The sequence below is a fragment of the Silene latifolia genome, unplaced genomic scaffold (genome assembly GCF_048544455.1).
Source record: "Silene latifolia isolate original U9 population unplaced genomic scaffold, ASM4854445v1 scaffold_132, whole genome shotgun sequence".
NCBI lineage: Eukaryota > Viridiplantae > Streptophyta > Magnoliopsida > Caryophyllales > Caryophyllaceae > Silene > Silene latifolia.
In genome coordinates, this window is record NW_027413132.1 from 168,187 (window position 1) to 240,275 (window position 72,089).

Here is a 72,089-nt window from a genome sequence, read left to right on the forward strand (position 1 = left end):
GCCCTCGTTGTCCTCCAGCATACACCAGCAGAAAAATGGGGGATGGGGGTATACAACCAATAAAAATAAAAATAAGGGAGACGAAATAAAAAGAGTAAGAAAACATACAAGCACGAACTTCCCCAAACCAGCCAGAAAACTGGGGAAGTGAGTAGACCAGTAGCTACTCGTCGTCGGCACCGCCGTCTCTCAGGTACTCCGACTCAACAAAACAGTCTCCCCAAACCAGAACAAACAAGGGGGAGACTCGATGTCGTCGTCACCGGTGGTCATTCGGACCAGGTACGAACGGAGGGTCAGCCGCCTCCTCTCTGGCATCTCTCTGTGCCGCCTGCTCAGCCCGTAGCCGCACCGCTCGTGCTACCGCTGTCTCCTCCGGCTCCTCCTCTGAGTCAGAAGAAAACGGAGGGTACCCGTCCGCTGGGTATCGGTAGAAGGAAGGATGCGGCCACCCTTCTGGAATCGGTCGCCGGGCTCGGATATGGAACTCGTAAAGCGGGAATACAGCTAAAGCCATATCCCGCCTCATCTCAGTAAGGTACCTACACATATCCTCGGGCGCCTCTAAAGCAGGAGGGCAGACAAAATTGGCCGGAAAAGCCGAACCAGAAGGAGGGTCAAGTGGGGGTGGAGTGAGTGAAGGTGTAGGCTGAGGCGTGGGTGTCGGTCCAGCCTGGGCCTGAGTCTGAGCCTGGGAGCTAGAAGAGGCTCCGGCCTCTAGCTTCCTCTTCTTAGAAGAAGAGGAGGGAGGGGTGAAGGTAAGGTGGTAGGTAGGTGGAGGTGGCCTCGCTCCCTCAGCAGCAGTAGGGAGCGGTAAAAGTGGCGGAAGGGTAGAGCACGGCAAGGTAACAGACGTGGAACCACAGATCTTCCACGTCCTCGGGCTCCCCTTCGCCTTTGGGAACCAGGTCAAGACACCCATGGCTTCCAGGTCAAGGTAAGCCACCTCATCAGGTGCAGTGAGTGAAGGGTCAGTGGGGTGAAGGTGGCGGGCAATCCTAGTCACTAGCCCGCCACAGACAACTGCGGTCTTGACCCGAGTCCCAATCCCGTTCCAATCCGAGCTACCGGATAGGCAATGTTCGGAACAAACGGGTACCGTAGTCAATGTTGAGGTACCCCGCGAGAATCGCTAGCTCGGTGTTGGTCACGTTGTTGGACTCGGGCGCCCAAAAATAGTCTCTCCTACATGACGCAAGTAATAACGGGGCGCAGGTAAGTGAACGTGAGCTCCCTTCCGTGAGTGGAAGGGAGTGTGAGACAGAGCAGCCCAGAGTGGCTGAAGAAGGTCTCGAGGTGGGGCAGTGAGGCCGTCACTAACTAGGCCTAAAACCCGCCAAACCGAGCCAAAGTCCGGTGATGTGACTCGTTGCGGAGTCGAAAGTAAATACAGGAACTGGAGTGGTCAGCGGCGTAAGAGTCGGTGTCAAAGGAATAGGAGCTAAAGAACTCGTACGTAAGGGTACGGATGGTAGCCTCCTGCATGGTAATCAAACCCGACATACCCGTCCCGTTCAACAAACTACAGACCTCCTCGTAAATGCCTAAGGTCTCTAGGTCAGTCCGCGCAAGGAAACGGGTGGAGGAGAGGGGGCAACGAAGTAAAGAAACTAACCGTGTCCGGTGAGCCTCTGAAGTGAAACGTACCGTGGGCATCTTCTTTACAGGTGCGATAGCGCCCTCTCCGTAACAAATGACCTCGACGGGCCGGAAGTGAGGGCTAGTGGCTAGCCTGCTGGTGGGTCCTCGGTGGCACCATACCGAGCCGCGGAAAACGGGTCCAAGCCGCAAGCCGCAAAGAGAAAGGCACGGGAGTGATGGTGGTGAAGCTCGAACCGAGCTCCCGCCGAGCCGGGTGCGCAGAGATCGTCCCCGGTGAGACAAGTAAAACAGTCTTTGCAGTGGTGACCAAGGCGGAGCTAGTGGGCAACAGCAGGGACCACGGCTCGCTCGAAGAAGGGCCGGAGGACGTACTAGTAGAAGAAAGAGAGCTCGCGTCCATCCTGCATATTATCAAAGGGCACGAATAAGGAACATGCTGCTAACCGTGATTAAAATGAAGCGTTAACCAACATGTGACAGCAAAAAGAGTAGCCCTATTAGTCGGAAAATTCGACTTCCAGAAATCAAAAACAAGCAATTCCTCAAAAAGATTCGAAAGGGGGCATGTGAATGGTGATTAAGTGAATAAGCAGTGACTGCAAAAGAGTGAATACAGCATGAAAACCTATAATGGGGCGTGTATGGCTCCTTCGCAGCGAAAATAATCACTCACAACGCAAAATTCCCAAAGACTTCACAGCATATAGAGGCGATAGGGGACGGGAAAGCAGTTAACAGCGGTTGACAACAGTGACAAACAAAGCATGGAAGCAAACAACCGTCTGACAGTCGAAATTTCGACTCACAGGAACCCTAGTCGCGGAAGTCGCGCAAAATTCGAATTTAACATGAAAAAAACAGTGGGGAATTGCGAGAACATCATCAATAAGCGAAGCAAGGGCAAATAAACACAATAAAATCGAAACAAGTCGACTATACATGGAATTTTCGAGCCCTAATTCAAATCACCTCATAAAAATTCAAAAAAATTGAAGATAAAATGCAAAGAGGTTGAATGGACACTTACTTAATGATGATTGACCTACAATGTAGCAATTAAACTCCAAACAACAAGCAACAATGGCGGAAATTTGATCGACAAAACCGCAAACCCTAATTCCCTTTGAAAACCGTAAAAACGAGCACAAAATGAGGGGAAAACAAGGGGTTATTGAAGAATAATTAGCTAGCAAAAGGATGTAGGTGACAAATTTGATAAATTTTGGGCAAAAATTGGGGATTTGGGGAAGAAGGAATCGCAATAAGGGGGAGAGTTAGAGGAAATTAGGGATAGATTAGAAATGAATTAGGAAAATAAGAGTTTTAAGAAGAGAAACTCCCGTCGTTTTATGTTCATTCCACTCGATCGAGTGGTTTTAATCACTCGATCGAGGACTATTGATATCCCCGTTGCTCGATCGAATAAGAAACCCTTCGATCGACTGTTCCTCTCGTGGTCTTCCTCGATCGAGTAGCCGCAGACTCGATCGAACCATTTTTCACTCGATCGAGTACAAAAGTACTCGATCGAGGACTTCCTCGTGTATATTTCCTTGAATTTCTACCTTTTCTTCCTCGAAATGCGTGCATTTCCCCAAAACTCGCGTAAAACATATCCAAACGCATCCCAAAAATACCAAATATGCAAGAACACGTCTATAGTCTTATTCTACGCTAAAAAGAATGTCTAAACTAATTGTCCTAATTAAAAACGTAAATAAACCAATTCAAAGGAAATTCAAAACTTGTCTATTACACTTTGTTACACGGGGCATTTCCCCGTTTAATTCCCATCACCGTCGTAGCCCCTTCGTGGGCTTCGATCGGAGGACGTCACATCGGCCGATACTCGACCGTCCTCTTTGACTTCCATGAACTTGAATTTCTAAGAGGAGGAGGAACATAGTTCGAATCTATGTAGGTTCGAATCGTCTTTGTTCTCGTCGCTCCGTCGCCTTCCTTGGCTTTCTTGGCTCCGGTTTGAATGACAATGGTTCCACCGTCCTTTGATCGCTCCTTTCTTGCCTTCATCTGTACCTGCAGCAAGGACAACAGACGAATTTTCCTCCTTGTTGCTCTCGACCTGAGGCGGAGGGTTAGCAATAATAGCAATATTCTCCAAACTTTCATCTGGAGTGTCAATAATAGGGTCAACAGAAGAGAGGGCATTGCAAGGCTGAGCTTGCATGGGAGCCCTCCGGAATTGGGACTGACGAAAAGTCAACTCCTCATCCCCTACCTGGAAGGTCAAAGTCTTCCCCCCGACATCTATCACTGCACGGGCAGTGGACAAAAATGGTCTCCCTAGAATGATAGGGGTGTGCACATCTTCGGGGATATCTAGGACGACGAAGTCAACGGGAATAAAGAACTTCCCGATCCTAACAGGTACGTCTTCCGCTACACCTAGTGGCCGTGATAGACTACGGTCGGCCATCTGGACAGTCATATTGGTGCAACTCAGCTTTGTCACACCAAGTCTCTTGGCTAGAGACAAAGGTAGAACACTTACGCTAGCGCCTAAATCGCATAGCGCGTTATCAATCAATTGCATTCCTATGTGACAAGGGATCGAAAAACTACCCGGGTCTGATTGCTTAACAGGTAGCTTATTTTGAGATAGGGGTGACCCCATCTCAGTCAAGGCTACGGTCTCATTATCATTTATACTCCTCTTACGACCTAAAATATCTTTCATAAATCGTAAATAAGAAGGTACCTTAGTCAGCAATTCAGTGAACGGCACGGAAACTTCCAAACTCTTCAAAAGCTCAACAAATTTGCTGAACTGTTGATTAATCTTGGTATTCTGCAGCCGCCTCGGGAAGGGAACCGTGATTGGGATTTCAAGTCCCTTGTTCCTCGCTTCCAAAGTATCTTCCGGAGCGAGTTCAGTATCCTTCGGACGCTTCTTACCTCTCGAACGAGGTCTTTCTGGTAATTCATCGCTTAAACGAGCACTAGCAGGCTCTCGAATAAGCTTCCCGTCATTAATATCACTCGATCGAGCAGTGTGTTCACTCGATCGAGCTCCTTCTTCAGCAACTGTGGTCGATCGAACAACATCCCCACTCGATCGACCAACCTCGTCTTCCTTTCCATTCGATCGAGCACTGTGCTCACTCGATCGACCAGCTTCCTTGCCAATTCCACTCGATCGAATCTGTTTCAGCACGGACTTCATCGATCGAGTAATTCCGTGTCGTAGGTCCTTTTCTCTCGAACGAACACTGTTCATCATCATCCGATGTGACTTCCCGAGTCCGATTTCTTCATTTCGGTCCTTCGTAAGAGAGACCGCTTCTCAACTCTATCAAATGCACCGTCTCATTTGGATTCTTGTCATTTTGAGTTGGCAAATGACCGGCTTTTCTCGAGGATTGGTTTTCAGCCAATTGGGCAACTTGAGTCTCAAGTGCCTTGAATGCCGTGTCCTTCGCTCGTAATTGCTTTGCAATGGATCGCATCATGGACTTCAACTCACCGATCTCGCTCATCCCACTAGATGACGAGGCACCTTGGTTAGGAGGGTTGAAAGACGGAGGCTTCTGATAGCCTTGTTGCTTCGGTGTGGAGGGATATAGGGTCGCGCCGATTCGAAGGAGCGGTGGGATTGAGTACGTTGTTCGGTTGCTCCACCTCAGATTGGGGTGGATATTCGGCTCATAATGAGTGTTGTTTTGCCTGTAATGTTGAAAGGCAAAGACATTGCTCATAAGGACTAGGACAATAATCAGCGACATGTCCATCTACCCCACATCTCGCATGCACGAAAGGACCGTCTGTCATGGCATTAACTTGGTACATGCCTGGCTTGAGAGCTCCCCCTAGTTCGTACTTGTCGAACCTAGCAGTAAGGGCTTCTAGTGCAGCCACTGAAGAGGATTCAGCAGCTCTCCTTTGGTTTCCTCTTGAATTCCCGTATTCAGCCCTATGAGTGGCTAAATCATCTATTATTTTCCAACCTTTCGTCGGCCCCAAGTTGTCAGAAAATCGACCGTTGGCCGCCGCATCTAATATAGCCCTCGATCGTCATATAAACCATTGTAAAAATGGTTGCATAAACTCCATTTCTCGAAACCGTGGTGTGGTATGGTACGCACTAGTTTCTTAAAACGAAGCCATGCCTCATGGAAGTTCTCGTCGGGTCCCTGCTTGAAACTGGTTATCTGAGCTCTGATGGCTATGGTTCTCGAAGCAGAGAAATATTTCTTATAAAACGCCAATGCTAGCGAATTCCAATCTGTTATGCCGTGAGCGCTTTGTCCAAATCCTCGTACCACTCCCGCGCAAAGATCGCGGAGTGAGAAGATAAACATAGTTTCTTTGATCGATCATTTGTCACGCCGGTGGGAGGTGGTATGGAGCAGCGAAGATAATCTATGAAGGTCTCCATATCCGAGCCGCGTCTTCCTTCGCAGCTCCCGAACCGATTTTTCTCGACCATGCTAATGTAAGAAGGCTTAGGCTCGAACTTCCTAGCATCTCCAGCGATTCGAACCCCTTATAAAGATTGTCGGCGGTGGGCTCGGAGTGACTAGCAATGGTAGCTTCCTCGGCCATTTCGGGAAATTCTGGGAAAGTGGTAGTAGATTCGGTGATGAATTGGAAACGGAGAAGATGGTGGATTGGCCACGAAAAGCTCGTTCTCGTAAAAGCTACTGCGAGAACTAGACTCTTCCTCACTGTTGTTCGAATAATAGTCTCCTTTTTACGCGTAGAGATCTCTCAATCTCGGGATCAAAAGGTAGTAGTGGACCACCCTGCGACCTGCGCATAAGACGAAACTAAAGACAAGATATGAGAATAGTTTAAGGAACGACGTTCCTTAAACTAAAAGGAGAATTAAAAATAAAACAGCTAGTAATTGGAACAATTGCCTCCCAAGCAACGGCGCCAAAATTTGACACGTCCGTCGCGCACTGTCAAAAATAAAACCTAACGGTCTCAACTAAATATGTAGTAGAGGCAATGAGTATCGAATCCACGGGGAGGAATGTAACTACAACTATCTATTTCTAATTCTAAGGTAACAATTGGGTTTGATTAATTTTTGGTTCTAAACTACGGAGAAAAAGGGAAGAGAAATAAAGAAGAGAGCAGTAAAGCAAGAAAATGATTTTAAACTATCAATAAGAGGGAGACATGTCGGGAACTCGGTTCACTACGGTAGTTTAACAACTTAGCAGTAAATGACTCAGACGAACTAATGCGAGACGGATATTAGAAGGTCCTTTCGGTCCACTTCCCACCCTAAAGTACCACTAACTTAACTTTCGTCCTCATTAGGGTAGTCTACTGTTTATAGCAGGCCTATTTAATCCAATCTTTCGATCCAGGGTTAATTGTAGCCAGTTTAATAGGTGACATAGAAGCGTGCACTCAACTAGGTCGGTGATTACAGTTATATTGCTATAGTGACAGAGTCTCTTATATCAATTCGTCTAATTCATTCACTACGTCGTCATTATTCTACCGCAGATCCCCTAATCCCAACATGAAGGGGCTTAGCTACTCATATTCGTAATAAAACTAACAGCGTGTAAATTTCCAGCAGAAAACATAGCGAAATAATAATAAGAAGCAATGATAATAATTAGGGCAAGAAGGAATAAAAACAATAACATAAAACAGGAATTAAAACAACAAAGGAAGGTTAATTATTATTAAAGAAGAAAAGAGAATTACAATCCGAGAAATTCCGGCGTAAAGAACGAAATCCGAGTGCAATAATCCCAAGGTGAAAGCAACGTAAAAGTAACAGTGTCTTCTAATGTGTATGATAGCAAAGATGATTTAGAGAATAATAAGGTAAAAGATGCCTAATTAACCTAGTAAACATCGGTTAAATAGGAAACAAACTAAAGAGTTTATGCGGAAATATCAAAACACGGACTAATTAAAGCCCACAGACGGAAATCCTCTCGATCGAGTAGGCAAAACCACTCGATCGACCATCAGCTTGGCAGAAACTCCTCGATCGACCAGCAGGGTTCTCGATCGAGGACTAGAACAAAGGCAGCTTACTCGATCGAGTGAGCAACAGCTCGATCGAGTCTTAGGAAGCTTGGGGACCTCTCGATCGTCCTCCAAACAGCTCGATAGACCACTTGGATCTTCAATTCAGCTTACGTCTTCACTCAAATACCTCGTAGTGCGTGCAACAACACTTCTCAGTGCAACATCTCACTCTAGGATGGTCCCGTCTCCTCTAAATGCATGCAAAAGGACAGAAAAGAGCATGGTTTCGCTACTTCCGCGATTATCCCTACAAAAAGGACAAAATACACCAAAGTAGCCAATTCGGGGCAAAATACTATAAAAACAGTATATAATTGCATAGAAATACGTGCTGAAATAGGCCAAAAAGACTATACATTAGGCACGTATCACACCCATTTGGTGAAGTAGTCGATGGCGATGAGGACAAAGCAATGCCCTTTAGTGCCTATCGGGTTGACTTTCCCGATGATGTCGATGCCCCAAGTCGAGAAAGGCCAAGGTGATGTCATGGTGTATAAAAGGGATGGTGGTATGTGTTGTATGTTGGCGAAGATTTGGCAATTGTGTCAATGTTTGACGTAGTTTCTGTAATCGGCTTCTATGGTGGTCTAGTAGTAGCCTAACCGCATGATTTTTCCGGTCAGCATCATTGCGCTCATGTGAGGGACACATTCTCCATCGTGGACCTCTCCCATGACATTTTTGGCTTTGTGATGGTCAATACAAAGGAGAAGAATATCTTAGGGTGTTCTTTTGTATAATTGTTTTTAGTTTATCACGAATTGTGATGCAAGTAAACGAATGGCTCTTTGCCCTCTTGTATCAGGGTTATGAGGGAATTCGTTTTTGGTTTTGTAGTTGAGGATGGCTTGGTACCAAGGTTCGACATGGTTTTCCTTGTCGTTGTTGATGGCGGAGATGTGAGCTGGCCCGCTCCTTCTCTCGATTCGTAAGGGCATCGATGTCATGTCGTCAGATATGTTGACGAGTGCGGCAAGTTTTGCCAGGGCATCCGCAAATTGATTTTCCTCTCGTGGCAAGTGGAAGTAGTCGACTTGGTTGAAGAATTCGGCCTCTTGATTGATTTTTGCTTGGTAGGGTGCTAAGCTGTCGCTTCGGATTTTCCATGATCCAGACATCTGATTGATGATGATTGAGGAATCGCCATGGACCCTCAATCTCTTGATGCCAAGTGTTATGGCTGCTTGTAGGCCGATGAGACATGCTTTAAATTCGGCGGCATTTTTTGTGACGGCGAAGTCCGGTTTGACCGAGATCGGAACATGTTCTCCCTCTGGTAATATTAGAAGGATTCCTACCCCGAAGCCTCTCAGATTAGATGCACCGTCGAAGTATAGGTCCCATGCGTCGGTGTCGGCACTAAGGATGTCTTCGTCCGGAAGTGACCAGGTGTCGGCCGTTGGATCCTCGTTGACGGGATTTTCTACTAGGAAGTCGGCGACTGCCCTTCCATTGATAACCTTGAGGGGTACGAACTTGAGATCAAATTTGGATAGCATGAGCGTCCATCTAGACATCCTTCCATTTAGTACGGGTTTTTCGAAGATGCATTTGACCGGGTCCATCTTGGAGTAGATATGAACCGTGTAGCCGAGCATGTAGTGCTGCAGCTTCTTTGTTGACCATACTAGGGCAAGGCATGTCTTTTCCAGTTGGGTGTACTTCGTCTCATACTCGATGAACTTTTTGTTGATGTAGTAGATGGCTCGTTCTTCGTTGTCGACTGTTTATGCTAGCATTTCTCCCATGGCTGTGTCGGTGACAGTCATGTATAGGGATAAGGGAATTCCTTGTTGAGGTGGCATGAGGACAAGAGGTTTGGATAGGATTTTCTTTATCCTGTCGAAGGCCTTTTGACAGTCGTCGTCCCAATCGGTGTGATTGGAGGCGCGAAGCTTCTTGAAGATTGGTTCACAAATTATGGTGAGCTTAGCTATGAAGTGGCTGATGTATTGAACTTGACCGAGAAATCCCCGAATATCCTTCTCATTCTTAGGCCGAGGCATTTGTTGGAGGGCTTTGATTTTGGTTGGATCAATCTCAATGCCTCTCTTGCTGACGACGTGCCCCAGGAGTTTTCCGGAGGTGATCCCGAATGCACACTTATGAGGATTCAGTCTCATGTTATATTTCCGCAGACGAGCGAATAATTTCTGAAGGGCACTGATGTGGCCGTCCCATTCCTTTGATTTGACGATCATGTCATCGGCATATAACTCTACCTCCTTGTGCATCATATCATATAGAAGAGTGATAGCGGTTCTTTGATAAGTTGCTCTGGCGTTGATTAGACCGAAGAGCATGATTTTGTAGCAGTATGTACCCCACTGTGTAGTGAATGCAGTTTTGTGCATGTCTTCCTCAGCCATTTTGATCTGGTTGTACCCAGCATACCCATCCATGAATGATAGTAGGGCGTGCTCGGCGGTATTGTCCACCAGGATGTCAACATGTGGCAAAGGGAAGTCGTCTTTTGGACTTGCCTTGTTCAGATCCCTGAAGTCGACGCATCTTCCGTCTTTCTTGGGTACAGGGACAATGTTGGCCACCTAGTCAGAGTATTCAGACACTTTGATGAACCCAGCCTTGAACTGTTTGTCCACTTCTTCTTTGATTTTCAGGGCCCATTCAGGGCGCATTCGGCGCAACTTTTGCCTTAAGGGTTTAGCTCCGGGTTTAATGGGTATCCGGTGCTCCGCAATCTTCCTGTCGATCCCAGACATGTCTTTGTAGGACCAGGCGAGTACGTCCTTGTATTCGTGTAGGAGGTCAATGAACTGTTGTCTTTCCGAGGGGTCAAGGGTGGTCCTTATCCTAAGTTCTTGAGGTGTGTTGCCGGTTCCTACGTTAATAGGTTCGGTTTCCTCAATTATGAGGGTCCTAGTTTCTCGTTTGTCGAGTTCTTTGGCTAGGTGAGGTGGGTAATCACTCAAGTCAAATTCCCTATAGTCGTTCAGAATTGCATTGCAGTTAAATTGAGACGAGTCATAAGCAAACTTAGCGTTCATTAAGTCGACTTGAACGAAAAGCTCGGATAGGACAGACATCTTATGGGCGGTCAGAGGCGACACAGCAGAGGAGGTGGTCCTCGGAGCAAACTCTCGGTTGCTACCTTCCATGGGAGTGGGGATGACCCTAGTTGATTCAGCCTCTGGAGTAGCCACAAGTTTGTGATGAAACAGTGGGAAGGGGACTTTGACTGGGACATCAGGAGTGCTAGGAGCTAAGACAGACTCTGACTCCGACTCAGACTCAGACTCCTCTTCGCTTCCCTCTTTGAACATAGGGCCTTCTCCAGTTGTAAATTTGTAATCTTGAGAATGCGGCCTTGATGATCGGTCCATTTGACAGTTTTCCTCCAACCTTGTGTAGCTTTTTCTGGGTCAGTATCAGAGATTAAGGCGGTGGGATCAAATTGGTTGTCCTTTAGAGCAATGTTGATGATGTTCTCATAACCGAGGTGCTTGATGTTGTCCTCCCCAAAGAGGAGGCTGACAGCTTGTCCGTCCAGGCATGGGGTTGACTCAGATGTAGCTTTGGTGTTGTCGGGGATGAAGTAGCAGTCTTGAAAGACTTCTACACCCGGGTGCCTGACCTTGGCTACGGAATCATAGCTCGGCTCAGGAAAGCCGTGGTAGAGCTCGGATTCTCCCTCAGGGACGAAGTATCCATTGAGAGTCAAATGATAGGGGCGGAGGATGACTCCGTGCTTCTTGCGCTTCCGTATTAGGAGGTTCATCTCCTGGATGTCTTCATCGGTAGGATCATAGCCTAGCCCGAAGGGGATGTTAGGGACCTTAGCCTGTTTCAAGGGAGGCAAGGTGCTCTTCAGCGGGCTGAGGCGTAGACCCGGGAAATAACCCTAGCGCATCAGAATGCGGTTGACTGTGAGGTTGGAGAACAGGTCACAATCGAAAGGTGCTAATTCATCGGTTAGGGCATTCACAGCTTGGAATCCCCATATTTCGCTGTTGTCCTCCTCAGTGGCTCGGGAGGCTATTCCCTTTTTCATGATAGCCTTAATTGGGGAAGCGGGAATTGTGATTGTCTTCCCGTTGAAAGGGACCCTAATTTTCTGGTGGAGGGTTGAGGTAACGACCTTGACGACGTGAATCCAGGGGCGTCCCAGAAGCATGTTGAAGGAGGCGTCAATGTCGACTACCTGGAAACTGGTTTGCCTTACCAAGGGTCCAGTTGTAATGGTTAGGGTGATAAGTCCTGTAACCTTACTGATGCGTGCCATTTATATGATGTTTTACACCCTATTTTACACGCATTTCAGAGCTCATTTATGTAGTTTAAGGCTACTATTTGCCCTATTTCGTCTACTTTCGTATTTTATTGTAATATTGCAGATTTATGCGGAAATGAGTAGATAATTGAGCCAAATCCGTCCCCGAGTATCCTGCATTGCATTTGACGTGAAGTATTTACTCAAGGAACGAGCTTGGTGCGTATTTCGAGGCCCGAAAGACAAATCCACGAGAGGTTAGAAGTCAAGTATCAGCTACCTCGGTCGATCGACCGCTGTCCTTAGTCGATCGACCAGCCTACGACTTCCAGGAACTACTGTACACTGTAGTCTAGTAGATCGACCGCTACCTTTAGTCGATCGACCAAGCCGCTATCTCAGACGTGAATTAAAAGATCGAGGAATAGCAAGCCCATAGTAGTTAGGTTTTGGCAAAAAGAACTACGTTGTATTCTATATAACGTATGCTAGGTTTTGAGAACATTCATTCGGTTTTTATCGGTTTTATGATCAGAAATTCTTTAGGGTTCATAGTTTTAGAATAATTTCCGTTAACAAAGTTTCGTTTCGCAATTGGCTTTTGGGTTCTTTTTCCTTCGCAATTCCACACGGTACTCCCCTGTTTTTATTCAGTTATTTTGCTTTCATTCATAGATATAGAATTGCTAGATCAGTTTTCCGAAGCCAATTTATCATTTATGTTAATCGTTTATTTAGCTGTTTTAATTACGAATTCTTCTGCTTTATTAGTCAATTTTATTGTTGTTATCATTCCTAGTATGAGTAGCTAAATATATCGTGCTAGGATGTAGGGGATCTGTAGGTTAGGCGGCATTAAAATTGGTATGACCTAAATCGCACGCCGGTCGATCGACTGGGTTCCCTGGTCGATCGACTGGCCACGTGAGCTGTGTTTTGTTTTAATTGTTTTAATTATTACATTTGACGAATTGAATGCATGCGACTAGTTGAATGCTTAGTATTTGACTGACCCATTAGATCGAAAGATAGGGAAAGTTGTTAGACTACCAATTAAAATGACTAAACTATGCTAAGATCGACAGATAGGTAAAGTTTAGAATCTTTAGTCACTTTTCAGGACGAGAGTCAGTACTAGTGATATTAGGGACCTGTAGCGAGATCGAAAGATGCTACTTGTTAGGAGTGGACCGAGAGGACCTCTTATTTTCCCGACTCTTGTGATTTGTTTTAGACCTACCTAGCCGCTGCCGCCGAAACTATAGTGAACCGACCATCCTTGCACCCCTTTTAATATTTGTTTTATCCGTCTATTTAGTTTATTGTCTTTTATTGCCTTTAGCTGTAGACCAATTCAAATCAAACCCCCACATCATTGTTACCTTAAGACTAAAATTAAACAATTATTAATTACATTCGCCTCCCTGTGGTTCGACCCTGTTACCACTAGCTTCTGTTAGTTTTAATAGGTTTATAAATATTATTTTTGGTACTCACAACGACGGGTATCAAATTTTGGCGCCGTTGCCGGGGAGGCAATTGTTCTTATTTTTAGCTGTTTTATTTTAGTCTGTTTCTTAGTTTAAGGGACATTCGTTTCTTAAGCTATTCTCATATTCTTTTTGTAGTTTCCTCTTATGCGCAGGTCACAGGGTGGTGAATTAGTACCTTTCAATCCTGAGATTGAGAAGACCTTGCGTGAGTTGAGACGATCATCTAGGATATTGCCAACAAAGGAAGAGCCGAGTACTCTGTCTAGTTACTACGAGAACGAGCTATACGAGGAGGATCCACCTTCATCACCCATTTCCACTTCTTCAGCTGAGACAGTCACATCTCCAGAATTTCCAGTCATGGCCGAAGAAGCGAGTATAGCCAGTCACTCAGAGCCGACAGCTGCAAATCTATATAAGGGGTTCGAATTACCGGGAGCTGATAGCAAATTCGAACCGAAGCCTGCTTATATCAACTTGGTTGAGAGAAACCAATTCGGGGGTGCTGCAAATGAAGATGCAGCCAAGCATATGGAGATATTTATTGATTATTGCTGCTCTATACCCCCGCCGACCGGTGTGACCCAGGGCCAGATAAAGGAGACTATGTTTATATTCTCACTCCGCGATGCTGCAAGGGAGTGGTATAGAGACCTGGACCGAGCTGCTAATGGGATCACCGCCTGGAATTCTTTGGCCTTGGCATTCTACAAGAAGTACTTTTCTGCCTCGAAGACGAATGCTATTAGAGCTCAAATCACGAGCTTTAAACAGGGTCCTGATGAGAACTTTCATGAGGCATGGGTCCGTTTCAAGAAGCTGGTGCGAACCATTTCGCATCATGGGTTTGAGAAGTGGAGCCTATGCAATCAGTTCTACAATGGGCTCTATGACGATCAAAAGGCTATCATGAACGCGACAGCAAATGGCAGATTCCAGGAGAACACGGGGGAGACTAAGGGGTGGAAGATCATTGATGACTTGGCCACCCACAAAGCCGAGTATGGGAATTCCAGGGGAAATCAAAGGAGAGCTGCTGAATCTCCTTCGGTAGCTGCATTAGAAGCTCTCACGACGAGATTTGACAAGTACGAGTTGGGAGGAGCTTCAAAAAGGGGGATTTACCATGTAAATCTTTGTTTTGAGACGGTCCTTTCGTGCCCGTAAAAGATGTGGAGCCGAGGGATATGTTTCAGACAATTGTCCTAGTCCCTTTGAGTCTTGTGCTGCCTTTCAACATTATAGGCAGACAAACACATACTATGAGCCGAATGTCCACCCAAACTTGAGGTGGAGTAGCCAAAATGTCTTGAATCCGACTCAACCTCCACAAAAGAAGAAAGCAGCAGCAGAACTATGTGCCCCCTCATAAGCAACAACAGTTCCAAAAGCCTCGATGTCCCACAAAGAAGCACAGAACAAGCCCAAGGTTCTGATTTCAATGAGTTGAAGAATTTGTTGCTGAAGGAATCCCAGGCTAGAGAGGCCGGGATGATGATGTTGGAGAGCCAAATTGCCCAATTGGCTAGCAAGAATACAAATATAGCTCCGAGACATTTACCGACTCAAACTGATAAAAAGGAGACCCTTAATGCCATTACCTTGAGGAGTGGGTCTACCCTTGATGGGCCCATTATGGTTGAAGACGTCACTGAAAAGGATGAGGCGGAACCAAGCAAGGAGAAGGCTATGACGAACAAAAACAAGAAAAAGACGATCAGCAGGTATGTCAGTCGATCGACTGACATACCCAGTCGATCGACTGGTCCGCGACAACCAGAAGCTACTGTTCCTGTAGAGGTCAGTCGATTGACTGACCAACCTGGTCGATCGATCGACCGATGTTGTCTTGCGATAGTGATTCTTTTCGTCCTCCAATGCATAATAACTTGAGAGACCACTTATTTTTGGGTACGACCGCCCGAAAATATTAAGGACAGAACCATTGGCGATGGGTCCGTTCGGTTCGGTACGACCCTTTGTCGATTAATAGTTCACATTTGAGACGGTCTGAAGAAGGGTCAAGCTACAACAAGGAGAAGGTTGTGGACTTCCAGCCTAAGTCCACCGTCTTGCGGCATGAGAGATTTAGAGGAGAGGGCTAAGTTGCTACTTTCAGCCCCCTATCCGGAGAGACTAGTGCCGACGAAGGAACAGGTATCATTTAATAAATTTGAAAATGTTATCCGTAGCTTAAATGTACAAGTTCCTTTTCTCGAGTTAGTAAATCAAGTGCCTGCTTATATGAAATTCATGAAACAACTTTTATCTAAAAAGAAGTCACTTGAAACTGTGCACACTGTCGCACTCACTGAGGAGTCATGCTCTTAGTTGACCCATACTGCACCCCTTAAGCTAGAAGACCCGGGTAGTTTTTCAGTCCCATGTAATATTGACACCTTTCCTATTGAGAAAGCCTTATGTGACCTAGGAGCCAGCATTAGTGTGATGCCTTTGAGTCTTGCTAGGAAGTTAAAGTTGACTAGGTTTGCAGTGACCAACATGACAGTACAGATGGCTGATCGCTCTGCGGTTCAGCCTATAGGAGTCTTAGAGGACATTCCCGTGCAAATAGGGAAGTTCTTTTTCCCTGTTGACTTCGTAGTACTAGATATGCCCGAAGATGCCCACATTCCTATTATTTTGGGTAGACCATTCCTGCACACTGCTGGTGCAGTTATTGATGTTGGTTCGGGTACTTTGACCTTTAAGGTAGGCAAGCATTCCATTGTCTTTGCCTAAACGGCTAGGAAGAAAGACCCCATGTGGCCCGTAACTTGTAATACGGTTTCTGAAAGGAAATCTTATTTTATACTACCTGATATGCCTGTCTCTATTTCTACTCCTGTTGTGACACCTCCGCCCCAACATGGGAGCAAAGTGGAGGAAGACTCTTCTATTTTAGATATTGCAGGAGCTGGTTTGGGGAAGGAAGAGCCACATGTTGCTCCAGCTGTGAAGGAGCCGATCGTTCAAAGAGGTGGTCTAGGATGCCTTAGCTATGGCACTGATGAGGAGCCTGAGAATGAGCCAGTCAAAGCGATAGAGTCCGATCTGGATTCCGACGAGTCCGAAGAGGTCATTGAATGGGAAGATGTCCGACATGTTGATCCGTTGAGTTCTGCGGATGTTGCAGTTGAGAAGATGAGCACTGTTGAGGCTACCTCTTGTAGCCAGAAGCCAACCAAGTGGGCCATCCCGTGGCCGTTCTTGATCAATTACTAGTTGATCGAATGCTTTACAAACTAAACATTTTATTGCTTTTTAAGACTATTTACCGTTTTTCGTGTGCGCGAGACTTCGCTCTTTTAAGTTTGTTTGGGGTTTTTAAACACTTTAGACTATTGCTTGGGGTTTTGCGCAATTCTGGGCGCGGTATTATTTGCATTTGCAGGTTTGTAGACCATATTAGCTCAAGTTCTCGAGCTAATTCGAAGAAATCAGAAAATCACAGCAGTGTTTCCAGTCGATCGACCGCCTACCATGGTCGATCGACTGAGGTGCGACGTCCAGGAGCTTCTGTTCCTGTTCATTCCAGTCGATTGACTGCCTGCTATGGTCGATCGACCGTTGTTGCTGCTGTACCTGTTCATGACCTTTCCCCTGCTGTGTTTGGTCATTTTGCGGAATTGAGGGAGTCTTTCCTCCTCTTTATTTTCCGACATAATTCTGTTTTCCTCCATTTCTTTATCTTTTGCACACAATTACCGTTTCCACATTGCTTTCTTGGTTTTATGCGTGGTATTGTTGTCTTTTCAGGTACCTATTGGTAGCACTACTGGCTACTGAAACCTCCTAGCTCACGCTGGTTTGGGGAGGTTTCCTTTTGCTACGTTTAAAGTCTTGTGAGTTTCTAAGCCTTACTTCATGTCCCTTATAGTTTTTCTCGCAATTCCCGTTTTCTTTTTCTTCATTACATGATTTTGCACAATGGGGACATTGTGCGATTTGGTTTGGGGAAGGGTTTTGCGTTGCATTTCATTTGCTTGCATTCACATTTACATTTTCTCTTGCATTGTTGTTTATTTTTCCCTTATATATACAAAATTTCAAAAAAAAAAAATTCAAAAAATTCAAAAATTTCAAATAAATTGCACGTTTATTTTAGCATATAGGTCGAGTCGGAACGGTAGTATTTCAATGATGACATTGCATTTGCATCTGTTTTTGCCCAAGCCTTGCTGATTGACATGTTATTAGTAGAATCATTTGCATAGTCTACGAGTTTTCGTTAAATTATTTTGCTGGACCTTAGACTTGACTTTGATTTTTGGCAATCTACATTACATTCTGAGTTATTAGAGCCTATAACTGGTGACATCCATGACCAGTTCATCTAGGATTGTGAGTAGTTACTCCTTATGAGACATGTTACATCAATATGCATAAATATGAACTTAATCTGCTTAATACCTGTATGCATTCGGTTTGTGGTTAGTTGACACATGTGGTAAAGGTTTCCCTTTATTCATTTTACCCATAAGCTCCACACTGCCAAAAATAGGCTTTTTGTCCCATTACTACATCCTACATTTAGCCTGCCCTTGTCAAGCTAGTAGTTTAGTTTTTGGAATTGTTACTACGTTTTTGGTGGCATATGCTCATTTTGAGATGTTGTTGGGAAAATGGAAGAGGAAAGAAAGGAACAAAGAAAAAAAAAAGGAGAAAAGAAAAATGATTCGAAAAAGAAAAAAAGAGTGATGTACTGTTCAAAGCAGTCGATCGACTGCTCTACTTGGTCGATCGACCGCTACCCGAGTAGAAGAAAAGAAATCAATTCGCATGTTTCAAAGTCTTTATTAAATGGCGATTTTTGCTCCCATGTTGCATTTGTATCTTATGGGGAGTTGATTGATTAATTATTATGGAAATAGTGAGATTTGTGCTTGATAATTAGCACCCGTTTGTTGTTGAATTTTGAGCAAGAAGTGGATGTTGTCATATGATTTTGTTACGGTACTAGCTTGATCACCTGTACCCCCACATTCCCATAAATGTTTTGCCTTTCCTGCCCATTACCCCACATATCCCATATATACCTCGGCATGTGTCATGGTCATTTGTTCGGTTGGAATGCATATGTACGGTTGTAGAGATTACTTTCATATTATATTGCAGGCATGTTCTTATAGGTCGTAGTTAGGTGAGTGTCACTAACAAAATGAATTCTTTCTATCTTTCACATATATTCACCTTGTGCTTATTTGAGTGATTTGAGCGACCCGTGAGAGTCCAATTTGATAAGTCTCTACAGTTGACGGTTCAGCAGTTTTTTGACGACTACATAACTCGTTTGCATGATTCACAATTCTAATTGATTGTTAGTTGTTGCATTAAATCGGTTTAGGCTATTCAGTGTGCATTTCGCTCTGAGATTGGACTCGTTCCATTAGGTTTTAGGATCGAGTCTTGTTCTTGCTTGGGGACAAGCAAGGGTTTGGTTTAGGGAAGTTTGATGCGTGTCATTTATATGATGTTTTACACCCTATTTTACACGCATTTCAGAGCTCAGTTATGTAGTTTAAGGCTACTATTTGCCCCATTTCGTCTACTTTCGTATTTTATTGTAATATTGCAGATTTATGCGGAAATGAGTAGATAATTGAGCTAAATTCATCCCCGAGTATCCTGCATTGCATTTGACGTGAAGTATTTACTCAAGGAACGAGCTTGGTGCGCATTTCGAGGCCCGAAAGACAAATCCACGAGAGGTTAGAAGTCAAGTATCAGCTACCTCGGTCGATCGACCGCTGTCCTTAGTCGATCGACCAGCCTATGACTTCCAGGAACTACTGTACACTGCAGTCTAGTCGATCGACCGCTACCTTTAGTCGATCGACCAAGCCGCTATCTCAGACGTGAATTAAAAGATCGAGGAATAGCAAGCCCATAGTAGTTAGGTTTTGGCAATAAGAACTACATTTTATTCTATATAACGTATGCTAGGTTTTGAGAACATTCATTCGGTTTTTATCGGTTTTATGATCAGAAATTCTTTAGGGTTCATAGTTTTAGAATAATTTCCGTTAACAAAGTTTCGTTTCGCAATTGGCTTTTGGGTTCTTTTTCCTTCGCAATTCCACACGGTACTCCCTTGTTTTTATTCAGTTATTTTGCTTTCATTCATAGATATAGAATTGCTAGATCAGTTTCCCGAAGCCAATTTATCATTTATGTTAATCGTTTATTTAGCTGTTTTAATTACGAATTCTTCTGCTTTATTAGTCAATTTTATTGTTGTTATCATTCCTAGTATGAGTAGCTAAATATATTGTGCTAGGATGTAGGGGATCTGTAGGTTAGGCGGCATTAAAATTGGTATGACCTAAATCGCACGCCGGTCGATCGACTGGGTTCCCTGGTCGATCGACTGGCCACGTGAGTTGTGTTTTGTTTTAATTGTTTTAATTATTACATTTGACGAATTGAATGCATGCGACTAGTTGAATGCTTAGTATTTGACTGACCCATTAGATCGAAAGATAGGGAAAGTTGTTAGACTACCAATTAAAATGACTAAACTATGCTAAGATCGACAGATAGGTAAAGTTTAGAATCTTTAGTCACTTTTCAGGACGAGAGTCAATACTAGTGATATTAGGGACCTGTAGCGAGATCGAAAGATGCTACTTGTTAGGAGTGGACCGAGAGGACCTCTTATTTTCCCGACTCTCGTGATTTGTTTTAGACCTACCTAGCCGCTGAAACTATAGTGAACCGACCATCCTTGCACCCCTTTTAATATTTGTTTTATCCGTCTATTTAGTTTATTGTCTTTTATTGCCTTTAGCTGTAGACCAATTCAAATCAAACCCCCACATCATTGTTACCTTAAGACTAAAATTAAACAATTATTAATTACATTCGCCTCCCTGTGGTTCGACCCTGTTACCACTAGCTTCTGTTAGTTTTAATAGGTTTATATATATTATTTTTGGTACTCACAACGACGGGTATCACTTACGACGAGTGCCGTCATAGGCGCATACCCCTTGATTGGTTGGGACCAAATAAACTTCTTTGATACCCAGTTTATGAGCCGTCTTTAGGGGAATGACATTAACCTCAGATCCGTCATCCAATAGAACCATAGGCACATTCTTTTTAAGGCATTGTACAGTAATGTATAGGGCCAGATTATGGTTGGCTCCGAATGGAGGGATACCTTTATCAGAGAAGATGACCGGGTTGTTCAGGTCGGGGATATTCCTTGTCATGTGAGCCACAACTTCTTCTGGAGAGAAGGTAGAGGGAACTGTCAATTTTCCCAAGGCTTGTAGTAGAGCTTGCCGATGTTCGAAGGATGTAGCAATCAGTTGCCAAATTGAAATCTCGACTTTTGCTTTTTGCAGTTGTTTAAGGATCGAGTTTTCGGGAGTCTTGGGTTGGGTGTCCACGTCCGGGACAACCTGGTCAATCCTCGTCGGAATGACTGTTGAAGTGTCCGGGTTTTGATAGGGGCGTCCGGACCGGGTAAGGTGACTGATTTATTTTGCTTGTTTCCCTTTTCCCGGAACCACATAGACGTCCTCCGCGTCGTCTCTCCAGATACCACTGATTTTGGGATCTCAAGGGTACCTTAGAGAGGTATTCCTCGGTGGGTAGTTTTTGAGAGGGAAGTTTTTGTGGGGGTAATTCTTGTGAGGGTAATTTTTGTGAGGTTTATTATTGTGGGGTTGATCATTGTGAGGTTGATTATGGTGGGATGCGTGCCAGAATGGTCGCGGGAGCAATCCTTCCTGGTGAGGGTAGTTTTGGGTGTTTGGGGGACCCTCCCTCAGGCGCGACGTTGGAGGATTGAAAATCAATCAGTGGTAAGCGTCGTCAAGTCGAGTAATCCTTTCTAAGAGACTGGCTATAGCCTCCTCAACTTGTTGGAACATGGCAAGCATGGTTGCGGCGCTGAATACGAATACCCCATCCGAGGCATCCTTCTCCAAGGCATTCACCTCGTCATCACTTGGTAAGATGAGGTATGAGCAATCTAGGGTTGGCTCATCATCGGAGATGGCATGGATTCCCAAAGGGTTTGTCTTGTTGTTTGACTTTGTTGGTGGAGGCAAAGACAATTCCCCTTCCTCGATCATGTCTTGAATGATGTGTTTGAGCTTAAAACAGGCTTCTGTGTCATGACCTTTCCCTTGGTGGTATTGGCAGTAGGCATTGGGATTCCAGAAACAGGTTTTCTTAGCATCAGATGGATCCGGAGTGGGTCTAATTGGTTGTAGTTTCCCTAGGTCCATAAGCCTTTTTAGGGCGCTTGCATAAGTTAACCCTAGGTTGGTGAACACTCTCTGAGGGCGCTCAACTCTTTTCGCGATTGGCTCGAGGAGGTTGACCTCATCAATTTTGTTTGTTTGACCATAGGGGCGAGATCCGATTGATGTAGATCCTTGGTAGCCTCTACCGGTGGTTATGGCTAGGACACCCTTTCGGAGGTCGTCTTTGTTAGATTCATTAATCTCTTAATTTACATATTCATATATGGATTAATTTATTTAGTCATAAAATAAATACAAGATCTTATGCATGCAAACATAAAACAAAATAGAGAAGAAACCGTCACTTCTTACATTGAGGTTTCGGATTTTTGGGCACCAACAAGATCTCCTTCTTATTAGTTCTCGAGCTTTCCAACAATGGATGAACAAGGTTCAAATTAGAACCTCTCCCAAAAGCATATACCCCAGGTGTTACTCTTAATAATTAATAATATTATCTACTAGTAATATTATTAATCTAGCTTAAAAATTGACCCAAAATATTTATTTTGTTCTCCTCTATTTCGGTTTAGAGGAGAGAATTTTGTGGTTTTTCTTTCTGTAAAATGTTTCACAAATTTAGAGAGTTGAATGAATGAATAATACACTACATGAATATCAATACATGTAGTGTAAAAATAAGAGAAAACTTTTTTGTTTTTTCTCTATGAAAAACCGGGTGGAAGGGAGGTTTTTAGGCCAATGCATGATGCTCATTTTCTTCCCAAGAAAATAGGTTTGCATGGCTAGTATTAGGTGGGTAATCATTTTTTTTCTTATTTAAAATAATCAACACAATATCAACCACAATCCCCTCCATAATTTCGGTACATATAACATAAAATGGAAGGTCCATTTTATTTTGTCATTTGTCAATTGTGACATATGTGACATGTTACTTGACATGTGAAATTGTAATGTATTTTTAACATATTAAAAATTAACATACTCACAAAATATGTCATATACAAAATCGACTAGTAATTCGTAATTACTTGTACCAAAACGGTTTATCAATTATAAATCACAACGTCTTGTATTTATAATAAAATATTCATTCAATTTCAATTGTTTCGTAAACAATAATTTATTCTAAGTAATAAAACAATTCGATTACTTAGACCGTATCTAAGTTAATCGAATTACAATAAGACACGTTAACTTTACTCACAAAATCATCCGTCAATTTTAAGCAATTTAATTAACTCGTATCGGTATACGATTAATTAAATAATCAATTAAGAGCGTCACCCTTTAGGTATGACCTAAGGGGATCAACTGATCACCACCGTCGCACGACAGTAATGTCAAACTCTAGTCAGCCAATCATTACCGATATGTGTGGACCAGTTGACTGTAAAATATTACATCCCACATGTATTCTTAAAATGAGATTTAAACATGTGATCATTATGATCGACAGTTGTGATCGCATTATTGTCGGAGGACACTTATTCCAACAATCTCCCACTTGTCCTCGACAAGTGTGCGTCACCAATTCTCTTGTCCTATTACTATCTCCCACTCAATGCAAGGTGTCTTTCAGGTCGTACTTGCAAGTGATCATATCGAGAGTGGTTTCCTCGATCTGGAGAATAACTGATTGACCGGAGTTATCTACCATAGATACCTTATGAGCGTGGCCACGCATTTCCAGTTCATTACTCCTCGAGTGGCCCTGAGATATTGTTTTAACCCTGACAAGGGGGTGGACAATTCCTATCGCACTATTCCCTTCGACTAGCCACAGCAATCATAACCCAAAATATGCCCATTTGACCCCATTTACGAAGGTCGCAGTAACATAAATCAAAGTTAATCTGAAACTATGCCACCTTAGGCGAACAGTCTTTAGTCAAAAGAATCGACTCATTAGAATACTATAGTAGCTCTCGCCACGACCAGGCTATATAAATTTTCCAGAACTCTATAAGCGGTCATAAGGCCCGACAAAGTATTCCTAACAGTCTGCCTATGTGATCGACTAGTCATCTCACATGACTCTATGGCACTTGAACTTGCCATCAGTCGTATCCCACTCTAGTCACTTCGAGACGTCACCTCATACAAGTGACTATGGTCAAATACCATGTTAATCCGGGTTCACTTTAACGGGGTTCAATATTGTATCTACAACCCGTTTGGATGTAACAAAGTATAAAAGGAGTTTTTAGATTTTAAAAACTCGAACGACAAATGTGATTATCACATATGAATAGTCAATACCTGATTACTATTTCATATTTTTATGATCCATTTTCATCTTATATGTAGTTGTTCATCTCAATGCAATTGAAATGAGAAGGCTTTGGTTAGTACGTTTTATCAACTTCTTGTACCTTACTCAACCTTACTACATACTCGCTTTCCTTTGTAATGTATACATTTGCATTACAAAACTTTCTGAGTACGTGTCTAGATCCAATCTAGACATAGGCCCTCTAGCCTTAGAATAGCTCCCACTGTTTTCACAGTGTGCGGGACTCATCCTTCTTGCACATCTCATGATTGCAAGTGTACTCAATTTCCGTTGTAAATATCTCTCATTGTTCTTTATTGCCTAGAACGATTCTAGCAAATCTTTTTCTTAAATAACATAGCCACAATGGTTCCTTAACCATCTTCACGTGTTTTAAATATGGTTTTGTCTGAAACCTTTCGCAATCTCAATTGTCATTCGTGTAACACCCTTACACAAATTAGTTAATTGCATAAAAAACACTTAACTTTCCATCCTTAATGCTTCCTCAAGCACTTAAGAATAATCTATATGGCTACTTGGTAACTATTACTTAAATTCGATTTTGAAACAATTTATCATACTCAAAGTATATGAAGTGTTATACATCATTACTCATTTAATTGATCCGGCAGCGGAAGCAAATGGAATCAATCAAATATGTTCAACTCGATTGAATTAGTCATGAATCTTATCAACATAAGACTTCTTATTTGACGCTAATATCACGTGGATTTATCTCCATAAAACCGGATATTAAAGATGTATTATATTACTCTAAAAGTCTTAAATCATTCTCAATGATCAATATGTTATCCACATATAAGACTAATTAAAATTTCCGTAACTCCCACTAAACTCCATGTATAAACACAACTTCTCAACCTATTGAGAAAATTTTTATAATATGATCAAAACATTGATTCCAACTCATTGATGTCCTACTTAAGACCCTCTCTTAAGTTTCACATTATCTTAGGATTGCAAGAATCTACAAAACTCAATATATGTATTGAATATATTCCTTCTAATTGAAGAAGTGGGGTTTAGATTCACCCGCTATATATGACATAATGAAACACAATTCGTAAGAAGATCCAAATAGACTTAAGCATTTCAACTAGTGCAAAACCTTTTGCCACCAATCAAGCTTTGATATCTAACAATTCACTTGGAATTTATTTTGGATTTTCATGGCTCTAAGCCTTGTATTGAGTTGTGACTTAAACATTCTCATGTAAGTCATATATTTATTACTTTCCAGAAGTAACTTGAATCAAACAATTTCTTTGTAAGTTGTAAGCTCTTTACTTTCTAAAAGTAACACCAATTCATCATCTTCAACAAGTGATGACTTTAACCTCCTAGGTTTTGAAGAAACAACGTCTTACACAAAACGTCTCATGTAGCCAAGAAAGACCAGTTTCTTGCGACATAACATTCTTTTGTGGCTCTTGAATATTTTCTCCCACTTGGTCTTCTAGAAATAAACATGTATTCTAGAAAGACAGCTTCACGAGCCACAAACCTGTTGTACTCGTGATTATAATAAGGAAAAATGAGCATTTGTTTCTTTTGAAAACTTACAAGCATGGTACTCTACCATTTCATATCTCATATGAATCGTTTAGATTTAGTGGAAAAACAACTTAGACAAAATGATAAAATCCCCAAAATTAGATCAAGTAACTCAAGGTAACTTGAATAAAATCCAAACCATATCGAACAGGGTTTGATTTCTATATCTAGCCACACCTTGTCCCATAATGTGTGCTAGGAGAGATTAACTTGTGATACTATATCACACATCCTTTGGCTTATATCAAAGTTTTCACTTAGATAATCCCATCACGACTAAATCGTGATTCCTGGAACTCTTTGAACTTCTTCAAAGATTTCTCTATGTACCTTATTAAGTGAACACATTAGTGTCAACTTAAATCGTTGGTAAAAAAAATGATCAACCTATTCTGAATCAATGATTTACAACATCGATCTCCTTTTCAACCAAAAGACACGAGACATCTTGCTTCGAATACAAGATATGCATATACCATAAGATTAACAATCTAATGGTTCCAAGAGTACTCGCTAACTCTTTGCGTTCATCATTCCGGAATTTAAGGTTTGATCTTGGGTTACCAATTTGAGTCTTGCATCATCTACATGATGTATCATTCTAGTTTGGTTTAGTATATATTCACCTTGATAATGGGCTACCCATACATCAAATCATGGTGTATAGGGTCACAAAAGTGAAACCTCTTTTGTATCTTAACAAGTTTATATTCTTATTTAGAGTTTATTCACTTAATAGTCATAATTAAGGTATAAATATAAACCCAAAAATAGATTGAGGACACAATGACTCTATCTCTCGACATCATTGTTGCCAGTCGTCATATTCTAATCATCCTATGTATCAAATACAATGATGAAAACCACCACCGGTTTCTAGTATTGACGAAGTAGTACTAGCAAAATTTATGTTAATCGAATAAACATTTAAAGAAGAAGGTCCCATTAGATGTCCCACAACTAACTTGCTTATTCTTCAATAATTTGGGGTAGTTTCCTTTCTAGCGTCCAACAATTAAGACAATGGAAACTTTATTGGTCGTGATTGATAGGTTTAGTATCGTTATTCTTAATAACTTTACTTTTAACATTACCTTGTATCAATTCTATTCTAATTTTACTTCTTTGAACCTCGTCCTTTTCTTAACGGTTAAGAGAATGCTCCCACTAATTTCAATGAGTCTTTGCTTAGAGAAGCAAAATTGAATTTCATGAAGACTACTCATCAATTTATTTGTTTAGTCTTAAAACTTTCATTGAAGTGGTAGCGGTATTTTGGTCAATTTTGATTTCCAACAAATCTGGTTACCAAAATGATGTAACGTTTCAAAGTACTTAACTCAATTAAGCATATGAGAAACAATTCATTGTAAGTAGATATGTTAGTCAAGAATCAAAAACCCTTTTGATCACGAATGACTTTTATTTATATACTTCACAAGAGATCCTTACAATGGATAATACGAGGTTTTTAGAAGAAAATTCAAATTTTGTCTTTAGTTACGATGTTTTAATGGAGATTTGAACTAAAATCGAAATGATATCGTATATAATTTGAGGTAAAGAATTAGAACAATATGATTAATGGAATAATGAAAACAAAATATTTATCGTTATAATAATACTTGTAAATAATTTAACAAGTAAAGCATTTACATAGTGACCTCTACCCAACTATGATAAATGATTCCAAGATCCAAATTCATATTAACTTGGGCACGGTGTAGCCGATTCATCCCTTATCAATATAACTCGGTGGATTAACTCTTTAGTCGAATCTACTTTTAGAACTCTTGGTCGATAAAATTACATTAATATTTATCTTTAGCCCAAAATACATCCGGCTATGGTCGAGAAAACTTTTGTTGAGTTCAACCCAAATTTCGAATAAATGTGTCCATGATCCAAATCCACATTAACTTGGGCACGGTGTAGCCGATTCATCCCTCATCAATATGAATTCGGTGGATAGACATTTATCACCCACTTCCCCTACGTAACAAGGTTTGTATCCCGGTGTGGCCGAGCGCACTCCCTCACGAAATAGGTTTTCATGGTTTCTAGTTTTTGGTAAGGCTAAGTCTCAATTTTTTATTTTAGCGAGAGGTCATGTCAATTTATTATCTATCACGTTTTAAGTGAACTAAAGCGGTGAACTACGATAATTGTAATTGACACGGTCGAAAAACTCGATATAAAATGCATGTTTAGTTATGGCGATTTAGCGATGCATGCAACATATAAATAAAATGCAAAGCATAAAACAAATCCTAGTATGACCTTCCTAAAATAGTAAATCTAATAAACTATTACAAATTCGGAAACCAACTCATTTGGTCCCTTGATCTTCGGTCTTGGCATGCATCTCGAGGCAACACATTCTTTGATGAATCGCCTTCTCGAACGGTACCGTCTTCAAGGAACTCCGGAATAAGTAAATTACAAAATGAATTACATAATTTCCTATTATACATTTGTAATTAAAAATAAATCTATTAAATTAAAAAACGGTGATACGAGATCACAATAATTACAACCGAATCGATATTCCCATACATTTCGGGTAATACCAATTAAAACTAAGGCCATACTAAGTAAAATTACATAATTCAAAAATTACATAAAATTAAAATATGACAATCATAAATAAAATGCAGCATTATAATATGTATGAACATGCTAGATTTTATGCTAAATCGCCTTTTAAGAGCCAATATCGTATATTTATCGATTTTCATGGATTTGCGTGATTATAACTTGTTAAAATCACAATAATTACATAACATATTTATGTACAAGTTAATTACCCTAACCATCTTAGGACTCAAAAATTAGTCTCCACTAACATTTTGACAATAATTAAACTTGATTTCTTAATATTGTTCATAAATGGACCCAAAAATACAAAATTATGCTATAAACTTCAAATTAAATTATAAAAATTTCAAATAATTTCGAAATTTGAAATTTAAACTCATGAAAATTCTGGAAAAATACCATGACACTCATAATATTCAAAACTTAGGTTAAAAATTTCGAAAATTTATGAAGAAAAACAATGTTGCGGTTTATCGGTTTTAACAATTATGACCATAAAAATATGAGAAAAATTATTTTCATCAACTTTTCACTTTCAGATCTGAAATATATGATAAAATGCAACATGTGACGTTTTTCCTTTAGTCATGAAGTATGTTTTAGCATTATTACTAATTATAGTCACTATTTATGTGATTTTTCATCAAAAACTTCATAAATCATGCACAAAGACTTCATTATAGCCGAATATTTTACACACATCTTGTAAAATTGCATGTGACAACATACTAAATTTTCATGACCAGATTCGAAATATAACTCATATTAACCTATTTACCCATTTAAATACGATTTTAACTTATAAAATTCATATTTCGAGCAAAACAACTTATTTTAATATGAAAATTTACAGGCCATCAGTAGATAATATAAGTGAAACATATCCAAAAACCACTGAAAAATTCGAAGTTTATCTATTTTTCGTCCAAAAATGACATTTTTATCATAAAAATCACATTTTAATGCCAATAATATATAAAATGAACAATAAAATCCATAAATAAACCAAAATGTCCTAAAAATCACTTAGGATCAGAAAATTTTAACATGCAAAGTTATTTTTAGGTTTATCTTCATAAATCCAAATTAATTAGTTTTGTATGTTAATCTTATAACTCGGAAAAACTATAAACCGATTTGCATGCAAACAACCTAAGGCTCATGATACCGCTTGTTAGATTCTTTAATCTTTTAATTTACATATTCATGTATGGATTAATTTATTTAGTCATAAAATAAATACAAGATCTTATGCATGCAAACATAAAACAAAATAGAGAAGAAACCGTCACTTCTTACATTGAGGTTTCAGATTTTTGGGCACCAACAAGATCTCCTTCTTGTTAGTTCTTGAGCTTTCCAACAATGGATGAACAATGTTAAAATTAGAACCTCTCCCAAAAGCATATACCCAAGGTGTTACTCTTAATAATTAATAATATTATCTACTAGTAATATTATTAATCTAGCTTAAAAATTGACCCAAAATATTTATTTTGTTCTCCTCTATTTCGGTTTAGAGGAGAGAATTTTGTGGTTTTTCTTTCTCTAAAATGTTTCACAAATTGTAGAGAGTTGAATGAATGAATACTACACTACAAGAATATCAATACATGTAGTGTAAAAATAAGAGAAAACTCTTTTGTTTTTTCTCTATGAAAAACCGGGTGGAAGGGAGGTTTTTAGGCCAATGCATTATGCTCATTTTCTTCCCAAGAAAATAGGTTTGCATGGCTAGTATTAGGTGGGTAATCATTTTATTTTCTTATTCAAAATAATCAACACAATATCAGCCATAATCCCCTCCATAGTTTCGGTACATATAACATAAAATGGAAGGTCCATTTTATTTTGTCATTTGTCAATTGTGACATATGTGACATGTTACTTGACATGTGAAATTGTAATGTATTTTTAACATATTAAAAATTAACATACTCATAAAATATGTCATATACAAAATCGACTAGTAATTCGTAATTACTTGTACCAAAACGGTTTATCAATTATAAATCACAACGTCTTGTATTTATAATAAAATATTCATTCAATTTCAATTGTTTCGTAAACAATAATTTTAAGTAATAAAACAATTCGATTACTTAGACCGTATCTAATTTAATCGAATTACAATAAGACACGTTAACTTTACTCACAAAATCATCCGTCAATTTTAAGCAATTTAATTAACTCGTATCAGCATACGATTAATTAAATAATCAATTAAGAGCGTCACCTTTTAGGTATGACCTAAGGGGATCAACTGATCACCACCATCGCACGACAGTAATGTCAAACTCTAGTCAGCCAATCATTACCGATATGTGTGGACCAGTTGACTGTAAAATATTACATCCCACATGTATTCTTAAAATGAGATTTAAACATGTGATCATTATGATCGACAGTTGTGATCGCATTATTGTCGGAGGACACTTATTCCAACAGTCTTCAATGCGAGTTCCAAGGATTTGTAGGTCTTGGAATGTTTTGATGTTTTGGTATCTCAGCAAGTTGGCATACAATGGGCGGATATTGTTGACGAATTTCTCCACCAAGCTTGATTCACTTGGCTTACTGACCAATTGGGTGCTTACCCCCCTCCAACGGGTTATGAATTCCGTGAATCCTTCCTTATCATTCTGAGTCAGGACCTCAAGAGTACGGGTATTGGCTTAGATTTCGACCTTGTCGGCATACTGTTTAGCAAACGCAACCGCGACCTCATCCCAGGTAGTAAGGTTCTTCGGGTCAAGGGAGTAGTATCATTGACAAGGGATCGGCTCCAAAGATGATGGAAAGATCCGGGTAAAGAGTTCTTGTTTGACTCCCTTTATGGCCATGTAGTCTTTGAAAGCTCGAATGTGATTGAGTGGGTCCTCCACTCCCTTGAATTTGGGTACATCGGTCAAGGTAAAGTTATCGGGTAGTTGATCCCCAACAGGCTCGAATCTTCGATTGTTTTCGAGGTGGATGTTATTACCCCGGGCTAGGAGTTGTTCTTTCAAGAGTTTGAGCCTTTTCTCAGTTTTGGTCAAAGGCGGAGTGTTGTGTTCTCCAGTTTCCTTGTTTTCCAGGGTGTCGATACGGGCTTCGACACGGTCTAAGGTGACCTTAAGAGCAGTGAGCAGGCTGGCTAGCTGATCAGTCGTAACATCTCTGTTGTCATTGTTGTTGTTGGATGAAGTTGAAGACGGGGGCATGGTTCTGAGGCAGCAAAACGGCTCACATTACATCTCAATCCGACACAATTTAATGACTAAACGCAGAAAACACAAAGGACGGAACAAAGATCAGACTCAACAAGACGAGGTAAACCGTGTGTGGTGCCTCGGCGCTGACTCGATTTATAATGTGACGGTGTTGACCAGACTTTGACTCGCGTCCAACGTAGTGGCGTGACGCCGTTGGATGAGTCTCGTGGTGAGACGACTCATAAGTAAAGACCCATAAGTACGCTTGGTTCGACTCGATAGACACGAGGCGGAATTGGAGTGGTGGACAGAAGTTTTCGAAAATAGAGATTTTCAAAAAGTTCGTTCGTCGCTTTACGGACGGCTTCCGAAGAATAGGGATCTCCGAAAGTCGGTCAGTTGAAGAGTTGTCTTAAGTTTGTTTTCAAAAGTCGGTTTGAGTTTGAGTCGGCTCGAAAAACAATGTGTTGTTTCCAGTGATGGTTTTTGAAATTCAAAAGCGTATGTTTTGAAAATCGGGTTTTGAAATGTTTGACAAAGTCTCGGGGCCGGTGTATGGTCCTCGGGATTTTAAAAATGTCTCGAAAAAGGGGTGTGTGCCTTTCTCAGGTTTTGAAAGAGCCATTGTCGGTGCGAGACGGGTTAAAATCCGTGTCTTGACGCGACGATTATAACGGCGTAAAAAGGTGTTCTTGAAATGGTTGTAGAAAACCGGGTTGGAAAATCGTCATTACGACGGCCTAGAAAGGCGTGTTGAAATGGTTGTAGAAATCCGGGTTTGAAAATCGTCATTACGACGGCCTATAAAGGCGTGTTGAAATGGTTGTAGAAAACCGGGTTTGGAAATTGTCATTACGACGGCCTAGAAAGGCGTGTTGAAATGGTTGTAGAAAACCGGGTTTAAAAACCGTCATTACGATGGCCTAGAAAGGCGTGTTGAAATTGTTGTAGAAAACCGGGTTTGAAAATCGTCATTACGACGGCCTAGAAAGGCGTGTTATTTTGAAACGCAACGGTCGGCGAAAGAACGAGGTTTGAAATGGCCATTATAACGGCGCAAAAGGGTGTTTTTGAAACAACACGGAAGGACTTATGATCACATAACACATAAGAACTCACAGTTTCATTATATTATGCATAATGCTGACACGGGTATTGGCTTAAAAGGGTAGGTTACACACCAAGCAATCAAACCCCGATTTTCGAGAGGGATACCAATCCAAACAAAATGTGTAAGGAGGGTACCCTAGCCTCTTGCTCGAAGGTGATGAAAGCTCTTTGACGAAACATAAATGTGTAACGTCAATGGCATGCTTGAATCAATTGGGATTCAAAACGCGGGGATAAGGAAACTCACGCCGACAAGACGAGCCAATTGGCCGAAAAGGTTTAGGTTGTGGGCCCGGACAAGGAACCCGACTATGACCGTAATATCAATTAATGCATTTCAACCAAGACCTCATTCGAGTCTCACCATCTAGGGATCACAAAGACACAAGTGTCCTAGTTTTACCCAGCGGAGTCGCCAATCTGTGGACATGGGCCTACCTGCGAATGCCCAACCGATCTGTGGACATGACAACGGTCTTTTTGAAAGCCACGCTCGGCGACGTAAGAAATGCTTTCGACCGGATCATTTTAGATCGGTCGGTTTCGTCTCAGCAAGGGTCTCGACACGATGCAAAAGATGTTCGGAGTCGCCACCAAGCATTTGTGGGATGCTTGGAACCCGTTCGAATCCACTTTATCTAGGTTAACCAAGGCAAAAATCGGTGTTTGACATAGGTACTAAAGATAAGGAATCGTCCCTCTTTAGCATCCTATCTCTAGAATGACTCTCGTACGCCCTGGATAAGGTCATCCACTATCCAAAGTTTCTGAGTAAGAGGTGAAGGTACGTATTGGGAAGCCCTATAATCGGACACCGAATCCCGCCCACGGTAGCGGCCTCTACTGATCGAACTTGATTAGTTAAATGCAAAAGTTGATAAAACGGGTAAATGCATGAATGCGCATCCACGAGTTTAAACCTAACATGTGAGCTTTCTATGTCGGTTGTTTAATTCAAATATCAAGTATTTGATGTTGAGTTGGATTTAATGTTGATTCGCATGCAAGACGGAAATTAAACATCCATTTACCGAGTTAGGTTTATGGTGCAGAACGTGATCCATTTGTCTTAGTAAGGCGTTTTGAAAATATGATGTAAAACGGGCAGATTTGTCATCTGATCCGTCCTGTATTCGAGTTAACCGAAGTCGGGATCGTCCTAGACAAATGCTGGAATGAAACAGACCCTGCACCAGGCAGCCAGAGGAGGCGCGAGTCGTCGGGCGATGCAAGTGGGTCTGCCCTAGTTTGAAAATGGAAAAAAGGGTGGCCTGTTTAGGCGCAGATAAACAGACGATGGAAGAACGTCTTCTGATCATTGAAAAAGTTCGTAAAATGTGTTGAAAAGTGGGTGTTTAAACCCGTCTTGATTTGAAAAGACCGTTTAGGCCGCTTTTGTGTTGATATGAAGAACGAGACTTGAATAATTGTCATTGTTTTGACAATATTCGATGTCGGGTTCGGTTTTGCAAGCTTGACATGAATAGTTTTGAAAATGATTATGAACTAATTGTTTTAAGTTCATTTGTTTGTAATTAATCAATGTTCATCATCGTACTCGGGTTAAAATCCGACATGGTATGTAGAACCAAGGATGATTTTGTGTTTATGACTAATACATTTGTTTTGAAAATGTAAAGAAATGAGAAAGGTTTTAAAATACCTTTCAAAATGTAAAGAAATGAAATAAAAGGTTTTAAAATATCTTTTAAAATGTAATTAACCAAATATTATCACCGAAACACGGATTAAACCGTCATGGTATTAGGAACCAAGGGTGAAAATGTTTTTATGGTTAAAAATTTGTCATAAAAATGGTTTGAAATATTTGAAATGGTGAAAACCGATTACAAATATGAAATGAAAATAAAGGGGAAGAAGAGACCAAACACGGTTGGATTTAGGCTGAGGAGGGGGTTTTAGGTGCGAGCCTGGCTGCTACACAAGCAGCCCCTGCCTCAACCAAAAATCCGGTTTTGGCTCATTTATCCCATATTTGGACCATGTTATACATGTTTTAGCATGTCATAGTCATGAAACAAATGAAAAACATGATAGAAGAGGATTTTTATACCCTCATACTTACATGCTAGGCTTGAGACGAGAAATCGACGAAAGTGTATCAACTTGTTTAGTCGGAAAACTCGGTTTGAAAACCGTTTTAGCAATGTAAAAAGAGTGTTTTAAGTTTAGTGATGGTGTAGTGGTTGAGATGGTCGGTCAAGTGATTTAATGTACGATTACGGTACCAAACAATGTGTAAGGCTTGTGTTTACGATCGGTAGGTCGTAAACACGTGTCGGTTTGTGACTTGAGAAGTCGAGTCTAGAATTTTAGGAGAGGGGTGAGGCTGCGGACGCTAGCGTAACTCTCAAATGGTGGCATTTGAGGGGTATTTGTAGAAAAATGGGTGGTTGTGTGCGTTTTGAGCGACGTGGCCGCATGGGGTGCTCGAAGAGGTGCGAGCCATTTCGCGCGTTTTCGAGGTGTCTTGTCAATATCACGCAAGTGTAATCATGATTTGTTCTATCCTAGGTTTTGGATGAACTTAATTTGTACTTGACAACTAAGGATTCCGGGAAACCTTAACATGGAAGTATTTGAAAAGTTTGTTTTTTGTGTTTGACTCGGTTTGACTCGTTGTTGGAGTCGGGATTTGAATTTTGAGTCGGGATTTGAATTTTGAGTCGGTTTTTGGTCCGGTGTCGGTTTTGACTCTAATTAGTGTCATTGTGACCCTGTCGTCATGCATTAAACACTCCAGGAAATTTTGAATAGTTTTGAAATATTTTATTTTCGAAATCGTTTTAAGTTTGCCAACGTATAGTTGTACAAAACTGTCGATCAAACGCTGTGATTCCTAAGCATGTTGTAGTCTGATAATCATCGGGTGTTTGTTGGAAACTCGACAGATACTGGGTATCTACAGAAAGTGATAATTTTTTTTTTCAAATTGATTATCTTTCCGAGAACTACGATTTGAAAAAAAAAAATTGTCGTATTTGGATCCCGTGGCTAGGAGTTTTTGTACGTCAAAGTTTTTTTTACCGAACAAACTTGAGTGACCATATCTCTTGGTCACGAATTCCAAACTCGACAATTTTTTTTTCAATTCGTAGATCTCGAGAAGATAATCAATTTGAAAAAATAATCGTCACTTTCTGAGCTCGTAAATACGAGTTATAGCCTATTAAAGTTTTCCGGATAAAAAAATTGGGTATTTCGGGCAAAACATCAAAGTTCAAGGGCACCGCGTGCATTTTCCGATGATGTTTTGAAAAAAAGGGAGGTATCACCTAGTAAAACCCTAAACTAAAAGAAGAGAAATTATTACCCACTTTATACCGGTTATTTAGAGCATCCGTAAAGGTGAGGCTCTCCATATTTTCTCTTTCCTTCTCTTATTCGTCCACCCCATTTTCCACTAATTTTTCCATTTACCCTCCCCAATTTATATCTACATCTATGCAACAATGGGGTTCCCGAAGAATATTATTTTACACCCAAAAATTTGGGCGCCTTCCAAAAGCAACTCAAAAGACCTTACTTTTTCTTTGAGGACCTTCCCTACAAATAGAGGAGCCCCATTTGTTGGGAGGGTGTGTGCAATAATGGGGTTCCCCATTTAAGGAGGGAGAGGGCATATGGGGAGATTAGCTTCCCACCGAATGCTCTTATTTACCTATTCCATTTAATAGTGTCATTTACGACAATATTCGCAGCAAACTTGGGACGATGGATATTGTGTCTCTTATGTTGACACACTTGTGACTGTTGTGAGAACATCCCTCGGCAACATTCAAGCACCGGACCGTGATCGGTGGTCCGTGGCCAACTTGAGCTCCTAAATTGAATGTGATCACTTACACAGAAAAGGAAACAAGTAGTGTACCAGGCACAAAAGTAAGTAGATGGCCCTTCCATTAAAACTCAAATTCGTGCCTAATCAATCAATATGCTAATTAATATTCCGTACTTGTAGTCGGTACTACCGAGTAGTTAGCATGAATTACCCTTACCTTACTAGCACATAGTAGCAATCCAAAACGATGATGTTAGCTTTAGAAACGTTTCTCTGCAATTTCCGAATCTACACAACTTAATAATCAATATAACATCCTCTCCGGTCAACCACGCACGAACCTCCTGCCAACCCAAAAACCACTCACGGCCAGCACCATCACCATAGCACAGACACCCCCACAGACACGGTCAAAACAGGGGCAGCCTACGACGTCACCACGACGGTAATGATTTGGCCCGAAACTATCATAATTACGCGACCCGCCATAAAAACAACTCACCACATCAGTATTGTACAATGACTTAACTCCTACGTGACACACTCTACGAAGCTTCGCTGAAACCCGCACCAAAACAGAGGCAGTCTGACCTTCCTATGCGTACGACTGGCAGCGGCCAGCCTATCAATCTCTACAGTGGACGCCTTAGAATCCATTAACATCTCCTCCTTAACTTAGCCACCATTGAGCTCTAGACGCCCCCACAACCCAACGCCGAAAACTCGACTTTTAAATGAATTCAAACTGATTGCTATGTTAAAAAGAGGCGTATGTTTACGTTGAATAATTTAGCCGATAAAGACGAAACTTATTAGGAAATTCGAGATTTACGGGATCTTGTTCTCACTCGGTTTTGGTCCATATATTGTATTTAGGAATATTGTGTATTTCTTTCCTTATTTTTGCTAGTCTTATTCCGCAAGACATTGATGTATATATGTATACATTTTCCTATTGAATGAATGAATCAATCTTTCCCAAAACTATTTCCTTAACATGGTATCAAGCTAGGTTAAATTTTTCCTCTTTAATTTTTTTCGGCTATGATGGCGCCTAATAATAATAAAAAGAATGACGATGCTTTGCAATCTTCGTTTCCTTATGCGCTTTACCAGTCAGATAGTCCGGGTCTTCGCATCCATCAGGTAGTTCTTGAATGACCAAACTACGATGAATGGGCACAATCTATGCAATTAGCGCTTCTCGCTAAGAATAAGGTTGGCTTCATCGATGGCACGCTTAAGCAACCTGCTGCTTTTCGGACGAAATTAAACCTGGTGGGCGGTCAATGCTCCCATGGTGGTCACATGGATTATGAACACCATCGAAAAAGACTTACAATCTACTATTTCGTTCAACAATATCGCCAGGAATCTTTGGGACGAACTCAAGCAGCGATTCGCCATTGGTAATGCCTCTCATCTTTATCAAATAACTACTGATATTAACGCATGTAAACAGGGCTCTACGGAATCAATACAGCTTTATTATGGTCGTCTCAAGCGGATCTAGGATGACTTGCGTGAATGTGATCCTACTCCCTATTGTACGTGTATTAGGTGCAAGTGTAGGATGACGGAAACGCTGTTACAACAAAGGAATGATGCTCGCGCTCGCGAATTTCTCATGGGTCTCGATTCCTCTTTCGCTGTGATACGGTCTCAGATTCTTGGTATGGAACTCTTGCCTTCTATAAATCGTGTTTATAACATGCTTATTCAAGAAGAAGGTATGTGTCCTTCTTTTCAGCCTAAAACCCGAACCACAGGCAGAACCTCTCGCGTTTGTGGCTCCCTTTCAGGGGAATCGTGGCCAGTCTTCAGGGGGGAGGGGGCGAAGAGAACAACCCCCAACTAATGATGATTCTTCTACTCCTTGTAGTGTTTGCCCTGCTTGTCAATGTTCAGGTCATATCGCGAAAAATTGTTTTCTTGTTACTGGTCGTTTTTCGCCATGGTGGGGAAATCGATCGCGCGAACAAATCATCTGGCCTCCTCCTGGTTCAGATTCCGACAACAGGTCCTCGGGTACTGCTGCATCGAGTTCCCGCAGACAGCTTGCTCGTGCCTTGGTTGCTACTGGCGGTGCATCGTCATCAGGAGGTGGTGGTTCACTGAATGATGGAGATCGTCTTGACTTGAACAATCTTAGCAAGACAGAATGGGATGAGTTAACTCACCTTTGGAACAATCATAAGTCGCATCATCAAGTTGCTGATCGTTTTAATGGTAATGTCTCTAAACACTCTTGGATAATTGATACCGGGGCGTCCCATCATATGTCAGGAAGTCTTGATAATTTTACGAATATTGTTACTATCCCATCCAGTCTGGTAGGGATGCCAAACAGTGAACTTCTAATGGCCACCAAACGTGGTGACATAGTTCTTGGCCATAATTTGTTTCTTAAAAATGCTTTATTTTCTCCTAATTTGCATTGCAATTTAATTTCCATCTCAAGTCTTCTTCTTGACGGGACTCTCTCTATACAGTTTACTCACAAGTTGTGCGTTATACTGGACCGTGCCTTGAAGTTGATGATTGGTGCGGGTGAGCAAAGGGAGGGACTTTATTATTTGTGTGGTGTTTGCAACTCAGGAGCTCGTATTTTTTCGGCCAAAGCTTGTGACACAGAGGAATTATGGCATTGCCGTTTGGGTCACCCATCTGCAAAAATCACGGGTTCACTATCTGTTATTTCTCGTAATAATGGTAGTTGTTTTGAAAGCAAAACTTGCGATGTATGCCTTCGTGCTAAACAATCTCGTGACTCCTTTCATTTAAGTGATAATAAAGCTACTCATATTTTTGATTTAATTCATTGTGATTTATGGGGCCGTTATAGCGCTAATGGGGCGTGTGGTTCCCGCTATTTTCTCACCATTGTCGACAATCAGTCACGTTCCGTTTGGGTACATTTGTTACGTGATAAAAGTGAAGAAGAATATTTAAATTACAAAGTTTAACAAAAATTCAAATTACAAAGTTTTTACAACGGGACATTTCCCGTTTATCTTCCGAAGCACTTTAACAGCCCAAAAGAGGGCTTCTGACTGGAGGAGTTCCCTACACCATCGCGGACCGTCCTCTTGGATCGCCATGAGCTTGAACTTGTACTGGTTGAGGAAGAATAGTTCGCGTCCACATACGCCTTCACTCTCTTCTTCCCTTTGGCATTCTGTTTAGCATCGTCTTTCGTATCATTCCCATCATTGAGCTTGGTTTTCACTGTACCTCTATCGACGGGATCTCCAATATCCATTCTGTCTATACCTGCAACAATGGAAACAACAGAATGGTCCTCCATAGTGCTCTCAGTATGAGGCGGAGGTATTAATATAGCAGCACAAAACTCAATATTATCAACTGGAGAATCTGTGTCAGGGTCTATAGAGGGTAGGGCATTGCAAGGTTAAACCTACATAGGGGCCCTACGAACGTTTGACTGATACAAAATCAGCTCCTCGTCACCTACCTGAAAAGTAAGGGTCTTCCCCCCCGACATCGATTACTGCGCAAGCAGTAAATAAAAATGGTCATCCTAATATAATAGGAGTGTAAGAATCCTCGGGGATGTCTAAGACCACAAAGTCAACGGGAATAAATAATTCTCGATCTTTACAGGTATGTCCTCTAAGACACTTAGGAGCCGTGATATTGTACGGTCGGCCATCTGCACAATCATATTGGTACAGTGAAATTTGGTCAAACCAAGTCTCTTAGCGAGAGACAATGGTAAGACACTCATGCTATCTCCTAAGTCACATAGCGCATTATCAATCAAGTGGGTCCCTATATGGCATGGAATAGAAAAGCTACCCGTATCAGATGCATTTGGTGGTGTCTTATTCTGAACTAAGGTAGAGCCTATTTCAGTTAAAGCTACCGTTTCATGATCATTAATATACCTCTTACGCGTTAATATTTCTTTCATAAATTTCATTTAAGAGGGTACCTGGGTAAGCAATTCAGCTAATGGAACGTTGATTTGTAGGCTCTTCAAAATATCAGCAAATTTTACGAACTGTTGTACAGCCTTCCTGTTCTGCAATCGCCTCTGGAAAGGGACCCTGATGGGAATTTCCAAACCTTTATTTCTTTCTGCCAAGGTTTCAACACGATCATCAGCGACCACTATTCCCTTTCGATCGAGCACTTTCATCAACAACTTCAATCGATCAAGGACTATCATCCACTCGATCGAAAGCTTCAATATCAACAGTACTCGATCGAACATCAGAATCATTCGATCGAGCATTTTCCTTAGCAATTCCTCTCGATCGACCATTTGAAATGAGTCGATCGAGCACTTTTCTCGGGTTCAGCATATTTTCGTCCAAGGACGACTGTTCACGCTCAGCAACATTGATTTCCGGGTCTGATTTGTCATTCTTTGTCGACATTTTAGGTCCTTCATAGAAAAGACCGCTTCTCAAATTAATCAATTTTACCGTCTCATGATGTTTCTTATCTGGTTGGGACGGTAAATGACCCGGCTCCCCTAACCCTAACATAAGGGAATTTAGCTACTCATGCTTCTAATGACATAAACAATAACAACATTGAATAAACTAGAGAAAGACATAATGAAAAGATTGAAGGAATGAAATTGCATAAATTAATGACAATGATTAAACATAAATTAGAGAACAAATAATTAAGAGCAAAGAAGATTAGATTGAGTAAAAAGAGTAGAGAAAGATTACAGAGAAGCGAATCCGGCAATAAGAATGAGCTAATCATCACAAAGAGAAAAGAGCAGCAATAATTAAGAGGAGTAGCGTAATTAAGCATAGTCTCGAATCTGTTTTTAACCTAATGACGTCTTCCTTATATGGGGAAGAGTTTTTATTAAACAAACTAAGATAATCACGGATTAGTAACCCGTGTAAACAAGCAAAGTACTCGATCGAGGCATTTGAAACCTCTCGATCGAGTAATTCTTCAGCATATCCTCTCGATCGACTAGAAATGGCTTTCGATCGAGAGCTTCTAATTCAGCCCACTTCGATCGAGCTCAACAGGGACTCGATCGAACACCTTGAACCGTCAAAACCACTCGATCGACCAAGAAAGCACTCGATCGAGCAGTTAGCCACTGAAAACAGCTTGCACTCCGTTTGGTGAGCTTATAAGGACTCCCTCACGCTTCCCGAGGCACAACATTTCCTCTCTAAATCTTCCATCTCCTTAAATGCATGCTAGGAGGAACGAATATGGCACGATTTCACCACTTTGAGGTCCGTTCCTACAAATGATACAAAACAAACCAAAGTAATACAAAACAATGAAAATGACATAGAAATGCGTGCAATAAGAGGCTAAAAAGACTATATAAATTTCACATATCACCCGTTCCTGGTAAGGTTTGTCGTCTTCGTAAATCTTTGTATGGTTTGCATCAGGCTCCTCGATGCTGGTACGCCAAGCTGGCTAAGGCCTTGTCTTCTTACGGTTATATTCAAAATCCGTATGATCATTCTTTATTTTCCTTTACTAAGGATGGGGTTATTCTTCATGTTCTTGTCTACGTTGACGATCTTGTTATTACGGGCAGTCATGATGGTGCCATTCGCAAGTTTAAAGCTTATTTGAGTGCTTGTTTTCACATGAAGAACCTTGGCATTCTTAAATACTTCCTTGGCATCGAGGTGGCTCATCATAAGATAGGTATTTTTATTTCCCAATGCAAATATGCGCTTGACATGTTATCCGAGGTTGGCTTGTTGGGTGCCAAGCTCGTGTTTGTTCCTATGGAACCCAGCTATAATCTTTCTCTGGTTTCCAGGAAACTTCTTCGTGATCCACTTAAATACCGTCGTGTTGTTGGCCGTCTGGTCTATTTGACTCTCACTCGGCCGGAACTTTGCTATTCGGTACATATCCTTGCTCAGTTTATGACCAATCCCCGTGTTGAACATTGGGACGCATCCCTTAACGTGGTCCGTTTTGTGAAGCATAGTCCAGGTCAAGGTCTTTTCTTGTCTTCATCTGGTTCCTTCACATTATGTGCTTATTGTGACTCTGATTATGGTTCATGCCCTCTTACTCGTCATTCTTTGATGGCTTATCTTATCTTTCTTGGTGACTCTCCGATATAGTGGAAGACAAAGAAACAGAATACAGTATCTAAATCTTATGCTGAAGCGGAATACCGTGCCAGGGCTTATGCTACTTGCGAGATCAAATGGCTTTGTGGGTTATTATCTTCGTTGGGTGTTTCTTTCTCATCACATGTTACGTTTTATTGTGATAATCAGTCTGCTATTCATCTTGCCCGCAATCCAGTCTTTCATGAGCGTACTAAGCATATTGAGATTGATTGTCATTTTGTCCGTGATGAAATCACTCGTGGTCTTCTTTGGACTAGCTACGTTCATACCAAAGATCAATTGGCTGATCTCCTCACTAAGGCCTTACCTCATTCAACTTTTGATGGTTTGCTGTCCAAGTTGGGCATTTTGCGTCTCCATGCTCCAACATGAGGGGGGTATTAGGAAACTCGAGATTTACGGGATCTTGTTCTCACTCGGTTTTGGTCCATATATTGTATTTAGGAATATCGTGTATTTCTTTCCTTATTTTCGCTAGTCTTATTCCTCAAGACATTGATGTATATATGTATACGTTTTCCTATTGAATGAATGAATCAATCTTTCCCAAAACTATTTCCTTAACAAAACTAAGGCGATGTAAGGACGACAATGACGATGATAATGAAGTTGGAAGTTGCCGCCGAGCACCCACGTTCTCCCCTCTTCTTATTTGTTTTCTTTTTACCTTTCTGTTTTGTGTTAACTAAGGGTTTTGACGGGGTTAATTTGGGTTTAATAGTTAAAAAATGGACTTATGGATTAAGACTTGATTATCTTCAAATCAACTATAGTAAATGTGTTGAGTGGAAACAAGTACAGTATCTTCAAATATTTTGGAGGTCGTAATTACTTTTCTATTGAGTCCTATACTTTGTGATCTACCTTAAATTGAAAGGTTTTGAGTCACAGATGTAGATGTGTACTTCTGGATGCTAAATTACAAACTAAGGGATAGATGACTAATTACCTTCATTGAAGGCTGGTTTCACCGTGTTAATCTAAGACTAAAATCTATGATCTAAAGATAGACTAAGTTGTAGTTGTTTGAGTTTTGTGTGTCGCTTGTTCTTAGTGAATGCTTCCTTATACATGCGTCCTTCACCGTTTCCTAGCAATTACTTCCTTAGCGTGAAGCGGTTGAATAACAGATGGTAACTCCTTTATTCTTATCTCGAGCGCTATTGACTTCCTCTTGATCAACGCTAGTTTATGTTCTCCTCCTTTATGCCAAACAGTTAATTAACTAGCTCCAATGTGCACTCTTAGATAATGGGCCAAAATATATTTAAGACAATAAATTTAGTACCTTACAAAACGAAAATGAATCTTAGTTAGCTATATCTTTAAGGTAGCATATTTTCGTAGTAGGTTTTTACTCATTATTATACTTTTTACACCAAAGTTTCCATTTGTCTACCCTTGATTTAAAAACATCAAACCTAATTCTCACTATCTTCTCTCTATTGTTGAAACTTTAACCCTCTTTTAACCTTCTTAAAAATCTTCAGTTACGACTATTTGAATGAAGAGCAGATATTTAATTCTTTAATCCCATATTAATGATTTAATTAACTCTTGCTTCTTTTAAAATTTTATTCCTTTTTAATTACGATTCATGCCTGAATTAGTTAATGGTTAATTAGTGTGGCATGGTGGGTTCGACGATAGTCAGCGTCACGCGTGGTTGGGCGGTGGTCTGCTGCCGACGTGAAAGGAGCTGGGCGGCATTTGAGCTGTGGTACGATGGTTGGAAGGATAAGTCGTGAGAGGGATAGTGGGGACATGAGCCACCCGCACGCCGAATCCGTGTAAGTAAAACGGTTCGAAAAGCCACGCTCGGGGACGTAGGTATGCTTTTCCACCGTATCGCTTTAGATTGGTCGGTTTCGTCTCGATGAAGGTCTTCAAAATGAGTGAAAGATGTTCGGAGTCGCCACTGATAAGGCTAAAGTCGTATCACCAAATCAAAGCAAAACTATCTCAAGACTAACAAGAATAGCTAGCAGTAAGACAGATATCGAATCCACAGGGAGGCGGTAAAAGTTAAGTCTGTAATTATTTAAATTGCCTAAGGTATCCGTTTTCTAGGGGTTTGTTTTGTTTTGTTATCTAACCAACTAAATGCGAGCAATAAAAAGAGATTTAAACAATGATATTAAAAGTCTAGGATTTACGGTTCACTAGGTCAATTATATGAGGTCTACTAATCAATTTCTAGATCTACCAAGCTGTCTAAGGTCATAAGATCGGTCGACTCTATTATGCCCTATAGATCGATTCTAACATGCGGTCGCTATAATTAGATACAATCTATTTGATTATCGCAGCCTATATTAATTCTAACCCGGTCGGTGAAAGGATTAATTCGCTACACTAATTAACAACTCAGGCCTAAGTTAATTAACCAGAAGAAGAACAATAATCAAACGACAACTTATGCGATTTCACTAGCAATTAATTAATTTCCCCTTTCTAATTAACCTAGATCCCCTTCATCCTAGATGAGGAAATTAGCTACTCATAACTAAAGCAATAACAACAATAATAATGATTGAGGACATAATTAAAAGCATGAAATAAGAACAATAATCGATTAGCATAAAACAATGAATGATTAATTACTGAAGAAAGATTAGTACCGTAGCAAGGAAAGATTAAAGCTAGAGAGAGTATTCAGCCGTCTGAAAGTAAAATAAAGCGTAACCTAATAATATCCGACGAGTTTCTAATTTATAATACAAATAACTGTTTTGGGAAAATCAGGAAAGTAATCTGCTAGAGGGGTTCCTCGATCGAGCCTGAGGCGACTCGATCGAGGACGGTTGCTCGATCGAGCCCTCGATGACTCGATCGAGGAACCAGCTTCACATACGGTTTCTGTTAGGCCTGGAAATCCGTAGACCTTCCTGATGAGTATCTCACCTGAACCTGACTGCCAGGCTGTCAGGGTGCCAGGCTATCAGGGCACATGAAGATAGGCGCCAAGCCATGGAGAGGACAACGGTCAAAATATCAGGACGATATTAGACCATATACGCGTGTTATAAAGGAATTATATACGCAGCATTAAATGTGAAGATTATGCAGTAAATGCGATAATTAAGAGGGAGATATTTAGCAATTATTACTGGTAATTATGGAGAATATTCTGCCTTTAATACCAGATCAAGCAGCCGTTCAGGGAAGAAGACTATATAAGGAACACTTTGAAGATTTCAGAGGGGATCTCATTCATACGCAAAAAGGAGCACATACACAATACATAAAGAAAGATAAACATTGTTATTTTCATACGGTTATTCTCCCAAATTACATAGTGAAATCCTCTCCTGGCTTGGTGCCCCTGGTTTTTTCCCATTCAAGGGTTTTCCACGTACAAAATTGCTTGTCTTGTTATTGTTGTTATTTCATTTACAGCTCAATATCGTACCCTGACGACCTGACCAATAGACTAACTAGAGCTAGTCGACCCTACACAGTTTCACCCTGACCTGATTTCGCCCTGCGCTAAATCCACACAAAATAATTGGCGCCCACCGTGGGGCATCTAGCTCTCTAAATCCTTTTTTTTCTTATCTTACAAAACTCAAAAACCTACAAAAATGGCCCAACCCACCGTTGAAGAACAATTGAATGCAGCTCTCCAAAAAATCACTGAATTGGAAAGCCTGAAAGAAAAAGTGGCCCAAACTGAAGCAGAAATCCTGCAACTGAAAGAATCTGAGTCGGCCCTGAAGCAAAAATTGGAAAAAACCCAAGGGGCAGGCTATAGATTCCAACCAGGAACCCCGTTTTCATCAATCATTAAGAACATTGATTTTTCCAGTTTCGGGAGCCCAATTATTCCTAAAGTCATTAACGTAGATGGTGATGATGAACCAAAAGACGATGATAAAGAGAAGCCTGATGAATCTGCATCAGTCATCATGATGGCAGTAGTTCAGGAGATCAATAAACTCAACGAAAAATTCGATAAGATACCAGGAGTACCTGCCAGCATGGAAGAAGCTGCCCCTAACAGCTATGCTGATTCACCCTTCATAGACGAAATAGCAAAAGTAGACCTACCAAAAAAGTTTACAATCCCATCCATGAGAGACTATGATGGAACCACGGATCCACAAAATCACATGGCTCTTTACAAGCAGAAAATGCTGGCTGCATCCATTCCCAGCGAGTTCAGACAAGTTTGCATGTGTAAGGGATTTGGAACAACCCTGACCGGCCCTGCCCTGCAATGGTACATCAACCTGCCAACTGGCAGCATCCATTCCTTTGCCAACCTGATCAATAGTTTCAACCAGCAGTTTGCAAGTAGCAGGGAGTTGGAGAAACGATCCAGTGACCTTTACCGAGTTACACAGAAGCCTGATGAAACTCTCAGGACAGTCCTTGGAAGATTCAACAAAGAGAAAGTGTCTATACCCAGGTGTGACGTTGGAACAACAGTGGAGGCATTCAGACAGGGGTTACTACCATACAGTGACTTATACACCTTCGAAGATGTTCAGGCCAAGACTCTTGCTTTCATCAGGCTGGAAGAAGATAAAAGCTACAAACTTGGATTACCCAGTAGACCAAGGGATCATGAAAGGAGCAATAGGAAAAGCAACAAAGGGAACAATTATAGACCTACTCCATATTCCAGGCCAGATCAGTCAGAAGTCAACCTGGCTCATGAATATCAAGGTAAGGTTAAAGTTTATCCATCTATCTCCGAACATAACTTCAGTGTTGATATTGCAGGATTAATCTAGAGACTTGACAACATGGGATCAGCTGTTAGATGGCCCAAGAAGTCAGAAAATCCAAATTTCAGAAGAGACAATTCAAAATGGTGTGAATTTCACATGGATATTGGACACACCACGGATGATTGTTTCACCCTAAGGAAGGAAGTAGCCTACTTGCTGAAGTCAGGATACTTGAAAGATCTGATCAAGACAAAAGGCAGGAACGCAAACCAAGATAAGGAAAGTCAGGAGCATAAGCAGGATCGTAATCTCCCTCCACCACCACCACCACTCTATGAAGTAAAATTCATATCTGGCGGTTCAGAGATTTGCGGTCTGACAAGTTCAGCAGCAAAAAAGATAGCCAGGACACCAAGGACTATATCACCCTGCAAGCCGGATCTTGTCCCAACAATAACTTTCAATGATTGTGACCTGGTGGGCATCCCTGATGTCCATCATGACGGCCTGGTAATTTCTTTGCAGATTGGAACAACCACAGTAAGAAGGATCCTGGTATATGGAGGCAGCTCAGTGAACCTGATCATGCTTGACGTACTGAAAGCCATGAAGATAAACGAGGATCAAATCACCAAGAAATCTAGTGTCCTGGTAGGATTCAGTGGTGAAACCAGGAGCACTATAGGAGAAATCCACCTCCCAACCTACGTGGAAGGAGTCTCATCTTATGAGAAATTTGGAGTCCTTGACTGCCTGTCATCCTACAATGCTATCCTGGGTAGACCCTGGATTCATAATGTCAAGGCCGTACCATCAACCTATCACCAGTGTATCAAGATACCAACATACTGGGGCATAGCCACAATCAAAGGGGATCACAAGACAGCCCAGGAATCCTACACAGCAGCCTTGAAGCCTTCCAAGGCAGGTAAGTCCCTGGCATAGCAATTACAAAACCCTGTCAGAAGCACTTATGTGGCACCTCCCAGAATGGAAACAGATCAGGTAATCCTAGACCCGAGTACCCCGACGGGTATGTTTTGATAGGATCGACGCACCGAGATAGTGTCGGAGGCGAGCCCGAACTGGTAAAATTCCTTAAAAATAAATCATCTTGGTTTGCTTGGTCACATTTTGATATGACTGGAATTAACGCTGATATAATTACTCATAAACTCAATATTGATCCATCTTTTAAGCCTGTGCAGCAGAAAAGGCGCAAATTTGCAGCTGAAAGAAACACCATAATAAACGAGGAAGTAGAAAAACTCTTGGATACAGGGTTGATCAAGGAACTAATGTACCCTGAGTGGCTGGCTAACGTAGTTGTTGTGCAGAAAAAGAATGGGAAATGGAGAGTCTGTGTAGACTACACTGACCTGAACAAAGCCTGCCCTAAAGATCCATTCCCTCTGCCTCATATTGATGCCATGGTAGACGCAACAGCAGGCCACGAAATGATGACATTCATGGATGCTTCCAGTGGATTCAATCAAATAAAGATGCACCCTGCTGACCAGGAGAGTACTACATTCATTACAAACCGAGGCATATACTGTTACACTGCCATGCCTTTCGGCCTGAAGAATGCAGGGGCAACGTACCGGCGCCTGGTCAACATGATGTTTAAAGACCAGATAGGTGACATTATGGAAGTATACATAGACGACATGGTGGTGAAATCCAAGAATGAAGAAGATCATGTGAAGCATCTAGAAATAGCATTTGAGATATTAGAAAAATATAACATGAAGCTAAACCCTGCAAAGTGCCACTTTGGAGTCTCTGCAGGCAAATTTCTTGGATATATGGTCACAAAGAGAGGCATAGAAGCCAACCCTGAACAGATAAAGGCTATCCTAGAACTACAGTCACCCAAGTCTGTCAAGGATATCCAAAAATTGACAGGCCGGGTAGCTGCCCTAGACCGCTTTATATCAAGATCCTCTGAGAGATGCAAAACATTCTATAACCTCCTCAGGAAAAATAAACAATTCCAGTGGACAGACGAGCATGAGGCAGCCTTTCAGGATCTAAAATCCTATTTATCATCTCCACCCTTACTGGCTAAACCAGAAAAAGGGAGAACCTCTGTCAAGATATACCTCTCATCATCTTGACATATATCATCGTGTGATCCTAGTGAAAGAACAGGATGTGCAACAACATCCAGTCTACTATGTAAGTAAAAGCCTGCTAGATGCTGAATTGAGGTATGGACTACTTGAAAAATATGTTCTAGCTTTAATTATGTCATGTACCAAGTTGAGACCCTATTTTGAAAGTCACCCCATTATAGTCATGACCAACCTGCCCATAAAATCCGTCCTGCGTAAACCTGAACTTTCAGGCAGGATGGCCAAATGGTCAGTACAGATTAGCACATACGACATCTCCTTTGAACCCAGGGCAGCGATCAAGTCGCAGGCCCTAGCAGACTTTGTGGCTGATTTTAGCCCTAACCTGGAACCAGACCTGATAAAAGAGGTCAATCAGCTAGAAAATAAAAACCTAGACCAATAATGGACCCTATTCATAGATGGGGCATCCAACGCCAGGAGGACAGGGCTAGGACTAGTACTTAAATCACCACAGGGAGACGTGATAGCTCAGGCTGTAAGCTGTGAGTTCAAAGCCACCAACAATGAAGCGGAATATGAAGCCCTGATAGCAGGCTTAAAGGTATGTCTAGACCTCGGTGTTCAAAACCTAAAGGTAAAAACTGACTCACTCTTAATTGCTAATCAAATAAAGGGAATTTATACGGCTAAGGATGCAAAAATGATTTCGTATTTAGAATATGCAAAAAACCTTACAGCTAAATTTGCTTTATTTGACATAGATCAAATATCAAGAGACTGAATACCCAGGCTGATGCCCTGTCCAGCCTAGGTTCAAATTTCACCCCCACTATTTTCGACAAAATACCAATTGTGCACTTATTAGAGCCAACCATCAGCAAACCTGAACAGGTCAATCCTTTCAATCAGGAAAGTAACTCTTGGACTAAACCCTATTATGATTGGTTTCTCCCAGGAATACTGCCTCAGGGAAGACATGAAGCAAGGGCTTTTAAAATTAGAGCTTCAACTTATGCTATTATCAATAACACCCTGTTCAAGAGATCGCATGCTGGACCCTACCTAAGATGCTTGGAGCCTGACGAAGCCAAACTAGTACTTCAAGAAATACATGATGGACATTGTGGCAACCACAAAGGATGAAAGAGCCTGGCAAGCAAAGTTCTCAGGACAGGCTACTACTGGCCTACACTGAGGGCTGACTGCCTGGAATACTCTTCAAAATGCGAAGCCTTCCAAATTCATGCACCAATCATACATCGGCCATCTGAACTCCTTCATTCAATTTCCGCACCCTGGCCATTTATAAAGCGGGGCATGGATATTGTGGGAAAATTACCTGTAGCTCCAGGACAAAAAGACTTCATGCTAGCTATGACTGATTATTTCTCCAAATGGATTGAGGCTGATTCTTTCAGGCAAGTAACCGAAAAAGAAGTAATATCCTTTATCAGGACAAACATTATTTGCAGATACAGAGTCCCATCAAAAATAGTATGTGACAACGGGACTCAACTCGTGGGGAAAAGAACCCAGGCATTTTGCCAAGAATGGAATATCAACCTGGTAACATCAACCCCTGGATATCCAAAAGCTAATGGCCAGGCAGAGTCAAGTAACAAGGTAGTCATAAGCTGCCTAAAAAAGAAGTTGAAAAGAAGACGAGGCAAATGGGCTGAAGAACTTCCATTAGTACTATGGGCAGACATGACAACTCCAAAAACTGCAACAGGCCAAACACCTTACTCCCTGGTGTATGGTTGTGAAGCTGTCATCCCTGCGGAAGTACGAGTACCAACATCCAGATGCAGCCTAAACAACGTTGAAGCAAACAAAGTCCTGATGCAAGACAACCTGGTCCTGACAGAAGAATTAAGAGAAGCTGCAAAAATCAGGATGGCATCATATCAACAAGCAGTCGCCAGGACTTACAATAAAAACGTTAGGGTCAGGGTCTTTAAAGAAGGAGATGTAGGGAAATATCCGTATAAAACCCTTAAAAATAAGGACTATAACGCAATTTTAACATGTGATTAATTGTCATAAACGAAAAATACAAGAGAAACGATGAAGGAATAAGAATCAACCTTGGGTCCTGTGAATTTCGGCCTAAGAACAGAAATCAAAATAGATTTCCTCCTAATCGTTGCACCCAAGACCGTCTGAGACTATGCCCCTTGTGCTAGAAATTACTCTCTAATTGCCTTGCAATATTGAGAGAGTTTTTGTGAGTTTTTCTGATGTGAGATCTAGGTTTTCAGAGAGAAATGCTCCAAAAACCTAATTTTTTTGCAAATGAAAATGAATTAGGTCAAAAGGAGAGAAGCCCTCTCCTTTTGTTCATTCGGCCGTGAGTTTCTTAAGGGAGGGAGTGGGCTTTCCACTTTCTCCTTATTTAACTCGTGGTCCGACTCGTTTTGCTAAAATGTATATGACGGGTTTTTAATTATAAATCGTCACTCGTTATCGGATAATAAAATATCGACTAGTAACATGAATCAGTCGATATATTAATACATGTCCGACAATGACAATAATGTATAATTAATTAATTCAATATACATTAATCAAATATAATCGTTTATATTCAATTTACGAATTAACCGATTAATTCACCTTAGCCAATATTATTTAATCCGTATTAAATAATTATCTCAACATCGCGTTTGACTAATTATTAGTTAATAACTCCGACTAACCGCTTAGTCATATTAGGCATCAATATGACTGTATTTTCATACCGTCACATCTCTCAAACGTATCCTATAGGTGTGACTTTTAAGGACCAGTTGATCACCGCCATCTGCATGACAATAACGTCAAATTTATCTAGCAAGCCAACCGTTATTGATAAACGTGGACCAACTGATAATAATACAAAAGTATACCCTTTGATCCTTTTAGAGATTTATATGTCATTGCACTAACTGTGGAGGACACCAGCCCCAACAAACTCCCACTTGTCCGTACAAGTGTACGTGCAATAACGTTATTCGCACTAACTGGAGGACACCGGCTCCAACAAACTCCCACTTGTCCGTACAAGTGTATGTGCGATAACCGATTCTCATATCCATTTAAAATTTCTCCCACTCAATGTAAAACAATTTGCAGATCCGTATCCGCAAATGTCGTATTTTACAATCGATCTGTATCAAGAGTGGTTTCCCCGACTAGAGAGTAACTTAACTGATAAAACGAATCCGTATTCGAGCATGGCCATGCATTTCGATTCTGACTCCTCGAGTGGCCCCGAGAAATATCGAGTACTGATAAAGGCTGAATATTTTCTTCAACTCGACTCCCGCCGATCTAAGCACAAAGCATGAAATGACCCAGAAAAAATCTACTTGGCCCCCTGTTACGGATGACCGTGAGAAAGAAACCAAAGTCACCCAAAATCTGCCTTAATCTCAAGAGACAGTCGATAGTCAAAAGAATCGACTCTAAGGATCACCATAGAGGTCCTATCCACGAACTGGCACCGAATGTTATAAAACATTTAGGACTCCATGTCGTTGTCACAATTGTGTCCTACGAGATATCCGTATAACTCGCCTCTGTGATTGGTCAGTCAACCGTTTGACTTATGGCTCGTTGAATCCACCATCAACCAACGTTACAAAATAATTGCCAGAGTTATCAGCTCAAGTGGGCAATTAAGGACCAAAATATAATGTTTGTTCAGTTCACTTGTGGTATTCAAAATTGTCGGACAACTCCACATGAAAAAACAAAATATATAAATATCAAAACGATGATGTCGTATAGAGTACACAAGAAAATGAATCTAATCCATAAAAGAGTACTACAACTCAGGAACACGTTTAATTCCCATGGAATTAACATGCCCTTCATGCTTATCTTGTCGTAATGGTTTAGTAAGAGGATCTGCTATATTATCATCTGTAGCAATCTTTTCTATCACTACCTCCTTTTGCTCCACGTAATCTCGGATTAGATGAGCTTTCCGTTGTACATGTCTAGACTTGTTGCTAGACTTAGGCTCCTTAGCCTGGAAGATGGCACCTCTATTGTCGCAATAGATGGTGATCGGGTCATTCGAACTAGGCACTACGAATAGTCCTTGTAAGAATTGACGCATCCATATCGCTTCCTTTGCGGCTTCGGACGCAAAGATAGTACTCGGACTCGGTCGTAGAATCTCTTTGTAACACTTTGTTTGGAACTCTTCCGGTGACTGCAGCGCCATTAAGAGTAAAAACGAATCAGGATCGAGATTTCGAGTCATCTCGATCCGTTTGGAAGCTAGCATCTGCGAACCAGGTTGCGCATAGCTTTTGATCGCCTCCATAAGTCAATGCCCAATCTTTAGCCCTCCGTAGGTACTTAAGAATGTTCTTGACAGCCATCCAATGTGATTCACCTGGATGCTGTTGGAATCAACTTGTCATACTCAATGCATATGCCACGTCCGGACGTGTGCATATCATGGCATACATGATTGATCCTATAGCCGAGGCATAAGGAATCCGTGTCATGCGCTCTTTCTCTTCCGGTGTCTCGGGTGCCCGAGACTTGCTCAAATGCACCCCTGGAGCCATAGGAAGAAACCCCTTTTGGAGTTAGTCATCTTTGAATCTCTCTAGAATCTTGTCTATATAAGACTCGACCGAGAGATAATATCCGACGTGATCTATCTCGATAGATACGGATGCCCAAAATTCTTTGTGCCTCACCCGGATCTTTCATCTGGAAATGGTTCTTCAACCATACTTTTACCGAAGTTAAGAGAGGTATGTCATTCCCAATCAGGAGTATGTCATCAACATACAATATTAGGAAGACAATCTTGCTCCTACTCGACTTGATATATAGACATGGTTCCTCGACCGATCGAGTAAATCCATTTTCTTTTATCACTTGGTCGAAACGATGATTCCAACTCCGAGAAGCTTGCTTAAGTCCATAAATGGAACGCTTAAGCTTGCACACTTTCTTAGGATGTTCAGGATCGATGAAACCTTCGGGTTGTACCATGTACAACTCTTCCTCCAAATAACCGTTTAAGAAGGCGATTTTCACATCCATCTGCCAAATTTCATAGTCATGAAAAGCGGCAATCGCTAAGATAATCCGAATGGAACGCAGCATGACTACGGGTGCAAAAATTTCATCGTAGTGCAAGCCTGGCACTTGGGTGAAACCTTTAGCAACTAGTCGTGCTTTATAGATATCTTGTTGACCTTCCACAAAATGCTTTATCTTGTAAAGCCATTTGCATTGAAGGGGACGAACCTTACCAGGTAAGTCAACAAGATCCCATACGTTGTTCTCATACATGGAGTCCATCTCGGATTGCATGGCCTCAAGCCATAGCTTTGAGTCGGAACTAGTCATGGCACCTTTATAGGTTGCGGGTTCACTACTCGTTAAGAGCAGAATGTCATCTATGTCATGTTCCTCGACCATACCAATGTATCTGTCCGGAGGAATAGAGACTCTACCCGACCTCCTAGGTTCCTCAGGAATACTAACCGCAACCGGGATTGAAGGAACTGGTTCCTCCAATGGTTGCTCGGCATTTGGTTCTGGAATCTCCGACAGCTCGAAGGTTCTATTACTCTTCGCGTTCTCGAGAAACTCCTTCTCTAAGAATGTCGCACTAGCCGCAACAAATACACGTTGTTCGGTTGGCGAATAGAAGTAATGACCAAATGTTCCTTTAGGATAACCTATAAAGTATGTCTTGACCGATCGCGGGCCGAGCTTATCCTCGTGTCTCCACTTGACATAAGCCTCGCAGCCCCAAACCCGTATAAAGGACAAGTTAGGGACCGTTCCCTTCCATAGTTCATATGGAGTCTTGTCAATGACTTTAGACGGACTTGGTTAAGTATTAGAGCGGTGATGAGAAGAGCATAACCCCACAATGAATTAGGCAATACGGTGTGACTCATCATGGATTGAACCATATCAAGTAGTGTTCGATTTCTCCGTTCGGACACACCATTCAACTGTGGTGTTCCAGGTGGAGTTAACTGTAAGACAATACCACAGTCCTTATGGTGTTGATCAAACTCGTGTGAAAGATACTCGCCATCACGGTCTGATCGTAGTGTTTTAATCTTTCTACCCAGTTGGTTCTGTACCCGATTCTGGTATTCTTTGAATTTCTCAAAGGACTCACTTTTATGCTTCATTAAGTAGACATAACCATATCTACTTAAATCGTCCGTGAAAGTGATAAAATACCTATAGCCTTCTCGTGCGGTGATTGACATAGGTCCACACACATCATTATGTATGGGTCCTAATAGGTCAGCAGCGCGAATTCTAACACCTTTGAAGGAAATTCGAGTCATCTTACCAATGAGACATGATTCACACGTGCCAAATGATTGAAAATCAAAGGCCGAGATAGCTGCATTCTTTATGAGCTGTTTTACGCGTTTCTCATTAATGTGTCTCATACGGCAGTGCCATAGATAAGTTTGATATTTGTCACCAACCTTTAACTTTTTATTCATTACGTGCAATATTTCAGTGGTCTGATCTAAAACATAAATTCCATTCATGGAGACTGCCTTGCCATAAATCATATCGTGTAATGAGAAAATGCAGCTATTATTCTCTATTACAAATGAAAAACCAAGTTTGTCAAGTGCAGAAACTGAAATAATGTTTTTGGATAGACTGGGTACATAATAGCAGTTATATAAAAATAACTCAAATCCGCTAGGAAGCTGGATCACATATGTTCCCCTCGAGACGGCAGCCACTCGTGCTCCATTCCCGACACGCAGGTCCACCTCACCCTTTACGAGGGGTTCGATGTTTCGGAGCCCCTGCACATGATTACACAGATGAGAACCACAACCAGTATCTAGTACCCAAGTTCCGTAACTTGCGTGGTTAATCTCAATCATATGAATAAAAGAAGAAGAAGAAGAAGACATACCAACAGGAGTAACGCGACCTGCTTTTATGTCCTCATGGTATACAAGACATGTACGCCTCCAATGCCCAGTCTTGTGGCAATGGTGGCATTCCATGTTACCGGTCTTGCTCTTTGCCGCGCCTGATGAGGTGCTCGACTCACCAGGCCCACTCTTACCTGATCCCGACTTCTTAAACTTCGGTTTGCCTACTGCTAGGTCTACCTGAGTTTTGCCCTTACCCTTGCCCTTGTTTGACACAACGAGAACATCCTGTTTCATGCTCCCACTAAACTTCATGTCCTTCTCGGTCTGCACGAGAAGGGAGTGTAGTGCATGAGGACTTTTCTTCAAATCATTCATATAGTAATTGGCTCTGAAGAGCGCAAAACCATCGTGGAGTGAATGAAGCATGCGGTCAATCACGATGTTCTCACTGATCTTACAATCAAGTGCCTCCAGTTTCTCAACATTCTCAATCATCCGAGAATGTGTGGGCTAACCGGTTGGCCCTTACGGAGTTTCGCCTCAAAGAAGCGACATGTATGCTCATAGGTCACGATTCTCGGTGCTTTCGAGAATTCCTTAGTGAGCGTGGTGAAAATCTTGTTTGCACCTTGGGCTATGAAGCGTTTCTGCAAATTGGATTCCATTGCAAAAATGAGTACGTTCTTTATCGCACCCGCTTCCATGACGAAATCGCTATACGTGGCGATCTCGTTAGCTCGGCCGTGGGGCCTGGGTTTGGCGGGATGGGCTCGGTCGGATATCCGAGCTTCCCGTCGGCAATGACAAAGACATTCCGTAATGCCGCCTCCCGATCCGCGAAGTTTGATCCATCATTCTTGATCGAGTAGGCGATTCATCTGATTCATGAAGATCCGAAGCCAGGACTCACGGTCCAATGTGGCACTTGGCATTGGGTCGTTCATACGGCCAGCCATTTTGTTATTCGCAGTTTAAATGATCGTGATCTACACTGAAAAAGAAAGGAAAAACAAAACGAAATAAGCAACTCATCGTGGTGATTTAAGTCTATTTAAAATTCATTTTAACGTGTAGACTCATTGCACTTGTATAATCGATCTACCTCAAGAATTATACAAATGATCCCAAGACTCAATTTCTGTAAATTGATAAGCCTACTGTTTGGCTAGTTCTACCGTTAGAACTCTCGGTCGATAGATTTCCGTAAATCCTATCTATAGTCCACCATAATCACAGGATCGTACGAGTGACCATAATGTTGAGATAAAATAGGTCAATCAGTTCCAACTTACCCGACGTAGAAGGGGTCATATTATGCCTACCGACGAAGAAGGGATTCATTGGAGTTTGACCTATAAAGACTATTCTCAATTTTTGGTTATACGAGGAAGATCCTATCAACTTAGTTTTAATTCATTTTAAGTGAACGAAAATCTAGCATTACGTGAATGAATTAACTTAGGTGATGGCTTAAGTAAAAACGTGTGATATCTGTATATCATAGAAAACTAACGCGTAACCTCTATATGAGTCAGTTTTCATGCAAATATTAGGTGGTTTGGTTTTAGGCGGAATATGATGCAAACTATCGTTACGATGAAAACATAAAAAAAAATGCAAAACGTAAATAAAAGTCCTAGTGTGGCCTATCCTAGCAAAATAAACATAATACAACTTTGGAATCCACCGTTGGACCCGAGAAGCTTGTCTTGATGTTCCATCTTGATCCATGTAGCGGGAGTGAGCATCCGATTCTCCATCTTTGGTCTTCTCAAAATTACAATTTAAAATTTACAAAATATAAACCTATTTACATTCTAAATTAAAACTGTAATTACAAAGAAAAATCCAAAACGGAGATGCGAGATCTCAAAATACAACCAAGACCGTGTTCCATCATTACGGTAAGCCGTTCTACTAAGGCCACACTAAGTTACAACCGTTTGTAAAATTAAATACGTAATAAAAACATTCATGGCATTCAAAAGTAACGATAAATAAAAGATGCATCAACTAAAACAAAATTTATTCGTGACATAATTCCGTAATTATGTTAAATTTATCCAAACCACCTTTTAACGATTAAAATTATGTGACAAAGCCGCTTTAATCAACTTAATTTTAATCCATTACAATCCGTTACTTTAAAACGCTTTAAAATAACTAAATGGTACGTGTGTGAACCGTTTCACAATCAAGCGAGTGCACAAAATCCGTATTGTATGCATTTTATGGCCGAAAAAAATAAAACACGATTTTTTTTTTATTTTTTTTTTCATCTTTCACGGCTGGACCGTGAGCAGTACATCAAAAATTTTTTTTTTTTTTTTTTTTAGCAGCTCAAACCGTGAGCAACAACAATCCAAACAAAATCGATTTGATAAAAACCAATTGCAATTTAAGCCTAATCCGTATAGAATTAAATCTACAATTGTCAAAACCATAACATATTGCTAAAAAGATCAATTATAATAACAATATGCAAAATTAAATCGAAAAACAAAACCAATCGATCATCGACTGATCAGACGGGAACCGCTTGACACGGTTTTCAAGAAAAAAATAAACAACAACAGCCGTGGAAAACAAATTCGGCCGCACGGTTTACAATGCAAAAAAAAATCGATTCAAATCGTTTAATGAAAATCACGATGAAAAATTTACGTGGCCTCGCTCTGATACCACTTGTAGGGAAATATCCGTATAAAACCCTTAAAAATAAGGACTATAACGCAATTTTAACATGTGATTAATTATCATAAACGAAAAATACAAGAGAAACGATGAAGGAATAAGAATCAACCTTGGGTCCTGTGAATTTCGGCCTAAGAACAGAAATCAAAATAGATTTCCTCCTAATCGTTGCACCCAAGACCGTTTGAGACTATGCCCCTTGTGCTAGAAATTACTCTCTAATTGCCTTGCAATATTGAGAGAGTTTTTGTGAGTTTTTCTGATGTGAGATCTAGGTTTTCAGAGAGAAATGCTCCAAAAACCTATTTTTTTTTGCAAATGAATTAGGTCAAAAGGAGAGAAGCCCTCTCCTTTTGTTCATTCGGCCGTGAGTTTCTTAGGGGAGGGAGTGGGCTTTCCACTTTCTCCTTATTTAACTCGTGGTCCGACTCGTTTTGCTAAAATGTATATGACGGGTTTTTAATTATAAATCGTCACTCGTTATCGGATAATAAAATATCGACTAGTAACATGAATCAGTCGATATATTAATACATGTCCGACAATGACAATATTGTATAATTAGTTAATTCAATATACATTAATCAAATATAATCGTTTATATTCAATTTACGAATTAACCGCTTAATTCACCTTAGCCAATATTATTTAATCCGTATTAAATAATTATCTCAACATCGCGTTTGACTAATTATTAGTCAATAACTCCGACTAACCGCTTAGTCATATTAGGCATCAATATGACTGTATTTTCATACCGTCACATCTCTCAAACGTATCCTATAGGTGTGACTTTTAGGGACCAGTTGATCACCGCCATCTGTATGACAATAACGTCAAACTTATCTAGCAAGCCAACCGTTATTGATAAACGTGGACCAACTGATAATAATACAAAAGTATACCCTTTGATCCTTTTAGAGATTTATATGTCATTGCACTAACTGTGGAGGACACCAGCCCCAACAAACTCCCACTTGTCCGTACAAGTGTACGTGCAATAACGTTATCCGCACTAACTGGAGGACACCGGCTCCAACAGGAGACCTGGTGTTACGCAAAGTATTTCCAAATAAAAAAGAAAAATCAGCAGGCAAACTGGCTCCCACATGGGAAGGCCCTTACTTAATTGATTAAATTGTTGGACAAGGAGCATACAGGCTCCAAACACTAGAAGGAGAAATGATCCCAAGATCCTGGAATGTAACCCATTTAAAAATATTCCATATGTAAAGATCAGGCTACAATCAGGTATAAATTCAATTACTACTCAACCCAACATGCTATGTGATGAACTACATGTTTTACATGCCTTGTCAGTATTTTATATCTGATCAACTAACTGTGGACAGCGGGGGCCCATGGGGGCGCTTGGGAGGAAAAGAGAAACAAGCGTTTGCATTTTTGTATGGAGTCGCCACCAATTTTTATGGGAAATTGGAACCGTTCGAATACCTCGTGTCATGTCTAGACACAAAGTAAAGACATGAACACTAAGCAATCGTTACCCTTAGCATTCTATGTCTAGAATGACTCTCGTGGATGCCAATGAACACGGGTGTTCACAGATATCTGGAGTAAGGGGTGAGGGTACGTATTAGGAAGCTCTTTTGATCGAACACCTAATCCCGCCCGCCTCGATAGCGGCCTCTACTAATGATTAGGGAAGTTATTCGTACTTGATGTATCGTCGGCTATATGCATGCAATGCAACATCCAAGTTTTAATCCTAGCATGTGAGAATTAATACTAAGTCGGTGAAACACGTAATTAGCAAACAATTGGGTCGAAGTAGGATTTAATGTTAATTACATGTGAGAACATACAAACAATAAAGGAAATACAATAATTATGAATTACAATAATGAAAATTACATTAATTACAAAGGAATAGGCGATTTATGTGAAAAATACCTTTAAAACGGATAGTTTGAGAAAAAGAATAAAAGAATAAATTACGAACGGATCAGAAGGCGATAATACGGATAATAGTTAATTAATACGTAAACTAATTAAACTAGGTCAAGCAACAACGGAGTTCAGGGACAGAATTCAACCCGGAACAGGCGCAGCAGAGCTGCGTCTTTTGGAATAGGCGCAGCAGATGCTGCGTCTGTTCCTGACCTGAATTCTGGCTGTGAAGCCGGAATTCCGTGTTGTTAATACTTGTTGGTGAATTTTAACGATGGATTAATTTATTTACTCGGATGAAAGTGATTAACACATTATTTACATGTGATTAATAGGTCATGAAAACATTAAATCATGGATGAGACGGAATTAAGATGGATTAATTACAGGAGTGAAAGATATTAACAAACTAAACAAATTAAATCAATTGATTAAGTTAAACACGATGGATTAATGACGAATATGTGATAAATATGACAAAGGACAGATGAAAACTATATCAAAGACGAATTCCAGAAACCCAATATTGATGAATTGAATCTCTACAACCCGGAATTGAATTTAATGACGAAAACCCGCAAATATTGGTTATAAGGGATCTAAGTCGGATTTGTGATGATTTAATACATGTTAAAGATGAATAATAAATATACATGTGAATTATATGCTATTATGATGAAGAATTAACAAACAAACGAAACAAATAAAAGAATTTTGACGAATACAGAGGACGAACGGAGAAGAAAGGAAGCAGGAACTGCGGCAGCCTCACGAAGAGGCGCAGCAGGTACTGCGCTCCTTCGAAGAGGCGCAGCAGTTGCTGCGTCCTGTCTCGACGGTTATCTACTGGAAATCCGTAAAAAGAGGTTTTAAAGCACGGTTTTAGAAATCGGTTTTAAGAGGTATTTTCGACATAAACCTTACAATTAATGATGATACAATAATTAAAATACAATAAATAAAAGAGAGATTACACCCTCAAACTTACATGTTGACGAAACTAGAAGGACTAAGATATCGATTAGTGATGCTCGACGCGAATGCAAAGAAAGTGCCCTCGTAAGAGAAAAACGAATAGATTAATTAAGTTGATTGATGTGGAGTTGGTCAAATTGGTCGGTCATGCAAACGAGGCTGGTACTCAGAAGGATCCGAGCTTACGTGGTCGAATGTTCAAGCACGTAGACGCGAAAAAGTAAGAACAAAGGTCTAGAATGCAAAGGGAGAAGAGAAGGGCGGACACTCGCGTCAGAAATATGAGGAGCGAAGGCTCCTATTTATACTAATCACGTGGAGGAATTAGGGTTTCGGAGACTCTTTGGAAGTGAATCTCGGAAAGATATGAAAAATATATGAGAATTACGCAGAAAAGGGCCTGGGAAGAGGCGCAGCAACAACTGCGTCTCTTGGAAGAGGCGCAACACCTGCTGCGTCTGTTCCCAAGGGGTTTCCTCCTGCGGAAGAAAGATTTCCGTGTTTGAGTTATGGTAGGACGGAAATAATTCGGTTTTCCTTAATATCTTATGTGAATATTACGGGAAATTGTTTACCAAAAGATAAAATTTATGAAATATGGAATAGAAATATCCGGAACATTCCAGAACATTCTGACTCGGGATTTAACGGTTATCGGAAAATGAAGACGGGTTTAGGTCCGGACTCCAAATGTACTCTAATTACTGTCAAAACGACCGTATCGGCACGTAGATGACAACTAAGAGGTAGACATTAATATTTGAGCAATCACTTGACGATAATCTTACGAATTGTCACAAATCGTTCCGCGTACCAAACACGCGGCCCAATCATCATAGGGTGGTTTGCGAGAGGTGCGAAATGAGGTATCTCTGAGCCCCCACTTTGACCGAGGCTTGGACAAGGCGAAAGTCAAAGTATAGCCATCAGGTCAATCGAAGATTACAACCTGACGACTATGGCGACTCGAGGCGGCCCAAGGGGTCTGAACCAAGGACCTGTCGTCGGGAACATTTTAGAGTCTGTCGACTATCGGGGAGGGTCGTTTAAAGTCCATTAGACTACGTAAGGAGGCTCGCCAGGCATAAGAAGAGATCATACCTGAGACTTCTTCTCGAGATGCTTCCGGGGTGCATAGGAGCTAAGGTTAAGACCTAAAAGATATATAAGGATTGTGCTAGGGTATGGGGCCCTAAAGGAAAGCATTGACGGGAAGGAGGCCAAATATAAATTCAACTTAAGGGTAACCAAAGCTTGGGTATAGAAACTCTATTGGTTTGGGAACTTCTGGAGAACGACACCTTTGTCGAACTCCATGGGAAACACGAAATATTGTGAGTAGCAGGACACAAAGCGGGAACCGCCGAGAGAACTGCTTGGGTAGTCTTCGAGAAACAATTGCGAGTAGCAGGACACAGGCGGGAACTGCTGAGGGGAAATCTGCTTAGGGAGATGTTAATCCTCACGTCTTGAGAGGGACAGTACGTCCGCTTACTCTCGCTGGAGACGTGATTGGGAATTATTCTTCTAGTCATGAGAGGGAAAGTGTATCCGCTTACTCTCGCTGGAGACATAATGAAGGTGTGTCGAATTCTGTGAAGGAATACATGCTCGTTGCGACAAGCAAAAGGTCTTGGAAGGAATAAATAACGTGCGACAGTCTGCTGCTGGCTTGGAAATGCGGGTCCGGAACGAAAGAAAATCGTCAAACGAACCAAAAGAATAAAATAGCATCGGGGAAGAGGCGCACCAAAGATGGGCCCACAAATAACGAATTCATAACGAATTTTTGAAAATCCGTATGGAGGGAACACATGGAAGAGGCGCAGCAAGAGTTGCGTCTCTTGGAAAAGGCACATCGCCTGCTGCGTCTATTCCCCAAAGTGTTATTTCTGCGTAAAAACGCGATAATCAGAGGTTTATGTTCATTAATTCGAAACACAAATCACACAATTTCTCTCTCAAATCTTCACCATTTCCGCCAAGGTTTGATCCAAAAGTTTGCATTAATCATGACTAATCGAGGTATGTACCTCATTCTTGCATTAATCGTCTACATTTACTTAATTTTGAGCCGAAAAAATTAGGGTTTATGACCCATTTGATCGAAATTTTGGGGCTTTTCCCACAAATGCATTTGCCTTGTCAAATTGATATTAGAAATGGATAATAGGTAATATTAGGAACATAACCATGTATCTGTCTCGAATTTTTGTCGAGTTTTGAGCCTTTGAGTGAAATTTGAGACGGTTTCACAGCTAAACCGTAAATTGCTTCGAAAATAGCCTTAGGATTGCCCATTTGCGATGAAACTTGATATTTGGGATCCTTGAATGATGGGTAAACTTTCTACCATCTCGGAATTTTGGTTTGTGACAGCTTTTTCAGGACACTTTTCTAGGGCATAATCGCCGTTATAACGAAATGCTGCCGAAATTTCGGCTCGAATCCGGAACTAGGCTTCAAATTAGGCATGACTTGACCCAAATTACCACATGAGTGATCGGGTATGTGGGAATATGGCCAAGGATGGCAAGAAAAGAGCGATTTCAGGGCTTCCGAAGGCTCGAAAATCCCTTAACCAAGGCTTGTCGTCACGTGACGCGGCCTAAACTTGCTTTAATGTTGCAGGTGATGGGCTTCTACTTCTGGGAGAGCTCCCATGGAGATAGATGTTGCTACTGTCGATGAGGCTTTGGAGCAGGCCTTCACCGCCGCGGTGATGGCTGCTGGGGACGAGGTCCATGAGGAGGAGGCTGTTGAGGAGGAGGAGGCCCCGAGACGGGCCAACGTCGGACGAGGAGGTCGTCACCGAGAGGAGCTCCTACGTGGCCGAGACTTGGGAGAGCAGGCACCGCTTTGTGGGCTGAGAGGGTCACCTGTCCTACAGGACGGTGAAGAGTTTGGTAAATAGGAATTCACTACTCATTACTCATCCTCTTTCATTCATTTGTTCAAATTCCTTTCAAATTTTATTCAAAACTAAAGATAGCTTTTGTTTCAAATCACAATAGGAAGCCGGGAACATCAGGTCGTTCTCGGGTTACACGACAGCGATGGAGCACTACGAGCGGCTGTCGGCGGAGGAACGGGCCATGATCGAGCGTGGAGCGTTCGGTCCTTTGGTGCAGGTCTGGAGGGACATCGCGAAGAGGAAGCTGCGGGCTAACCTTAGCCTGGTCCGCGCTTTCTTGTACTGATTCTGGGATACGAATTCCACGTTCCAAATGCCTTAATGAACTAATGAGTAAAGGAAAAATGTTTGGATTGACGAGCAGATGATGTGGACTTGTTGTCTCTGCGAGAGTCATTAATAATAATATACATATTATATATAGTTAATAATATTATTATTAGTTATACATATTACATATATACACAATAAAGCAACTAAATTGCCATTAATTCTGGTTCAGATCTTATGTTCACCAGATCCATCCATGAAACCTACCTACTGATCCTATGTTCAATGTGATCCTTATAAGTTCAACAATGATCCTATAAGTCTACCTGGGCCAGATCCATAAGTCTACCAGATCCTATAAGTTCAAGCCTGGGCCTACTGTGATCCTATGTTCACTTCCGCCTCGTATCCTATGTTTCACCAAAAGAACAGTGGTCTGACCAAATCAATTCTTCTCAACAATCAGATCGCCATTAACTATATTGAGTCGGGCAGCGTGGGCATACTTCATTTCCCGCCCTCGCGCCCAAGAGGACTGAGTCTGAGAAGCGCCATCTCAAGCAGGGATCGGTGATGCAGACGAAGAGCAAGCGTTCTTCCTCACTATGTCTCACTCTACGGGACGGAACGCTCCTACCAGACAAAGGCATGATTCATCTACTTGCTTCATATTGCTTTTATCACATCATAGAAATGATCCCCGCTATCTTGTCACGTGGTGTCACTGGAAGTGAGGCACACCGAGCGCTCCTTTCGTGGGAATGAACTTTCTGACCCAGGAGCTCAGCCGATCGCTGAGGACGGATGGGTCCTGTAGTACTTAGGCGAGCCACCGGCCCGCTGCTTTCGGACGGTCACTGCCCCGCCGATCTCCCAGACGATGTCTGGGTGAGCTCGAGGCCGAGAGGAGTGCACTCGTCACGGTGCCGGGCAGACGCCTCCCTTCCCGGGGCGTGACTACTCTGCCTTCTACGGAGGTTGGCGATGGCTGTAAAGCAGCATCTTTACTCTTCCTCGACTTGATTTTGAGAATATGATGAAGGATCACTAATCAATAAGAAACATTTGACGGCAGGAGGTTTGCGGCGGCATCGAGCCCCCAGAGTACCCCTGAGACCTCGAGCACACCTGACGCCACCGGGAGGACGAGGAACATTTCTCCAGCCATGACTTTGACGTGAGTCAGATTCGCGATGTCGCCTGGACGATCAAAGATTCGATTCACTAAGGTAAATCAACTTCGCATAATCAGGTAGAACACAATTGATCGAGTTTAGTCAACTAAGCAGAATTTCTTTGAAAACGTGTCAGCACGTCGCTGAATATGTTGTGGAGGTGGGCCAACCAACACACACCACATTTATGGTGCACTTGCTCATGTCGAGGCTTCACGTGTAAGGTCCATGTTTATTCATTTGATTTTGATTTACTTGGTCAACGATCGACATGAGCCAATTCTTGTTGTTTATGTGGTGACCACAGCTTCTTGAGCTTAGTATGCTGACCCGGGCTGAGGAGATAAACCCGCCAGTTTGAGGAAGATGCCTGAGGTCTTGATTTTCAGATTGTCGCTCTCAAGGGTCACAGAGTTGAGTACACCAAACAGAGTTTTTTAGCTTTTTTAAGTCATCAATGATTTAGCAATAGTAAGATGGGAATTATCATTTTGAACATTTTTTGACTTTGTTTGGGGCTCAAGTCACAAATACCATGTACATTTTGTTTGTGACATGTAGATGGCTTCGAGAGCCATGGTCATGCAGCTAGACTCGCAAAGAAGCCCCGAATGTTTGGCAGGAGTGATCACATGCCATTATGTCGAAATTTACATAGAAACACTTGTGCCATACATTTATATACATATGGCCTTAATTGCCGTTAAAACGAGTGACTCAAAAGAATGCAAAAATGCACCACAAAATGACGGATTAAAGAGGGAGGGTTACCCCCCTAAAGAAAAATAGAAATCTATAAGTTAGAAATGTAGAAAAATTAAGCAAATCAAATCAATATAAATGTTGAAATTAGAAATTGAAAAATTATTTTCAAAATAAATGGAATTAAATGAGTAAAATATAAAACCAAATGAATGGAAAACAAAATTATTCCTCAAAATGATGAATTAAATGAAATTACTCTAAAATGAAAATATACAAGTAGATAAATGGCTAAAAATGTCGATGTCGCTTGGCGCGTACCGCTAAATTAGGAAACTAAACATGGTAATTTTCACGTATTTACCAAAATAATAACCCGTAGGAATAGGAATATCTATTATGAATTAAAGATCTAACGCGAAATCAATGTAAGTGGAGTAATGAAAGAGGCAGATAGTCATGCCCTTCGGTAGAGCGCAGCAGTGATGCGCCCTGCTCCTGCTGTGTTCTTCGCCTCACGGATTTTTGGAAATGTAAATTAGCATAAGGAATACCTGTGGATTTTTATTCACACAAATCTTCCTGTCGCTTCGCTTCAATTACAAATTTTCAAATAATTTTCATCATGAATACTTCTTGGAGATCCGCCATACTGACCAACTAATTTTCTTAATATGGAGAAACATGATATGGAAACAGACTTACAGTCATCATTGAAGCGAAACTCACCGGCTGCTGTTAAACCGCTTCGATGTTTGCCTTACTCATTCTGACCTGACCGCCATGTTTTCGCTTCCTGGAGGAGACGGCTCGCTTCGGCAAATTGTTTGTTGCGGTGGATCCTAACACTTGCCCGCCATTCCTTCTACTTCGGTATGAGCAAATTGGCACCACAACAACAGACTTTAGGGACCGCCTAGCACCTCAAAGGGAGTGCGTGAATACACTTCATAGATCGATTCATCAACAGGCCACCACCTGCTTCAAAGGTACAAGAAGTGGAGATTTGCCTTTGCTTATAGACAGAACAGGTGATGTTACAGAAGATTTTCGAGAGGACTCCGCTTCCTTCGGGCCTTGTTGAGTAAATGGAGCTGCGCAGGAGCCCACCTGCGAGTGCTAGGAGATGCTTTCGGCTTGGAGACAGAGTCCAACCGTGATCTACCAGACTGGGGAAGTCCCACGTCACTCCAGGTAGGCATGGAGTGCTGCTGCTTTATTTGTTCGTTCTGTTTTATTTATTATTATTATCTAGTCTGCTTTGGTAATTGAGCGGTAACGCATCGGATTGATCGCCATTGCGTTTCATCAAACATCAGTCCCGGTAGACGAATAACATGGTGGACTCATCAGGTCATGAAGAACAACTGAAGATGATAACATCTTTGACAGGTATTGTATCGCACGCTTCCAAACCCGTCACCGAGTGGTCATTGACTGATGAACCGCACGGTCTCTGATTATTGAGTTACAAAGCAGGCATCTTTAAAGGCTGGTAGACGTTACAAGGTATTGATCCTGGAGCTTGATCACTGGCCCCAGGATCACGCATGGCGCTTTACTACGAGAGTCAAGAGAGGGGAAATTAGCTGCTCCAAAGAAACATTGGTTCTTTTTGAATTCCTTCCGCCAACGCCAGAAGTGGTGTTGACTATCCATGAGAAAGGCTACATCTTAAGAGCGCAGCATTGGAGGAAGATATTCATGACATGGGCGTGATAGTAGAAAAAGAATAGGCGATTCACAGAGCGTGGCTAAGAAGCTGCTTCGCTATCATCCTTCAACCAAAGACGCCTCCCCGTCGCGAAATGCGGGATTAGGTCCGGTGGCAAGAGTGTCCTACTTGAGGTCATGACAAGAGAATATGGATAAGATCATATACATGTAAGGTGGAGAACAGTCTATTTTATTTGGTTTATTTGATTTATTATTGGTTATCATCGCCGAATAAAAGACGGGGCTTTAGAATCCTAGCTCTATTCTCATTTTTATTATGTAGCGCACTATTATTATTAGAAAATGGATGAAATAAAAAGGTTAGATGCAGTTATGAAACTGCTTGTGATTTTCATTTATTATTCTTGGTTTCGACTTCCAAATGCAACGCAAATGTCCTTCTATTTACATTTTTAGACACAACGGGTCAGATCCCGTGAAGGGATTGCCTACGATTTAGCTCATTAAGAAAATGAAATCGCTTCCATACAAGTGAGTTCAGTGTAAATGTAAAAGAATAATTGTTCTAAGCAAGAGCTTCGTAATGAACTTTGTGAAAATAAGCACTAGCTTCTTGCTTTCTCAAAGGCGCAATTCTAGTTCTATTCGATGATACGAGGATGACAACACAAAAATGCAAGAGCAAGAGTAGTTGACATTAGCTTTATCTCAAATGCCTGACACCCAACAGGCCGTTTATTTGACGGCCACAAGAGCTGACATCATGGTTACGCGAGGCGCGTTTGTTCAGACTGTGTCGCAAAGAGCACTGCTTAGCTGGCTGGCGTCATGTCAATGTGGGAACCTCATTCCATCTAGGTCTCGTGGCATCCCACCGCACCCGGGAGTAATGGACTCGACTAGAAACAGGTCCCGCCCACCAGGGCCTGACTCTCCCCGTCGGCCTGATCGACAGTGTAAAGTAGCTCTGGACGACTGAGCATCAAGCTCCCCTTCGATATGTCTCGCCTAACCTTCGGTCGGAAGCCCGCTGGATACGTGGCTTGATATGTCTGGGACATTGTGCAAGGCGCGAGTGGCGCTCATCCAGAGGATGAGTTCTTCATTCATCCTTTCTTCCAATCGCCCAGATCGATTTTGTGCAAAACATGCGATGGTATTTAGTTCGACCGGGTCAGAGCAATGGCGCCGCTTGGTCAAAGAAAGGAGTAGCTCCCCAAGGCCTTGAACAGACTGTGTACGATAATTCCCACAAAGCAAAAGCACTTTATGCACATTCCCATAGTTGTCAATCATTTTCGAGAATCGTGACAACATTCTCATTGCTGCCGCTTCTACCGTAGCCTGGGGATTTCGCGGTCTAGGCGAAGAGCGCGACGCTTGATCCTGTATTTGGCTAGCAGATTACCTCTGCTTACTCAAACTTGGAAATGGGATCCGCGAGTCGCTAACAGATCTCGTTTGTGGAAACTGCATCGGCTGCAGATGATGTTGTTTGTATGAATCTCGCTACATTTTAATGTAAGCCTGGGCCGGTAAGGTCGCCTCTCACTGATCTAGCGTAAATGATCGCTACTTAGGATGAAACAAAGACCTCCTTGCTCCTGACCTAAGGTTATTTCTCCCGATTATGTCATTCCTGCCAGTAAAATGGCCACAAGGGGATGTCACCGACAGTAGTAATTGAAGAGGAGGGACACGTCGTCAAGCTCCTTCAACATTGTAATGGGCAATAGTTCTCACGGCATTCGATGCACCTGACTCCATCGTGGTCCAACACATACCCAAACGGTGGATGATTCTTCTGCCATCATTATGGGCTCTGACCCACGGAGACCGCATTCTCTATCGCGGAATCTCTTCCAGACACTTCCACGCTCGCGGAAGGATCAAGGCATCGAGGATTTGGCACCAAGAGGTGTTTCTGTATGCAATCTCTCTCAGACAAGGAGAAACGATTGGGCAAAATGCATAGTGCAGACAGCACGTTAGTCCCTCTTGTCCATACTCTGCAGGACAGGTACCATTGAGCTTGAAATTGGGGATCGCTTTCTGGAACCATGGTGGCCGCGCGATTCTCCTTCTGACGGCGATTCGCGACATGAGCCGCTCCCCGACCGTCGTCTATACAAAGTGGCATTCACCATGTGATCCGGCAGATAATCAAAGTTATTTAAGTTTCAGTAGAGACAGTCTTCTAGCATCTGATTTTCTTCCTGAGGTAGGTGTAGACATCACGTGATCAAAGAATCTGACAACTCTGGTCTATTCGGCACTCGGCATGTGCCAGCTTTCGCCTGAATTCTTCCAAGCATCCTTGCAACTTGGGTTGCTGACATCAAGGATGAATCCATGGTAACACTGAGTGCTTTAATGTGCGCTCAGCTTGCACCGCCATTGTAGGAAGTCCAACGACAGATGCTCGGATTCTCGACAGCTGCTATTCGCCACCTGAGCCCAGCCTGACAGCAACCGTGCGTGCGCTCGCTCAGGAGAAAATGAGCAAATACTCCTAACTCAAACTTCTTGGTCTGACGCCCACCAAGCACAAAGGTCCTGCAGGGAGCTCACGCCAGCTTGAGTACATCCTGCCTACCTGACCAGCGCCCACTGTCCAGGCGCTCATCGAAGGGATTGCCAAGCACCTCAGAATTCAACCCTCCAACCCGCTTTTATAACTTTCGATGGAACGATCTAGTCGATGCTCAGGAGCATCAGGGTCCATCTTGCCAGCGTCCGTTGAGACTGGGTTTCAAGAGGTATTTGACCGATCCATTTCGAGTATATTTTGACGGAGTAGCTAAGCATGAATGGCGTAGGCTTTTCTGCTGTTCACACAAGAGCTGGTAGGCATATCTTTTTCGAGATTGCGAGTATTTGCATCAGTACTCCAAGAACTTACTAAGGTAGAGGATAGCCCTTTCTTCACTTCCCACAGCTTTTGAGCCAACATGGCACCCATGACAAGCTTTAATATCATGTAGATATAAACCAAGAGGTTCACTGCTTTAGGTGCGCGAGTACACGTGGTTTAGCCAATATCTTTTGACTGGTCGACCTTGATAATCACATCCCCATGGTGTGGTCTGCTTTTTGAGTTTTTGAAGATAGCTCACAAATCATCAGAAGTTTCGACATGAACCCACTTATATATCAGACTCTTTTCCTGTGAATCCTCCTACTTCTTTTTCTCGTTTCGAGGTCAGGCATTTCGATCGAGCTGATTTTGGAAGGATCTATTTACACTCTCTTCGACTAACAACGACGCATCCTGCAGAGGCCCGCGCATGTTACCCCAAATGCGATTTCTGAGGATCGAGCCTCTGCGCTGCATTTTCAGAAATTTCAAGAACTTCATGGTTGTCTCGCACACATGCCCTCTCTTTCCTTGGATTTGACAATCATGTCATCTACGTATACCTCAACTTTTGTGCATCATACGCGGTGAGCAGTCAGCGCTGATACGTAGTTCGGCCAACATCAATCCAAATCGGGCATTATCGTGATAAGAACAGTTCTATCGCTGATAAAGCGTCTGCATGATATCTTCCATGGCCACTTTGATTTGATAACCCGCATATCCATCCAGCGAAGGATAGTAACGCTGCGGCCATGCAGTGATTGTCCACCAATATGTCGGGCGTGGAGGCAGGGAAGTCATCTTTGACTCGCTTTGTTCAAGTCCCAAAGTCAACATAAAATACTGATTCTCCCATCATTTTAGGTACTGTATATGGTACACCACACTATAATACTCTAAACTTTGATGAACCCATGAATTGTTTGTCAACTTCTTCTTTAATCTTCGAGGGCCCATTCTGGCCCCTGGCCTGCTATTGGCTTCTGCTTTTAGGTGCTGCTAGAAACTCGGCTTAATCTGGA

General features: G+C 41.6%; 1 protein-coding gene across 1 annotated transcript; it reads left to right on the plus strand.

Moving 5' to 3' along the window:
* The first annotated feature begins 37,320 nt into the window (after nucleotides 1–37,320).
* On the plus strand, nucleotides 37,321–39,098 carry LOC141637678 (uncharacterized). The gene is made up of 3 exons (XM_074447136.1): nucleotides 37,321–37,541; nucleotides 37,693–37,862; nucleotides 38,041–39,098. The coding sequence occupies exons 1-3, from the start codon at nucleotides 37,321–37,323 to the stop codon at nucleotides 39,096–39,098; spliced, it is 1,449 nt and encodes a 482-aa protein (XP_074303237.1).
* Nucleotides 39,099–72,089: the final 32,991 nt, after the last annotated feature.

Excerpts from the sequence above, each read along its gene's own strand:
- LOC141637678 (XM_074447136.1), top strand. The coding sequence starts at position 37,321 with ATGCAATTAGCGCTTCTCGCTAAGAATAAGGTTGGCTTCATCGATGGC. Across the intron at positions 37,542-37,692 it reads CAAGCAGCGATTCGCCATTG|GTGCAAGTGTAGGATGACGG; the intron begins GTAATGCCTCTC and ends TACGTGTATTAG. Across the intron at positions 37,863-38,040 it reads CATGCTTATTCAAGAAGAAG|GTCATATCGCGAAAAATTGT; the intron begins GTATGTGTCCTT and ends GTCAATGTTCAG.